The 68,176-nt window shown below is 36.5% G+C and overlaps 4 protein-coding genes and 2 pseudogenes across 4 annotated transcripts; 2 read left to right on the top strand and 4 right to left on the bottom strand.

The window, feature by feature from the left end:
- Positions 1 to 710: 710 nt before the first annotated feature.
- LOC118912074 (olfactory receptor 52E2-like) lies at positions 711 to 1,658 on the top strand. The gene has a single exon (XM_036884863.2). The coding sequence runs from the start codon at positions 711 to 713 to the stop codon at positions 1,656 to 1,658; it is 948 nt and encodes a 315-aa protein (XP_036740758.2).
- Positions 1,659 to 7,838: 6,180 nt separating this feature from the next.
- Positions 7,839 to 8,783, bottom strand: LOC118912129 (olfactory receptor 52E4-like). The gene has a single exon (XM_036884927.2). The coding sequence runs from the start codon at positions 8,775 to 8,777 to the stop codon at positions 7,839 to 7,841; it is 939 nt and encodes a 312-aa protein (XP_036740822.2). The 5' UTR covers positions 8,778 to 8,783.
- A 7,591-nt stretch (positions 8,784 to 16,374) lies between these two features.
- LOC118912132 (olfactory receptor 52E1-like) lies at positions 16,375 to 17,556 on the bottom strand. The gene has a single exon (XM_036884933.2). It carries the CDS (start codon positions 17,465 to 17,467, stop codon positions 16,529 to 16,531), a length of 939 nt encoding a protein of 312 aa, XP_036740828.2. The 5' UTR covers positions 17,468 to 17,556; the 3' UTR covers positions 16,375 to 16,528.
- An 11,989-nt stretch (positions 17,557 to 29,545) lies between these two features.
- Positions 29,546 to 30,528, bottom strand: LOC118912073 (olfactory receptor 52J3-like; annotated as a pseudogene).
- Positions 30,529 to 43,182: 12,654 nt separating this feature from the next.
- LOC118912185 (olfactory receptor 52D1-like) lies at positions 43,183 to 44,166 on the top strand. Its single transcript, XM_036884977.2, has one exon. The coding sequence runs from the start codon at positions 43,183 to 43,185 to the stop codon at positions 44,164 to 44,166; it is 984 nt and encodes a 327-aa protein (XP_036740872.2).
- A 4,930-nt stretch (positions 44,167 to 49,096) lies between these two features.
- On the bottom strand, positions 49,097 to 50,095 carry LOC118912072 (olfactory receptor 52E1-like; annotated as a pseudogene).
- Positions 50,096 to 68,176: the final 18,081 nt, after the last annotated feature.

The following is a 68,176-nucleotide window of genomic DNA, read 5'->3' as shown; positions in this document are numbered from 1 at the left end:
CATCACACACACAGACTGAAGAATTACTATATAAAAACATGGACAATCTTCCCAAGTCACTGGTTTTCCAGGGTTGCTAGAAAATTCGAGGAAGCATACTTGTTAGTGGGTCAGTGGTTTTGTTCCTGTCTTAGAGCTGTTATGCATTTTGCTGGTCCTTTTATAGCCAAAAACTCACCAGGGCAGCAAATTCCAAAAACCATCATCACTCAACGTGTCATTGAGTGTGGAAAGCTTATTGTTCCTTCCTGTGCTGCTTTTACAATTATCTATTTAGAATTTACCTCATGTAAACAGTCTCCAAGACCATAATTATTTTGGAGGAGTTCTTTTCATGAGGGAAGTGTTGTAGTTTTGTCCCCTCCTTGTCTTATTAGGATGTTAGGAATCTGTGTTATTTGTCAGTAGTTTGCTCAGCCTGACTGTCACAGACTAGCAGGCAAAATACTCTGGAGCTTCCAAGCCTGGGAAGGTGGTCTCTCCTCCAGCTGGGCCTTACTGAGATTAACAGCTGACAGTGAGAGATGCAATACTTCTAATTTCAAAGAAGCTCACCAAGAAGCACTTAAAATAGGAATAAATTCACTTGGCCGTATTTTTACAGTGGGTAATTCTATTGTATATTTATCAGAGTATATGTGCATTTGACTACTCCAGGAACAAAGGAGGGAAAGAGAGCAAGAGTCTATCTTCATGTAACTGGAATCACCATGCTTGATTTTAACTCCACTGCATTCATCAATCCTAGTACCTTCATCCTGGTGGGCATACCCGGCCTAGAAGACTGGCATATTTGGATTTCCATCCCTTTCTGCTCAATGTATGTTGTTGCCCTCATGGGAAACATACTCATCCTTTTTGTCATCAAAACTGAGGCTGTTCTCCACGAACCTATGTTCTATTTTCTTTCCATGCTGGCCATCACAGACCTCATCTTGTCAACTTCTACTCTTCCCAAGATGTTGGGTGTATTTTGGTTCAGTCTCCATGAAATAAATTTCCATGCCTGCCTCACACAGATGTTTTTCATCCATGCTTTCTCTGGGGTGGAGTCAGGGCTGCTCGTGGCCATGGCACTTGACCGGTATGTGGCGATCTGCAGTCCTCTGAGACATTCATCCATTCTGACAAATTCTGTGGTGGCTCAGATTGGCTTAGTGGCACTTGTACGTGGGTTAGTGCTAATGATGCCACATCCCTTCCTGGTAAGGAGATGGCCATATTGCCTGTCCAATGTAGTCCCTCACACATACTGTGAACACATGGCTGTGGTGAAATTGGCTTGTGCTGACATTTCCATCAATAGTCATTATAGTCTGGCAGTCATTATCTTAATTGTTGGGACTGATGTGACATGCCTCTCTCTGTCCTATGTGCAGATACTCCATACTGTATTCAATCTCCCTTCTAAAGAAGCCAGGTTGAAGACCCTCAGCACTTGTGGTTCCCATATTTGTGTCATCCTCACCTTCTACATCCCTGCTCTTTTCTCCTTCCTTACTCATCGTTTCAGTAACCATATACCACCCCATACTCACATCCTGCTGGCCAACATGTACTTGTTGGCACCCCCTATGCTGAACCCCATCATCTATGGAGTAAGGACCAAGCAGATCCGAGAATGTGTTCTACAACTATTCATGACTAAAATTAGCTGAGAATTGTAGGCTCTACTTTTCTACCTATTCCCATCCTTCTGTAATTCTTTGATATAAATTTTTTGGATTCTAGCTTCATTAAAGCCAAGAATTAGAATCTCAATTCTTCTACTTACCTCCATACATTAAAATTATATATAATTTATCTAATGAGCATCTGTAAAACAGATATAATAATACCAATGTCATAAATTAGTAAGTGCAAAGTGTTTTGTGATCTCCTTACCAGGGCTTGTGTCAGTTTATAGCATATTTAGGCACTTAATAAAGGTAAGATTATCTCAGTATCACCCCTTCCTTGTGTATGAGTTTACTCAGTGTCTTTACAAAACATGTTTATTAGTTTATCTTATACAGTTGACCAAATAAGATTATCTGTCTCTCAAGCTTTTTTTTTAATAGAGAGTTGTAAAATTAGATAATCCAGATGACAGTCAGAATTTGGTTAATTTGTACTCTCACTGTAACCATAGAGAAAGCTGGAGAGAAATGGTTAGAAGAAAAAAAATGTGTGGGGAGGCTAGATGGCTTTCACCTTGCAACTGATGAGGAGGATGCATTTTGCGAGCTCCCTTAAGAATGCATATGGATTATAAATGAGCTATTCACACTGCTGGTGCAAACATTGTGTGTATTTCAAACTTGTAGAAAATTTCAGTGAATCAGAACCATTTTTCCTGAAATGAGCAAGTAAAATAAAATGGTGACATGGATTTTTGCATTTATCTATCTACTCAATGAGTGTCTAGTAAGCATTTACTATGTGCCAGGCCCTTATCTGGGCATAAAAGATATGACAATAAACAAAAGAAACAAAATTAGTTCCCTTAGTGGAGTTTATAACCAATAAAGAAAGATGATAAATAAAAGGAAATGGCTTATATTGTAGTCAGTTTTCGCTGTCTTTGCTGTGTTTTATTGGGTCTGTCCTGTGCAAGCACAGCTCAGGAGTAAGCTAAGGCTTGTGTCAGTTCATATGCATAATGAAGGATCCGCTTACCTAGCTGTCTCCTATCCAGGGTTCTTTCCACATTCTCTAGTTATCAGGGGCCACCTTTCACATCTCTATGATCAAAAAACAGGGTTTCTTGTAGAATTTTAGCTTCATGTAACACCATGTCATCCAAGTTTCATGACTATTTCCCTTGGGGAAGGGCCAGATAGGAAAAAGAGAGGTGATGGAGAGGAATAAAATCAATAGAGATTTTACACACATTCTCCAGTACCACCTCCTCTTCTTTCCCTCCTTCCTTCCTTTCTTCTTTCCTTCCTTCCTTCTTTTCTTCTTTTTTTCTTTCCTTTCCTCCTTTCCACATTAATTGGCCATAAAGATCAGCTTACTTTTGGAGTTTTAGCTGCTTGTTATTCTGGGACTTGGACATAATATTCAGTCAGGTATAGTAAGAAAACAAAGAAGGAAGGGATCATCCTCTTGCTTTCCAACTTCTCCTGATTTGACCAGAAAAAGATGGGGTATATCTTATATTTTTTTGATGCTTGTACAACTTGCTGTATCTCTGCTAGATACTTGCCTTCTGATCAATGAAGGAAAGAACATAAGGGAAATAGTTTTTGAGAACATACATGATACAAGTCACTTCAAATCTTGACTCTGTTTCAACTTGCCTGATTTACTAACTGGGTATAATCTTGAGGTAACTATTTTTTAATTTGTTTAGATTTTAGTTTTAATCTGTGGGAGACATTGGCTGTACTACACTCTGCATTTTTCCAAGATTGGACTATCTTATTAATATAAAGCATGAGGCATAAATATTGTGAAACAGTTGGAAATAATTGCCATGGAAGAAATAAAGGAACAGTATGAAGAGGTGTTGTGTATGTGATGGAAGGCACGTTTCTATTTAGGGTTGTCAGGAAAAGCATCAATTAAGAGATGATATGTGAGAAAGTATTTGAAGACACCATAGGGTTTTAAAGAGCAATTTCTGATAAGAGTATTTTAGGCAGAGGAAAGAAGGCAAAAACAGTGAATTTTGCATTGGCCATGAAATCTGAAAACGTGGAATCCAGCATATTCTGAAAATGACATACAAAGGAGAAAATAGGAGGAGAAAAAGTTTACAAATATTTCAGGTATCCAACAAGGAACACTTAGGTAACACTAATGTCTTTGGCTTATATTATCAATAAGAATGGAAGTCATTTTTTTAATGTTTTTACAATTGTATTGATATCTGAAGTAAAACAAAGTGAACACATTTAAAATGTTTGATTTAATATATTTGCCCTATACATTCAACTGTGAAACAATTTCTATAATCAGGTAACAAACATTCCCTTACATTTTCTTATGTGCCATACATATTTTCGTTCCCTGAAATCCCTCCCTTTTTCTAGCAACTACTGCTTATGGCTTGCAGATTAGGTTGTTTTTGTGGTTCGTAGGATTTTTATATAGATACAATAACAGAGTATGCCTCCTTTTTCTTGATATATTCTTCTTTCACTAAGCATATTGTTTTACACTAATGTATGTGTGGTATGCATGATACAACTGATGGTATATATCATCAGTTTATTCCTTTATAAATGCCAAATGGTATTATATTAAATGGATTTGCCTGAATTTGTCTATCAAATTTTTGTTGATAAATATTTGAGTTGGTTTCAGTTTTTGAATATTATGAATAAAGCAGCTCTAACTATTTGTGTATGAGACTTTGTGTGAACATAGGCCTGCATTTATCAAAAGTAAAATTACCTGGGAGTAATAAGCAATTACAGCAATGTTGCAGGATACAAGGTCAATACACAAAAATCAATAACTTACCTATAAAACAATAATAAAAAAATGGAATTTGAAATTAAAAACACAATATAATTTATACTACCAGCTAAAAAAATAAATACCTAGGTATAAATATTAAAAATATGTGTGAAGCTATATGAGAAAAACTGTAAAACTCTGTGAAGGAAAATATCAAAAGAAATAAACAAATGAAGAAATATCACATGTTCATAAGTAGGTTGATAATATTATCAAGATGTTAGGTCTTTCCAACTTGATACATAGATTCATTATAAGCCCAATCAAAATCTCAGCAAGTTATTTGTAGATATCAAAGAACTGATTTTACAGTTTGTATGGAGAAGAATTAAAACCTAGAATAGCCAATAGGATGTGGAAGGAGAAGAACAAAGTTGCAGAAGTGATACTACTGGACTTCAAGACTTCCTGCAAAGCTACAAAAATTAAGACAGTGCAGTATTGGCAAAAGAATCTAGAAATAGAATAGTGGAACAGAATAGAGAGCCCAGAACTAGACCCCATGAACACAGTCAACTGACATTTGACAAAGGAGCAAAGGCATTACAATGGAGCAGAGTCTCTTCAACAGATGGTGCTGGAGCAACTGGACATCCACTGCAAAGAAGTGAATCTAGACACAGAGCTTACACCCTTCACAAACATTAGCTCAAAGTGCATCACAGACCTAAATATAAAATGCAAAACTATAAAATTCTTAAATATAACATAGGTGAACATCTAGATGACCTTTTTTACGGAGATGATTTTTTTAGATAGGGCATCTAAGGCATGATCCGTAGAAGAAATAATTGAAAAGCAGAAATTCATTCAAATTAAAAATTTATACTCAGGCAATGTCAATAGACTAAGAAGACAAGCCACAGACAAGGAGAAAATATTCACAAAAGACACATCTGATTAAGGACTGCTATCCAAAATATACAAAGAACTCTTAACACTCAACAAGAAGAAAACAAACAACCCAATTAAAAAATGGGCCAAAGACCTTAACAGATCATTCACCAAAGAGGATATACAGATGGCAGATTAGCACCTGTAAGGGTGCTCCACATCATATGTCATCAGGGACATGCAATTAAAACAATAATGAGATACCACTCTGTTATTTGCAGGTATAAATTTAGATTTAAGAAATCATCATTTTCTTTTCCAAAATGATTGTGACATATTTCCAACAGCTGTGTAGGAGAATACCAGTTGCTCCACATTCTTGCCAATGCTGTGGTAGTCTTTTAAATTTCGGAACATCATAATAGTGTGTTGTGTATCTCACTGATATTTTAATTTACATTTCCTAATTATGAGTGGCATTGAGAAGGTTTTATGTGCTGATTTTTCAATATGTATATATCTTTTGATGAAAAGTTCATTAAAATGTTTTGCCTACTTCTCTTGAATGTTTAGTTTTCAGAACTAAACTAAACTAAAACTAGTTTCTAAACTAAAGCTAGTGCAGTTTTCTTTGTATCTAATTTTAAAACTCCTTTATGTATACAGGATGCAAGTCCATTATTAGATATTTAATTTGAAATATTTTCTTGTAGTCTGCAATTTTTGTTTTAATTCTCTAAATAGTGCTTTAGAAAAGTAGAAGCCCTGAAATTTTATGAAATTCAGTTCATTAATTTTTAAGCTATATCTGGTTTTCTATCTTTAATATAATTTTTCCTAGAAGTTTTATAATTTTAGATTGTACATTTAGATGTATGATCCATTTTTAGTTTATTTTTGTATAAGATATAAGATATAGAGTTGCTTATGATTGCTCAGTTGTTCCAAACCTAACCATTCCATTAAATTGCCTAAATATTTTGTTGCAGATTTATTAACCATATATGTGTGAGTCTGTTTTGGGGCTTCCCATACTGGTGATTGATCAATTTGCATATTTTATGCTGCTACCACACTGTCTTTATTAATATAAGTCCTCCAACTTTGTTACATTTTTTTTCAAAGTTGCTTTGGTAATTCTGGTTGCTATACATGTCCATGTAATTTAGAATCAGCTCCTGATTTAAAAACAAACCTCCTGGAAATGATTAAATGCATATATTAACTTAGAATAGAAATATTCACAATATCAAGACTGGATACATGACAACTGTATATCTCTCTGCATGTGTTTGTCTTTTCCAACTGCAGTAATGAGTTTTAATTTTTTCTATGCGGGTCTGCTTCTTTTTTGTCAAATATGTCCCTAAATATTTTATTTTTAAGACATTTTAATGATGCTTTTATTCCCTTTTTTAATAGAATGCCATTGGAATAAGAAACACAACTGTTTGGATATTAACCTTGCAGTCACTAAAGTCACTAAGCTTACATATTAGTTTTAGTAGTTTTTAGTAGGTTACTTAAGATTTTTCTGCATAGAAAAACTGTGCCATCAGTAAGTAGAGTTTAATTTTTTCTTTGCAGTATCAATTGTTTTTATTTTCATTTACTGGCCTTAATTCGTTGGTTAGATCTCTCAGTACAATAGTGAATAAACACAATAAGAGCAGAGAGCCTTGTATTTTTTCTGACAGTAGAGTGAAAATATGAAGTATGATATAGCCTCTCAGATTCTTACAGATTTCCTCTATTCTAGTGAAGTTCCTTTCTCTTCCTAGTTTTCTAAAATTATCAGGAATTCATGGTGGGTTTTATCAAATGTTTTTCTGCATTTATTAATATGATCATATGTTATTGCTAATGTTTGAAAGAATTGTGAAATATGCAAAAAATACCTTTGTATTTATGATATGTGCTATTTATTCATGATAAATGACCATGTTATTATCATTGATTTCAATATGCATAATTTTTGCAACTTAGTTTATGAAGGAATTTGATAACTATTTTCATTTTCATGAATGCTCCTTTCTGGTTTTGGTATCTTTGTAGAACTAACAACATGGAAAGAGTTTGACACTTTCAGAGACAGAATTGAGGAATAAATAATATGCAGATTGCAATAACCCTCTAAGTAAAATTTAAAGATATCTCCTAGATGAAAGTAATATTGTCAAATAAATAGACAGTTAAAGGATGGATTCCAAAATATTGATGCATGTGCCAAAACCTGAAGAATTTCATGTTATCAGAATCTTCCTTTTTATCAAACCTGTTCATAAGTTTTACTCCTGACATGGAAAGCATCATCATTACTACACATTCAAGAACTTCATCACATAATTTACTTCACCCTACAATCCTCTCTCACCTTCAGTGAAGTCAAATCTACTGAATCTCTTGAAAGTCAAAGTGGAAATTACATAACAGAACCATTAAGTATGAGTTTAGGAGACTAAATGCCTGAGTGGCCTTTATGTAATCTCTGTTTGGGGCATTCTAAGAGATGTACAAACTGGAGGTTAGCCTGAAAGAATTTATCAACATTTGGGTCACTCTATTTTTACAAATATTCTTACAACTCGGTCCCGAATTTGCTTGGTCCTGACCCCATAAATGACTGGATTTAAACAAGAAGGAACAACTACATACAGATTGGCCAGGAGAATGTGAATGTAGCGAGGAATATTTCTACCAAATCGGTGGGTCATAAAGGAAAAAAATGCTGGTGTGTAAAAGGCTAAGATGACACAGACATGCGAACCACATGTGCTAAGTGCTTTGAGTCTGGCATCCTTGGAAGGAAGGCGAAACACAGCTCGAAGGATCTGAACATAGGAGAGGGCAATTAGGATCAGGTCAAAGATCAAGGCAGAAATGGTAAATAAGCCATAAATTATGTTGACTCTTATGTTAGCACACGCAAGACGGGCAATTCCCATATGTTCACAGTAGGTATGAGGAATAATGTAATGTCCGCAGAAGGGCAATCGTTTAAGAAGAGGGCAGAAGGGGATGACGAGGAGGACTGGCCTCGCCACCACAACAGAGGTCATGGTGGCGACCACCTTGTTGGTGAGGACAGTGGTGTATGTCAGTGGATAACAGATGGCGACGAAGCGGTCAATTGCCATGGCCAGGAGTACAACCGATTCCATACCAGTGTAGGTGTGGATAAAGAACATTTGGATGAGGCAGGCTTCAAATTTTATCTCCCTAAAATTTAACCAGAAGATGGCCAGCATCTTAGGGATGGTGGAAGTGGAGAGGCCTAGATCAATGAACGCAAGAAGAGCCAGAAAGTAGAACATGGGTTGATGAAGATTCTGCTCAGTCTTGATGACAAACAGGATTGTGACATTCCCCACAAGTGCTGTCAAATAAACAACAAAGAAAGGGAAGGCAATCCAGATATGGAAAGCTTCCAAACCAGGTACACCCAGCAGAAGGAAGGTGGAGGGATATGAGGCAGTGTCATTGACAGAGGACATCCTGCTGAGAACTCTTGGAAAACACTCTCCTCTCTTCTTCAGTATTTCTGGAGGGACACAAGGAATATATGGTGGTTGGAGATCACTATACCAGTTACACTCTTAAGAGCATTATGGAAGAAAATTTGAGAACAATTACTTATGAGAGATATTCAAACTATCACCTATCCCATTTAATATTCCATGGGGATTGTGGAAGTTAAAATGTCTTTTCTGGTGACAGTGTGGTTTAGTTATTCATGATCTTTAGTTCATTCTTTTGTGAAATGCTCATCTATATATGGTAGCATTAACTGGAAACCCTTCCAGTAAGCAGAGCTCATACAACATCTTCAATTTACCTTGGTTACTTATTTGAGAACACATAAGAGGGAACTCTTCAAAATGTTATTTTTCTTAAAAAATGTGAGGCATTGGAATGGGAAGAAATTTGGAGTATGATGGTCAGGAAGATACCCACTTGTAAGGCTCATCTGCTTGTGTTTATATCTATTGTTTAATGAGACTGTGCTTTTATGCTGGGCTGATAAATGATAATTAGTATTTTTCTACTTTTACAGTAAAAAAATTTGCAACTCATTACATAAATAAATCATGTGAACAACATGATAATCTCAATAGAGAAAGAAAAATTAATGAAATTCAACATCCATATATGTATTTTCAAAAAATACTTTCAGCTAATTGGAAAAAACAAAGTAATTTGTTCAATTTGGTGAAAGGGATCTGTGAAAAATCTACAGCTGATATCACACTAAATGTTGAAACACTGAAAGGTTTGTCCCTAGGAATGGGAATAAAGGAAGAACAGCAACAAGCATCAATTATATTTAATATTTACTGGTGGTTCTAACAAGGCCACTACATCAAAAGAAAAAGAAATAAGAAGACATCAAGGTTGGAATGAAAGAAGTAAACTTTCCTATTCATAAGGAACATAAACATACAGAAAAATCAAAGAATTTACAATCAATCATTTAGCTTATTAATTACCTAGGTATAAGAATCACTACTTTTTTCTACAAACTATGACCAAACAATTAGAAATTAAAATTTTAAAGTTTTATAAAATTCACAATAACACTGACAATAGCATCAAACACATAAGAGTACTTAACAATAAGCACTTAAAGATAAGCACATGACAGAAATTAAGAAGACCTAAAAAAATTTTTTTAAGTATATAACATCCATGGTTAAGAAGACTGAAATATGTTAAGATGTCAATTCTTTTTAAATTGATCGATAAATTTAAAACAGCTTCAGTAAAATACCAAGAAATGTAAGCTTATTCTTAAATAAATATAGGAATATCTTGTATATCTATATCTCTATATATGTATAGATATAGATATAGATGATATAGTTGATATAGATAGATATAGATATAGATATAGATTAGATATAGATATATATCCCAGATTCCACAATAAAAAGATACATTTTGCATGCTCAATTACATTTTATAAAGTGACCAGTATAAAACCTTGATTCTAATCTCATAACATATTCAAATATTAATTACATTTCTAAAATTGACCTAGGTAATGTTCAAGTTCTAACATCTATAGCATCAAAGGAAGGAGAATATCTTTGCAACCCAGTGGATAGTAATGGTTTCTTACTAAAACAGAAAACACAATAACCATAAAAATGCCTGTTATTGTTATCAAAGTTTTAAATTTACTGTTAAGAAAGTAGCTTTAAATGGGGCATGCGGTGGGGACTTGATAATAGGGGGGAATGTAGTAACCACGATGTTGCTCATGTGAAACCTGAACATAAGATCATATAACAATTATACCTTAAAACTAAAAGAGAGAACAGGAGAGATTCCACCTTAAGGCTAAGATTCCATTTTAAAACCCATGGACTTAGGTAATATTCCTAACATCCTTTATGGTAATTAGCCAACAACTGACCCTATGTTAAGGCAGGACAAGCAGTCCCAAATGATACTTCCTCACTGCTTAAGAGTAACCACTACCTTGGAGAAGAACAGGATCAAGAAATTCTTTGTGTTAAGTTTATCTTACAGAATATCTAGAGGACTGAATATGGATCATGACATAAAGTCTCTCACTGGAGATAGACATGAGGTCATGTCAAGTTGATGTTCCCCTGGCCCTTTGCCCCGTTATTGAAATCCTTCAAAGACATGAAGCTTAAACTTTTAAGCATGCCTCCTCTCTGAGCATGCCCGCACTCCCCTCCCTTTGAGTATGTATTTTTTACCTTAAATAAAGCTTTCTCACTGCTCAAAAAAAAGTAGCTTTAGAGGTCACAGACTGGGAAATAATATTCACAGTACCCTTAGTTCTGTAAAAGAATTTGTGTCAAGAACATATAAAAAAGCTTACAACTAAAAAATGAGAAAAACAATGAGAAAAGGAGAGAAACCCAACTGACATTTGGCAAAGACAAATATACAAATGACATTAAACTTCTCAAAATGAATCATTAGGCATCAGGAACTGTACATTAAAACTATAATGGCATATTATTACACATCCACTAAAATGGCCAAAATTAAAAAGCATAACAATACCAGATTTGGGCAAGGATGTGGAGCAACAGATTTTCCTAAATTACTCACAATTGAACTTCAAGGTGCTTTCTCCAGACAAATGAAAGCATATGTCCATGCAAACACTTGTACAAGAATGTTCACAGCAGCTTTATTCATAATTGACCCCAGTGGAAACAGCACAAATACTCATCAAGTGACTAGATGAATCAATTCTGGAAGATTTACGCCATGGAATCCTACCCAGTGATAAAGATGGATTAACTACTTACATGTACTATGTGGATGAATCTAAATCATTATACTGAGCTACCAATTGCTACTAGTTACTAAAGAGTACTAAATACATAAATACTAAAGAGTACATAAATGTATACATTCTAGAGCCTACAAAGAGACTAGGTGCTGAAAATATCTATTCAATGGCTGCCGGTGTAGGTACCGTGAGAGGGGTCCAGGATGGACTGGGAAGAACACAGAGGATTTTTTGAGATGATAGAAAAATCCTGTATCTTTGTAGTTATATAGGATATTTAGGTATATACATTGGCCCGAAATGTACCAAAAAACTTTGTGTATTTGAATGTATGTAAATTTTACCCTAAAAAATCAAACCCAAGCTTAGAGAAAAAGAATGTTTACAGTTTTGAAACTGGATGGTAAGAACATTATGCATCTGTTTAGTTTGTATATGTTTGAAATGCTCCATAATAACATAGTATAAAATATAAATCTAGATAAAGCATCATCTTTAATATTTTATAATCTAAAGTATAATATCATTTGCTTTAATATTTAATTTTGGAGCTTATTTTAAAGATAGAGTAATTAACCTCTCTCAGTTAATATAGAACACTAACAAGTTCAAATATTCTGTAATGATTTTTGCTTTAAATGGGATTTAGCTTTTACTCCTATTTTTCTTTCTTATTCATATTCATCAATTTTTAAATCAAATGTTAACCATGATATATTCTTTATGATTTTTTGCAACAAATTCATTGGTGATTGAAATCACTCTGAATAATGACAAATTTGATGGGAAATACATAGTCATACAACATGCTAGTGTCGTATCTTGGGATGTACTGTATCATTCCCTCTGATACTTCTTAAATTTATCAGTTATTTTATTAGTAGTACAATATTTTTATTCCCTACCAAAATTTCTCATATTCCTCAACACATTCAGTCAAATTTCATATTACCCTTTTCTTAAAGTTCAAAACTTATTTTAGGAAGCCAGAGTCCTAATCAACTGGGAATGAGATGGCCTAATCAGTTGAGATGGCCTTCAGGATGTATATTTTTTCTCCAATTCAGCTATGTGCATGGCTATTATCTGCTTTGACTGATTCTTTATGCTAACAAAATGTCAAAAAATATAAAAGTTACTGAACACTTTACTAAATGCTTTATGAATATCTCACTCAAATTTCAAAACAACTCTATGGAGTAGATGTTATTATACCAGATTTACAAGCAAACATTGGTAAGCTTAAGAGATTCTAAAGAATTTGCAGAAATAACTCATCAACATAAGTTGTACGATTAACAATTAACCATGTGTTTGTCTCCCTATTACTAAATTTCCTTTAGGTAATAGTGTCTTTAGTAAGGTAAATATAGAAATAAGGAGTAATTATAAGTTAAAAAGGAAGAAAAATCTTCCATTGAAAATTATACAGTTATTTAAAATCTGTGGACCCAGGAAAATTATGGGAGCAATTTTGTATAGCCATAAAATATTCATTTTTAAAAATTTCTGATTCCCTGTAGTGTTTAGCAATCAGACCCTAAAATAAGAGATGTGTGTTTGCTTTTCAAGCATAAGAAGGAAGCAGTTGACAGTTCGGACCACAGATCACCTGACTAGAATTTGGGTTTAGAGCTGGTCCCAGGGCCAGGAAGAGGTGAGACTGGCAGAAGGAAGGAAAAGCTTGAGGTTTTCAGTGGGTTTTGACAACTAGAGCAATGAAAATTTGCTGCTTTGGGGATAGTACACAAAGTAAAAGCAAGTGGATTTTAGAGAGCTATTTTTGACTAGGAAAAGGTCTTGGAATTAAAATGTAGACAGTATAACTTGTCATCCTCTAACACCACATCTTAACCCTGTTTTCTGTTGTGCAGATGATGCCATTGATGGGTAGATGCCCATTAGAAACTCAGAGGCATTACAAGCTTGTGAAAGGAAATTTCAGTGACTTAAAGTTTAATCCAAAAGTGTCATGAAATGTAGTGAAATTTATATGTTTGCGGTCACTTGGTCAAATCTTCTGTCTTAACATCTAGAAGGAAAGTCAATCTTCTCCTTCGTATCTGTGGTTCTGCCACTGTTAGAAGACAGTAACCTATTTCAGTATTTTCATTATAGTAGCTCTAATGCAGAGTTATAAATATTCAGCATACAAAGCAATAAAACACCCTACATCTAAAGTTTAAAGCAGACACCAATAATACTTCATTATATTATTTTTTTTATTTAGCTTAGATAGGTTCAGTGCCAAACCTCCTCAACAGAGTGCCCCTGACATTCACTAGCCATTGGTAGATGTTAGCCTTACAGATGAACCAGTGCCCACACTCCCACCTTTTCTCAAGTTGTAAAGGTATGAATTCATTTAAAGTCTTCATGATTTCCATGGTCTCAGATCTTCTAACTAGACTGTTATGCCACCTGATGTCCACTCAGTATCAAATTCACTCCGGTCTCTTCTTTCCTTATCAGAAGCCATCTGCCTATTATACCTGATTAAGGATCAGTTAGTGTGGTGTTCTGGGACACTCCGTTTCAAGCCAGGGAAACATACCTTTATGTCTTCACTCCTCCACTTACTAATGTTCTTAGAAAAATCATCCCCCAAACCTTATTTTATTTATCTATAGAAGTTGAGATAATCAGAATATCAAATTCATATTACTCTAGCACTAATAAAATAAGATATTGCATATGCAGTGACTAACAAAATGCCTTCACATTGGATTGTTAGTAACATTAGCTGGAATAACTGTCATTATTATTATACATAGATATGACTCTTGGTGCTAGTGTTTAACTTTCTAAAAAGGAAAACACAACAGCTTACTAATAGTCTAAAATGATACTTTCTAGGTCCCTTCTAGGGACTATGTAACTGAGTCCCTACTATTCAATCTACCTTGAAAGTTTAGGCTTTAATCTAATTAGATTAAGAAACTGTTTCAAACCATCTTCATAATATTCCAGGCATACATTGCACATTTAGGTCAGGAACAAATGGTGAAACTTTAAGGACTCTTTCACTGACACCCATTTTATGAAAGACATTCTTTCTGAGATACACAAATTACTTGAATTTCATTCTGAAACATGGAATATGTAGGTTAAAGTTGACTCAATTAGAACAAAGTGGGACTCTATAACTCAAATTTGCATTTTTTAAATCACTCAGACTGTGAAGAACAGTGTCATCTTTACAGAATCTGATCCTTGAACACAGGTTAATACACAGTAAGAGCAAGGATTGACATCCTGCTTTGCAACTTAAAGTGCAAAAGTCATCTCCAAGGTCCTACAGCTAGTAAGATAAGTTACCATTTCAGAGGTCACTCTACTGCCTGCCTCTTTGATTTTCATGGTTCTGGACTCTGGTAACTCATCCGGGCTCATTTTGGCAGTGAAAGTGCAATACTGTGGCAGGGTGCCCCTCTCTAGGATGGTAGTGAAATAAAGGGAACTTGGACTTTCATCTGCAGTATACCTGTAAGTGGTACCACCCGTCATGACTTCCAGAAACTACTCAGTATCCACTGTGCTGATGTCTGGGCCTTTTCATGGGCAAATTCACATAAGTATAAAGCATGATGATTTAGGCTACCTTGCCAAGGACAGCGTCCTTCCTCTCCTTGCAGTGTCAGGCTGGTTTTCCTCCGCAGGAAATCTCAAGAGGAGCGCTTTATGCAGAGGATATAGCTCCCCTAAGTAGGAAATCCCGGGTCAGTCTCTTCAGGGACTGAGAATATCTGAGCTCATGAGTCAAGCATTCTGAAGTATCTTGGTTCAAACCTGCATCTAGGGAGTCAGGAATCCCTTTTGTATTCTGTCACTTGGTCACACCAATTTTTTATGGGGCTTATCTTCATTTCCATATTTTATATCCATTAATTTTCTATAATTGTTTTAAACAATGGTCTTCATATTTGAGATGTATGCATATATATATATGCATTGTATATAATACATATGAATATACGGATATGCATATTCTCATTTTTCACTCACATTTCTGAATTGATAGTGCTTTTTGCTTTATTATTCCATTTTAAGTTGTATAACATGTTGACATCTAAATGTTTTCCTGACCTGTTTTGTAGTCTGCTTCTGTATTAAATCATAACAAGAGAGGTTAAGGAAACTGCCCTGAAATTAAATAACTTATTTAAAATTCTGTTTTATATAATAATTGTGTAACTGTGTGTATGTTACTTACCTACCTGATGAACCAAATATAGTTTCTAGAGTATTTGTAAGGGGTCAAGAAATGTTAGATGCTGTTATTAGTAGTCATATTACCTCTTCTTTCATAGTGTCTATATGATTCTTAAGCCATATGGAATTGTAGGGTTTCTTCCCATCCATACCCTATATAAGAAGCCAATTTTTCTCAATAGTAGTGTCTTGTACCTATTTATGTAAAAAAAAAATTATGTACTTACTTTTGTTCCTTAGTTTTTGAATATATTCATGTTGTACATTTTTGTTTACTCAACTGAGAAATAAGATGGTTTCTTTTCCAACTTTGAAAATACTGCTTAACTCAATATATTAATGTTATTATATAATAACATTATATATAGACAATATATGTTATATATATTATTATATAATGAGTATTATAATAGTAACTGTAGTTATAAGAATTTAAAGTTAATACAAAATCATGAAAACTGGCTCATATGGGTCCTTTTTTATTATTATTCTTGTCAATTTTATCAACTTCATGTGTTTTTTCACATAAACACTATATTTATATCACATAATTTCTGACATTTCTGATATGTGGTAGGAACTAGGGTCATATTAAAATTTATTATTGTTTCTTTTGGTTTGTTTTTTCTAAGATGAATAAAACACTTTATACATCTGCATATACAATACCATCTTACTCAAACATTCTAGTGTTATATTTTTGAGAGTAGAGAATAAGTTCCATTTTCTCCTACTCAAATCTCTGAAGATCAAATTTCACAATTTATATCTGAAAGTTATAATTACCCTTTCTCTTATCTGCTTAGTTCTGACCCCATAAATAATAGGGTTGAGAGCAGGTGGGATGACAACATAAAAGTTGGCCAAAAGAATGTGAATGTATTGAGGAACATTTTGGCCAAATCGGTGAGTCATGAAGGAGAAAAATGCTGGAGTGTAGAAGGCCAACATGACACACACATGTGAGCCACAAGTACTGAGTGCCTTCAGTCGAGCATCCTGGGAAGGTAGGCGGAAGACAGCAAGGAGGATGTAGACATAGGAGATGACAATGGCTATGATGTCCAATACCAAGATGGAGATGGCACATAAGCCAAATATGTTATTGACCTTTATGCTGGCACAGGACAGGCGAGCAATACCCATGTGCTCACAGTATGTGTGGGAGATGACTCGGTGTCCACAGAATGGTAATCTTAGGATGAGCAGAACAAAGGAGATTGCAAAGGCTAGGGATCTCAGGAGGATGATTGATGCTATAGCTGATACCACCTTATTTGTCAGCACCAATGTGTAGTGAAGAGGGTTACAGATGGCCACATAGCGATCATAGGCCATGGCCAGAAGCACAGCAGACTCCATGCCAGTGCATAGGTGAATGAAGAACATCTGGATCAGGCAGCCTTCAAAGGTGACTTCTCTCAGGTTGAACCAGAATATTCCAAGCATCTTGGGAACAGTGGATGTGGACAGGCCCAGGTCAACAGATGACAGAATAGCCAGGAAGTAGAACATGGGATGATGGAGACTGTGTTCAGTCTGAATCACAGAAAGAATTGTAATATTTCCCAGTAGAGCGGTCAAATACACAACACAAAATGGAAAACCAATCCACATGTGCACATATTCTAGCCCTGGAATTCCCAGCAGGGCAAAAAAGTTGGGATGGAACTGTGTGTCATTAGGAGGCACCATGATTCTGTGGTACTTTAACAGCCACACATAATCATAGATCGGATGTCTCCTTCCCTGAGAGACTCCAGCTTTTCTTGTCCAGTGTTACTGATTTCCTACAGAATGATACAAAAATATGTTCAATCTTTTCTAATCACCAAGCCCATCACAAAATATGTGTGGCTTTTTTGAAAGTGAAGTATATACTGATTTTATTTTATTTCAATCAAGCTAATCATATTTATTACTTTTCACTTTTATCATAGTTATCAGAGGATCAGGCAGATGGCTAGGTAACTGGTATACAGAGATGAATCATACATTGTTACCCTTCTAAAGAAGAGTACCCATAGACACACACACTTCTAAGAAAGTTATGTTATAGTTTAGTAATTAAAATAATAAAACACATGTTTTCTCTGGGATTTTAACAAGTTCATTTGCTTTTCTAGCCTGGGCAACAGCTACCTCAGAGTCAATTTCTATAGCCTGTGGAGGTAGAATTTGCACAAAGCCCTTTTAAAATTATCAAACCTAGTAGGAAAAGCCAATATTTCATCTCCTGTACCTTTTGCATCAGAAACACCATTGCAATTAAGGTAGGCTGTATGAAATGAATAAAATCCCAACTTATGGTGGATATAATTGATATACTTGAGATGGTCTCACCATTAGATTTTACAATTGATTGTTGAGAATAGCTGAAGAGATAATTTTGAAATTGTAAGGGTTTGGTTCACAGCAGAAGTAGCAGCCAAAGACTGACTGAGTTACAATGTAAAGAACTTAAATTTGAATAGTTTATGTAGTGTTAAGCTTTCATCATGATACTGGGGTAAGAGATAATGTCAAAATGTCAATACTCGTGTAGAAAGATTCAAAACAGTAATAGTGCCATCCTGAGTTGCATTAAAATAAAGTGAATCTAATATCTATGCATCATTACCATTGTTTCTATTTCACATCCTATGACAAGAAGTTCTGATTCAAAATTTTTTATTGGCTTCAACTGCTATTCATACCCAGTCCTTTTTGGTTTTCTCCCCACTCTTAGATCTTCAGTCTACTACCATATAACTCCCCCAGATTTACTTTATTAAACTCCATTGGAACTCTCTGTCAGACCACCCCTCACGTTTTTCTAGCCTTCTCAAGGATTTTTCCTGTCACTCCTGTTCTTAGGTCACATCAATTTGTGGCCCCTGGTTCATTCCTTTTCTTTCAAATTATTTATTCCCTAATACTTTTTCAGCTTTCTAAACTAGATCTCTTCCCATCTCTCTGCATTCTCTTTCATTGATTCTCCAGTCTCTTCATTCATGTCAATCCATCTGCACAAAAGTCAGCCTTGAAACTCTGCAACGGCTATTCTTCCAGTTGCTGTGGTTGCTGAGGATTATTATTAACATAAATTACAGAATCATGCCCCTGGAAGCCTCTTCAGGCAAGCCATCCAAGTGCGTGGAGATCCTTCCTGTGTCCTGTAGTTAGTGCCCTTTCACATTTGCTTTAGTAACTATGTCAAACCTGTAATTTTCTCACACTGCCTCTTATTTTTACATGTATGCTTTAAGTCTCCCCAGAAATTAAGATGACCATGCAAGAGATACTTTCATCCTTTTTTACTTTTCCCTTACTTAGTTCTATAAGCAATTTGACTCCAGCCTGATGTGATTTCCACTTCTGCTTTGGATATCATCTCCTCTCAAGTCTGCATATCCCACTCTTATTCTCTCCCTCTCTTCCCATCTCATTCTCTAGCTTTTATCTTCACCTTCTCCATCTCTTCAATATTTGCCACCTTATTCTTGACCCAAACTTAACCTAAATTTTTTTAAAAGTAAAATTTTTGAAATTGTTTATTTCCATTTCCTCCTATTTCATTCACTACTCAATGGACTATATCATAAGCTGACTTTTTCTTGAAAGTGGAGTTTCTTTTGTGAATAGCATGAATTTTATGTCCCTATTTGCAAAGCCTTGAATATAATTTGAACTTATGCTATTCATATCCTACAGGAAATACACCATTATTGATCATATTTCTTCCCAATGTCTCACCAATCTGATAGCCATTTTTAGTAGTCTGGTATTTTTTCAGTAATTTTCTCAGTGTGTGAAATTATTTTATAAAAATTAAATGAGTCCCATTTCTTCTTTGCTACCATCCTAACAGTTCCTCAGCTCATCATTATTTCCTTTCTGTTTATATTTTCAGCCATTGATGATGCCATGTCCTCTCTTTGTTCAATATCAAAATAGTCCTAAAGAATGATGTGAAATGAGTTCCCAACTTATGGTGGATATAATTGATATACTTGAGATGGTCTCACCATTAGATTTTGCAATTGATTGTAACTTGTGATATGTTTGAAGAACAGTTCAGTTGTGTACAAAACTGCCTGCTAGAGTGCACCCAAATGTGAAGCATGCAATAAATCTGCGAGCAGGTAATGTATTTCATGCCCCTGTTTTGCCTCAAAATATGTTTTCTCATAGCCAAAATCAAGATGGAAACTCCTGCACAGTTTTCTTTTTCTTCTATTACATATTTACAATGTACATCAACATTATACACTTCTCTTCTAAAGCAACTTTATTTAACTGGTCATTTCACAAATGTTTTTGGCCAGCAAAAGCCTTTAATGGAATACCTATAAAAGTACTGGGTGATAACATTTCAGGCTCTTAAATTTTAGAAGTTATATGATGGTGTGTTAAATAAAAAAGGTTTTCTGTGGTCTTCAAGTGAGCATTAATTGCCTTGCCTCTGTCCCAGATGAATAACTGTACATCAAACAGATATTTTTCTAGGAAAGATCATGAGCAAAAGGACATGCTGGACCTTGTTCTCAGAACAGTGTCTCATGAATTTTTATAGCTTTTTCAGTTTTCTAAAACTTCACCAACATATATTAAAACAACTTTGTACCAGATAACTTGCATACATTATTTTATTTCATCTTCATAAGAATCCAGAAAGGTAGTAATTATTGGTGCAGTTATAATGAAGAGGATAATAAGGCTCGGATGAGTCACATAACCACTTAGTAACTTGCCTAGAAAGTTTCAGAATGAGGATTTTGGATTCAAAGCCCATTTTTGTCACAATATGTCAGGCTGCTTCCTAAGTACTTAACAAGTTTATTCAAAGGGATATGTATGAAACAATAATGAAAATATTCTCAGAGTAGGACATATGAAATTAAATTTGAGACAGAGAGAAATGTGATAGACTTCTGGTCACTGAAGAGTGAAGGGCCAGAAAGCAAAGGCTCACCTCTGAGAAGGTAGACCGACTGATTTTTTGGATCACATGGCAAATGATGACTTTTCACTATTTTCTCCATCCTTTTCCCTCCCCTATAATGCCCATACTCTACCTCATTCTTCTATGTCAGATTCTGACCACCCTTCAAAAATACCCATTACATTTCATGAATGTGTAACATTATCCTATTTCTTGTATTTTCTGGCAAATATTTACTTGGCACTGTGCATAGTAATTGAAAAAAGAGACTTCACAGATTTATTGCATGCTTCAGATTTGGCTGCACTCTAGGAGGCAGTTTTGTACACAGTTGAACTGTTCTTCAAACATATCACAAGTTAATACATTTAGGAAGTAAACTGAAGCTCTCCTATCATTTCTATAAATACACTGAAAAAGGGATTACACAGCAGGGGTTTTCAATCCTGACTTTACCTAATAACCTGTAGAATATTAGATAAAAATAAAGATTCTAATTCCTGATCCTGGTAATTCTGAATGATTAAGTTTGAGATAGATCTCATGATTTATATGAAGCATCCCAAGTTAATCTGATTCAATTTATCTGACATGGGAACAGATGCAGGATAAGATAATGTATATGAGCAATTACAGTATGAGTTGGAATGTATTAAAAACATAGGGTGAATTTAATAAAATGATGTGTGATTCAATATCTCATATCATCACTTTAATGCCCTTTTTTATTCTTTGAATCCTCAAAATAAAATGTGGGCACTAATTCCATCCTGTAAAGTAGTAGTTTCAGGTTTTATAGTGTTTTATCCCTTCCATCAACTGTAGTTATTTGTGGGAAAGCTTTTGCTTTGCTGCATTTATATGTTCCAAGCACCTTTTTTTTAAAGTACATATTAGCAACTCACAAAAGAAATACGTCAAGGTAGAATGATTGGTATTTAGTAAATACCCTCCTCCTCCTCCTCAATTGTTACTAAAGTTATTCTGAGGATTTTCCTGTGCCCATGGTCCCCTGTAAGATAGGAAAGGAGAAGAAAAACAAGGAGAATTGACCCAGATAAGACATTTTCTGTCTTTGGAGACTCCAGAAGTTCAGAGATTCTTGGAACCCTACTTATTCTCCAATTCTCATGCAGAAGGCTTCCATGATTTTCACAATTATTGTGCAAAACTACCAGATGATATGAGAAGAAATATTTTGTTTCATTGACCCTATTCATAGGAAGAGTAGTAAGTTAGTTAGGTAGATAAAGTCTTTTCAGCTGACTAGGTTGTGATGGTTTTGGGGACGTAGAGGAAAAACAACATATTTGCAAAGAAGAAATGGTGATTAATAGCAATGGTATACACCCAATGACAGTAATTTGGAGGCAGAAATATATAAAAGACTTTCTGTGACTGTAACTTTGAACTCAAGTAGCCAAAACTGACTTTGTGATATGTAAATAATGGATTGAGCTGAAACTAAAAAACTTGTTGAAATAGTAATTATTTTTCTTTCAAGCTGTCTGGCAATAAATATTCTGTAGACCTCATTTCTTTAAAAACACTTTCTCCATATATAATGTTGAAATAAAATACAAATATCTTACAAATTTAATTCAGGAGTTATAAACAAATGTGGATAATATATTATTAGCAGGCCAGCATAAATTAGGAAAGCCTAATAATATAAGAAGTGCTAAATTATTTGATTTTTTTCTATTTATTAGTGTCACATTGCCATTGCAGTGTATGTGTTAACTTCCAATTAGAAAAAAAATTTAAAGTTTATAGAAATGAAATTTAGATAAGATTATTGCTTAAAGATCCTGGCTATATATAGATCTAGACATGTTTGGAAAACTTTGGAATTGATTTTGTGAATGATTAGTAAAGCCTTTTAAAAGGGTTTTTACAATAGCTTTGGAAATTTAAGGATTCCTGATTTGGCATTTACCGCCATATTATATGAAAGCATGAATTGTGGAGTATTTATCTTGAGAGCTGAATGAAGGACAGAGTGAAACCCAAAGTTGGGAAAAGTTCTACAGGATAATTATAGGATGGTGACAGGGGAAGACAAGGAAAACAAGACTGAAGGTTAACATAGAACCACAATTTGAATGACAAAGACTTAAAGAAAGACAGATACAAAAAGTTAAAAATGTATTTGTATCTGTGCACACCCACAGGCACCTCTAATCCAAATATATAAGATTCAATATGATCTTTTGATGTACACTCCTGAGTCTATGTAAATTATTATCTTGTTACTCTCTGGGCTCACTGATACCTTCCATATTCAACTAGCTTCCTTTTTTTCTTCATTCCTGTCATCTAATTTATCTCTTTAACTTAAATCTCAATGAATCAGCCACAGTAAATGGTTCCTGTCTTAAGGGATCCTTTCTAGGCCCAAGGCCAGACTTACCAACAAAAGCGTTCTGAGTCAGCTGGCTTCACCTGCCGCAGCTTGTTTCCATGTTCATCCCCTCTGACTGAAGGGGGGATTTATACTGTAAACACTGCCCGTAAAATGGAGTGTCTCCAAACCACAGTACTCTCTAGTGAACAGAAGCGTCCAGGGGCACTGAGATAGATGATTCATAAATAGGAAGCATAATATCATTGGTAATAAAAAAACAAATCTTATGCTGAGTGCTGATTCCTGAGCTTGGGATGACTCACGGGGAACTGGTTCATCTCTAGGCAGCAGAGGATGTGAGGAGGGCTTACATCCTGCTTTCTTTTCAAGATCCCTCTAGTTCTGGAGTCCCTTCCATGGGCCCCATGTACCTATCTAGGTCACAGAAAATCTAGGGTGATTTTATATTATGGTTTGGCAAGTCATTCTGGCTTTTATTTTTTTCATTACCATGTTCTTTACCTTGCTCTTATGTGGTCAATTTCTCCAAAACTTACCTCCCTACCTCCCCTCTCCCACCCCAGTCTTAACACAATTTAACTTTAAATACTATCATGAAAAAATGAAGCCCAACTAACATCCATCATTTCATGGAATGGAGTATTCATTAGAACTTAGGTGGCAGAGATAATTTAATAAAACAAAGACCAAGTGTTTTGAACACAAATCATCTCTTCTTCCTGGTTCTCATTAACAATAAAATAAGACAAGGTTTAAGTTACTGGGAAAGAGAAAGAGGTCTAGGGAAAGAAATGTGAGATATGGGAGATGGGCTAAATGGATGGACTTTGAGACAGACTGCACAAGTTTGAATCGGACATAGGAGATTGAGCAAGAAATGTAAACTCTGTCTCCGTTTCCTTCTCTATAATGAACAGAGAAGGAAACACAGTGTTGTGAAGATTTAAAAAGCTAATACTTGTATAGAACTTAAACACTTCTTGATATATAGTAAGAGATTTGCAGCTGTTTGTTGATAATTATTTAGTATACTTAGCTAACACTTAATATTCCCAGGCTAGAATACTCAACTGAAGCTCATACTGTTTGGAGTTACCATGGAGCTATCTCCTAGAATTCACTCTTGGAGTTACAGGGGAGTCAATAAACAACATTATCTTCCTTGCTTAGATTTATTGCCAATGAAGAACAAAACACATGAATTAGACAAATGGCTTTCAGAACATCAGCACTATTACTGAGTAAAAGCTATGTAGGATTCCTCAGCCCAATTATGCATTTAAACTAGTAAACTGGGCTTTCTAACAATCTTTACCCATCTCCCCAAGCCCCATAAATGTAACCTACCTTAGAACCTCAGGTTTTTGGTTGCAGAAACAGGGACTGGTCAGGAAACTTGTCGAATTCATGGATTTTTGGACAGTGACACTGGGATGGGCAGTGTCAGTGCTGTTAGGTGTCGATAGATCTGTGTGTTTCCAGATTCTCTATTCAGCATACTCATCTTTTTTGTTTATTCATTTATCAGTTGTCTTCTTTAATAATTTCAACAGTACAGTAAGATTTTTGATATCTCAAAGAACATGTCCTGTTTCTTTCTTCTAGGCCTGTAAGATAATTTCTGGCTAACTTTTTTTTCTTTACACTTTTAAAAAATTTTAGAACCCTTATGAATTACAGAAATATGCAAGTACAGGACAGAGAGTTCTTATACAAACCACGCTTAATTCCCCCATCATTAAGATTTTACATGAGTATGGTCATTTGTCACAACATGTGAGCCAATGTCCACTAAAGTTCATATGTTATTAAAGTTGACACATTATTCAGATTCCCTTAGTTTTACCTAATGTTCTTTTTCTCTTATGGGGTCCCCTCCAAGTTGCCAAATTGCTTTCACTATTTAGGTCTTGTTAGGGCTCTTAGGCTTCTCCTGGCTGTGGCAATTCGTCAGGCTTTTCTTGGTTTTGATGACCTGACAGTTCTTAGGAGTACTGGTCAGGTTTTTGTAAAATGTTCCTCAATTGAGATTAGTCTGATTATTTTTCCCGTGATTAGACTAGAGCTTTGTGATTTGGGTAGGATGATCAGGGGATAAAATGACATTTATATCAACATAAACTACAGGTACATAACTAGGAACATGTCTTATATCTGTTGACGTTGAACTTCATCAGCTGGCTGAGGTAGTGTTTGTCGGGATTCTCTTTCTCCACCATGTCCAAGCTCCCTCTTTGGAAGGAGGTGACAATGTGCAGCCCACAAATTAACAGTAAGAAGCTGTGCTCTACCTCCTTGAGGGTGGAGTATCCTTATAAATTGTTTAGATTTTTTTTTTTGCATGAAAGATATATGTATTTTCCCATCTGTTTACAGATTCAGTCATTTATCTGTATCAGTGAGAACCCAGATAGTTATTTTAGACTTTTGTCATAATCCAATACTACTTTATTCTGTCACATTGTCCAGTTTTGGCCATTGGGACCTCTTTCCATTGGCTCCTGTGTCCCTTTGACATATCCCCATAATTATGTGTTCTTTTGTTAGGGATGGGGGTCACTTTCTTACTTTCTGGCATCACACATTGCTACAGGCTAACCTTGTATATCACCTCCCCCAGTCTCACAGTGTGTTATTTCTCCATGGGTCACTGGTTTCTTTAATAGGGTAATTCTATTAGAAACAAACTGCTGGATGCTCAGTGTCCTATGCTCCTGGGGTGTCAATGGTTTAAGGTCCTCTCAGCTAACAAAGCAAGGAAATGTATGCATGTATGCTAACCTGTGCATATATATATGAGTAGCTAGCTAGCATCTAGCATATAGTGTCTATCTAAACCTAAACATAGTGATGTCTCCATGACCATATGAATTATTCTAGTTTCCTGATTATCTGTAAACTCCCACTCCAGCAAAGAGAAACCTGGCCCTTACCATATGCCATGCATTTACATAATTGTTCAATAACTGTATGCTTATGTAGCTGTGTTGGAATTGTTACCCTCTAGTTCCATGGGGAAAAAAACTCATCTGCTAGAAGACAGTGCTTAGGATAGCTCTTTTTCCTTCAGTCTCACAGACCCCACTCATTTCCAAAGTTACACCTCAGTGAGTTTTTTTCCTTCATTTGCAATAGATTGTATTTTTCACATTTTACATTATCCTGGGATCCCCTGAACTCCTAAATAATTTTTTATTTATATACATTAAGGTCATCTTTTGTCACTATTCAACTCAAAAAAGTTCTATGGGTTTTGTCAAGTACAGTACTATGCATGAACCATTACAGTATCATGTAGAATGATTTCACCAATTTAAAAATTCCCATGTGCTCCACATATTCAACATCTCCCCCTGGTAACCCTGGATGTTTGGTGTCTGTATAGTTTTGCTTTTTCCAGAATATAATTTTACTGGAGTCACACAATGTGAAACCTTCTCAAGCTGGCTTCTTTCATGTTGAAATATGCATTTAAGATTCATCCTTGTCTTTTTATGGCTTGACATATCATTTCTTATTAATGCTGAATAATATGTCCATTGCATTATGTACAATGAATGTACCACAGATTGAATATTTATGTGCCTATTGAAAGGCATCTTTGTTGTTTCCAGTTCTTGACAATTATGAATAAAGTTGCTATAAATATTCATGTGCAAGTTTTTGTGTGGACATAGTCTTCAAACCAATTGGGTAAATTCTTTTGAGTGTAATTGCTGGGTCATATGGTAATTCTGTACTTATCTTCATAAGAAATAGTCAAACTTTCTTCCAAAGTGTCTGTGCTGTTTTGTATTCCCACCAAAAATGAATGAAAGGTTCTGTTGTTTTGCATCCTCACCTTTTCTTGGTATTGCTTGTATTTTTAATTCTAGCAATTTTTAGAGGTGTATAGTGGAATCTTATTATATTTTTAATTTGCAATCCTTAATGCAAAAATATGTTAGGCATCTTTTCAAATGCTTTTTTTCCATCTGTATATTTTCTTTGTAAGGTGTCTGGGCAAATATTTTTACTCAATTTTTGATTGGGTTATTTTTGTTTTATTTAAATACATCTTAGTTGTAGGTTTTCATTTTATTTTAAATCAAGTTAAGGAAGTTCTCCTCTATTTTTTCCTTGCTGCGTGTTTCTATAACTATGTGTTGCTGTTTTTTTTTCTGTAAAACTTTTTTTAACTAATGATAAGACCAATATGATTTTTCTTAGGCTGATGTTCTAGGTTACTTGGACTGCTTTTTGCATGTTGAATCAACTTTACATGCCAGGAATAAATATAATTTGGTCAATTTTTATAAATTATTAGCTTCAATTTTGTAATGTTTTATTGATGATTTTGCATCTGTTCATAAGAGGTATTATTGAGACATGTTCTGTATTAATATTTTTAGTAATATCTTTAACTGGCTTTGGTGTTAGGGTATTTCTGGCTCCATGAAATGAATGACAAAGTAGTGTTTGTTCTGGAAGTGATTTTAGAGACCTGATAAAATTTCCTCCTTTTTGCTGTCTGCTTGAATTCACCAGTGAAACTATCAGGACCTGATTTTTTTTTGGGTGGGAGGGAAGATTATTAAATAGTGATGCACTTTATTTAATAAATGTGGAGATTTTTAGATATTTAGAATGTAAATTTCCTTCTGTGAGATATCAACTAAAATATATTTCCACTGCATTGGCTTTTAGTGGTAGGGCATGGAAACAAAGGAAAGGGGATGGTTGGAGACAAAGAGCATTATGACCGCAATGTTAGAACGCAATGTAAGGTAGACCTTCACATTTTAATAGAAAATGTCATTATTTAGAGGTTAACATATCCAAATCCTATCAGTCAGGCCAAATGAAAATCGCTTTCCCTCTAAAGGTAGGACACTGAATTTAAGTTCTGTGAGTAATAATGTTGCTAGTCCTGTGTGGCATTAAAAGTGGGGTCACATTTTGGATGGAGGCTTAAAATCAATTCATAAAAATAAATATTTTATTATTGTGAAAAATCAGTCTTTATTTTATGTGCTTTATTCTTAAATATCATTAAATTTGAGTTATGCTTAAAATGAAACACAATGTCCAAATTAAGGAAAACATTGGAAAGAATGCTATTGGATGCACTTTTAACAAGAGTTTATCAAAAATTCATGATGTGCATCTTCCTATATCTAACAGAAAAGAAAATTTAATATGCTTAAGGTGTTCACAGGAAATAAATTCTTCAGATAATATTTAGATATCCCTTATGTCACCTTCCATTAATTCCTTTCAGAAAGCTTTTACTGAAGGCTATAGCCCATACTCCTGGCATGAAAGATAACAGCTTTCATACTAACAAACCCTGAAGATATGTGTTCTAGTACATTTAGTCACATTGCAAAATTGTACACTTTGCAAAATATGTCATTTTTGTACCATCAGATGGTGTACATGCTATCAGGAAATTGGTTCCTAGGCTCTTGAGCAGCCATTCTTATGTTTCTATTTCATTATTTTTACATGTACATCAGTTCCTGCCAACCTCAAATTCAAGATTGATCAAAACATTTCATTGATGGTGGTGGAGATAATGTCCTTATAAGGTTGCACAAAATACACTTGTAAGAATATTCAGCAAATTTCTGTGAAAGTAGCTGACTGAAAAGTTATTTTCCACCTCAACTTGTCTGAGATTCATCTATTTTTGCAAAGCCTCAAGTCCCAGAAGGTGAATGTATATGGCATTCCACAAATAAAGAGACCCTTCGGAGAAGAAATGGCCCACACAAATAGAAATTTGCCTAAATACATTTAACACACACACACACACACACACACACACACACACACACAGAAAAAAAGCTGAATAAACATGACTTGAAATCCCATTGTTAGAATTCTGTGTGTTCAAGCTTTTCTTATAAACAAGATTTTCCATCTTTGACAGAGTATTGTTTTCACTGAGCTTTACTTCAACCTTCTCCAGAAAGGAAGGTGGTACAGTGAAGGCACATAGTGCCCATAGGTTTTTTATGAAGAGTAAGGAAGACGGTGCTAAAAAAAAAAATAGAAGAAATGAAGACTCTTTTGAAAACTTCACTGGATATCCCAGTATTGTCCTCAGAGTAATCAGATACATTTAAATTTATAACTGAGAAATTTACCAAGATCTTTCCATTTTGCTTTCATATTTGGTTATTTTTTTCAGAGAAAACAAGGGAATTGACATAAACTAATTGTGTCTAGCTCTAATACTGTCCTACGATTTAATACAGATAGTGGGAGGTTCACTAAATCTCCACAGTTAATAATGAAAGGGCTTCCAGTGGGATGCTTTTCCCTACTGCACTGGTACCCTACATTCAGAAGAATAAACACTCCACACCACTAGGGAGATGAAACATTGGGATTTAAGACCAAAAGGCATTCTCCAAAGTTTGTTCTTTTAGGATCTGCAGGATCTTTTCATATGAGGGATATCTAAAAAGTTAATCAACCTAAAGTAGAGTCTAAGTTAACTTCTTTCCATTACCCATACCCTCACAAACTCAGGAAACAAGAGACCCTCCTTTGAGGTGAAAGCATGAATCACATACTCACAAATCTGCTTTGTCCTCACACCACAGATAATAGGATTGAGGGCAGGTGGGAAAACCACGTAGAGGTTGGCAATGAGGATATGGACATAACGGGGAATTTTTTTGCCAAATCGATGGGTGAGAAAGGAGAAAAAGAGGGTGTATAGAGAACACATATACCCCAACATGTGACCCACATGTGCTCAGGGCTTTGTGACGAGCATCTTGAGATGGGAGACAGAAACCTGCACAGAGGATGTAGGCATAAGAGATTCCAACCAGTGCCACATCCAAAATAAGAAAAGAAGACACAAAAAGCCCATAAATGGCATTAATTTGAATGCTGGCACAGGGCAGCTTGGCAATGCCCATGTGCTCACTGTAGAAGTGGTCAATAATTCGAGCCTCGCAGAAGGGCAAATAGTGGGTTAGGTAGAGAGTGCGCAACATGAGCAGGACTGGGCACATTATAATACCCACAGCAGTGCCCACTAGCACTGTGGGTGTCAGGATGGTTGTGTACTGGAGCGGTACACAGATAGCCACAAAGCAGTCAAAACCCATTGCCAGCAGACCAGCAGACTCCATTCTTGTGAAGGTGTGTATTGAAAACATCTGGGCCACACAGGCTCCATAGTCAATTTCATGTGCATCAAACCAGAAGATATCCAGCATTTGGGGCACTGAGGATGTGGAGAGGGCCGGATCTATGGCTGATAAGATGGCTAGAAAGTGGAGCATAGGATCCCGCAGAGTATGGTCAGACAGATGATCAACGAAACGGTAGCATTGCCCAGCAGAGCCACTAAGTCAATGAAGCAAAAAGGCAGGGAGATCCAGCCATGTGAATTCTCAAGCCCTGGGATGCCAGTCAGAAAAAAGTGTCAGGGTGGAAAGTGGAAGTGCTGGTCTGGCACATCTTGCCATTGATGAGAAGAGAGAGGTAGTTGACCACCTCTAGGAGGAAAAATAAGAGTTATAAATGCACAGCTCAAAACTTCTCTAATAGGCTTAATTTTAATCTTTATTTTTCTTCTCTCTTATTACAAAAGCTGATGCTAAAACAAGTTCAAAATCAGATGTAGGCATAGATGGAGCAGTTATCTTCAAGTGGAAGGAACATTAATTTTATGAAAAGTCTCCCTCTGAGGTTTTGGACATTAATATCTTGCATTCATTTGCTTCTAATAAAAAACCTGGAATGAATTTAAAAAACATGAAGGGGCTTATGTTTACACTGAGATACCATCCTTCTTCAAAGACAGAGTACACCTTACTTAAACACATCAACACAAAATCACAGATACTGCACACAGAACATGACAATACATATAAGAAAATAGGTGTACTTAAACATGTAGAATGACAGAAAACCCAGCAGGGTTTCTTAAATCAGTTTGTTCAGTACCAGTTTTTACAGTTCTATGTATTTAGAAAATATACTTCATTAATTCACCTTTCATATCTTCTCATATATTCCCACAGACACACTGTACTATGCATCAGATATGAAAATAGTTACACAAAGATGGGAAATAATGCAGCTGGAAATCACTTCCAGGAGAGAAATGCATCCCTTTGCTATAGTATTCTGATGGGAATTAAACTAATAAAGAATCCCAAAGTTTCTACTTGTTGCCAAATTCTCAGGAATATTCCAAGATATCCAATAACTCTACCTTTCCTTGTCTGTGTGTGAGAGATTTGGGGGGAGTAGTGAAAAAGAGAAGCTTTGAAAGCGGTAAAGACATGTTTCCTCTGACAATGATGTGGCCAACATCAGGCTTAAGAAATCCATACTCCTAATTTACCACACTGTAGTTTCTCTCTCTCTCTCTCTCTCTCTCTCTCTCTCTCTCTCTTTCGCGCGCGCGCGCGCGCTGTCTCTAGTCTCTCTCTCCATCTCTTTCTTCTTTATTTCTTCTTCATAAAGAAAAAAGTAAGCCACGACAAGACAGAAATAAAATTGAAAAAATAATGAAGGGACAGAGGAGTATAGGAAAAGAGGGAAGGAAAGAAAAAAGAGAAGGAAACAAAGGAAGGAGTGAAGGAAAGAAGGAAGGAAGGTCATTTCAGCTCTAATTGACTCCCAAGAAAAGTGAGAGACAAATGTCCAAATTCTGAGAAATATTTTTTAATGGCATTGAAAAAAATAAAGATCCCAGCCCATAAATCCTGCAAGACTGTGGGTAATGTCCATCTCCTGTCTTCTTACTTCTCTGCTTCCCTCTTTGTAATCAACTTTATAAACCTGTACTTCACTCTGGGCCAATGATGACTTATTTTTTAAGAGGTACATTTCATAATACACAATTACCACTGAAAGGGGAGATAATCACTTATACCACCACTTGAATTCCGTTTATAGATTTTTTTTTAATTGAAGATGCCATAGCATAATATAGTAAAGACCTCTTTCAGTCAGGAAATCTTTCTACACTAGTGAGACAGTGTATATTAGCTTAGTAAATTTATTTGTAGTCTGTTGCTTGTTAGACAAGAATGTCTGATCACTGTCCATCCACATTACACATGTAATAAGAAACTCACCTCCAACAGGTCTAGGGCTGGAAAGCTCTTGTGCATCTACTAAAGGGAGTGAAGTTTTATACTAATCATACTCAGAATACTTCAGACAGGGGGGCCTGTCTGAAAACAAAGCCAACGCAAATCCCCTGTATGAACCAGGACTAATACCTCAGAGTCTCCTAAGAAAGATCCCATTATCTGCTCCCAGGACAGGACTGATGTGGAGGAAGACATCCCCTCCATTTCACTCCCCACTCCAGGCCCCTCCCCCAACATGTACTGTCAATCAGAAGTCAAAGATATAAAACTAATCATATCAGACCTTTATATGAAGTGAATAGAATCTCTTATTGGGTGAATTTTGCATCCTTTTTTTTTAGATATTATAGCAATGCATGTCTCGGGTATTAATTACAAATACCTGTATCTCCCCTTCCCACATACATGTCTTAGCAGTCATCAATAATTTATTAATATATCATGGCTATCAAATAAGACAAAGTCTCTCATTTCTTTTCCATACAGTGCTTTAAATGTAAGTTAATAAACATTAATTTAACATAAAAAAATAATATGAAGTATATTTAGAGATATGAACTATATGGAAGCCAAAGAAAGGAAAGATGTGTCTTGTCCAAATATTACAAAGTAACAAATCAAATGTATTTTTCAATGTAATGAATAAAAAAATAAAAAGATTATACTACTTAATCATAGAAAAATACAAGAACACTGCTTATAAAAGCTTAAGGTTGTGAACCAGCAGGAAATTCACAGGCTGCAATATGATATTTCAGTTGAATATATCAATTGAAGCACTTATATTATTAATGCATTAAAATCGTGTGTTGAATTTACTACAAATCTATAATGAAATGACAAGCAACTCAATATAAAAGGTAAGGACAAAAACTTGATCTGGTACCTCAAAGGAAGAGAATATCTGATGAATATAAGAAAATTTTTTCCTCACTTTTTTCATCAGGAAAATGCTAATTCAAACCACAGTTAGACACTCTCCAACCTATCCAGTATGGCTGAAAATAGGACTGCTAATTCCAAGTTTCCATAAAGATAGACAGCATCTACTTACTAGTTTAGGAACTGGATGTGTCTATTCAAAATATTCCCTGTGAACCAGAAATCACTCCTGAGTAATTATCTAAAGGAAATAAGTGCTTATGTTCACCAAAACACATACACGAGAATGTTCATAGTGATTTTAATCACAGTAGTGGAAAAACCTCAAACTCCAACAACAGGAGAATATATAAATTAATTGGGTTTATTCCTTAAAGAAAATACTATCTATGAAGAAATAAAACAACACATAATAAAACACTAACAAGCAAATACAACTGAACTATAATGACATACAAAATGGATTAACCTAACAGAAATATTGTAAAACAAAAAGCAGAGACATCACAGTGTTTTCCTAAGAGACATCATGTTGTGTTCCTAAGATTTTCATACTTGACTGATATTGTGTGGAATTTTGGAGACAGGAAACAAGACCAAAAAAAACTATACTCTATCTGCATGAATCAGAAGATGAGAATAAAAAGGGGTGAAGTGAGTATTTAAGCCAAGAAATGAGTGATGACTGAAAACATGGAAAAAAATCATAATGGCACAAGAGGTGTCAGCACCATCAGGAGAAAAAATGATTTCTGTGTACCTACCAGATTGTATTGAGTCTTGTTAAAATGCACATGGCAAATTCACTGAAGCCAAATGAAACATATAATGCTTATAATATTTTCTTTCTATTTTCCTAGAATGTACTCAGTTATTCTATGCCTAGAGGAATCAATGTATCTTTATGTACAGCTTGACTGTACCCTCTTTCCTCTTCCATTTGGAACATAAAACAGTGGAATGCTGACATGCCTTATCTGCTAGAGAGCAAAATCCCCAAACCCTCACCAATCCTTACATGTACCTTAGTATCAGACACAAGATACTGAGAAATGTTTCTTATTAAATATTTGTTGAAAAAATGACTTTTGATTTGAACAAAATAAGTCATTTCAAAGGAAAAAAGTAGACTAGCATGTAGGATAAAGGGTAATTATGTTTGAGATTATAATATTCCATTCCAATTTACATTCTCAATGGGGAAGGATTTTTATGTGTTCATAGCTTATACATATTGATTAAATAGCCATGGCCTTAATTGTGCAATTGTAAAGGTGTCACAGCCTTTTGTTAAAGGCTCTCAAGGTTAAGGAATTTTGAATCTGGTTTGTTAAACTGCTGGTAACTTAAAACTGGCCATGTTGGAAGAAGTTACATGCCAGAAATAGTTTCTATTTTGTAAATTCTCTCAACATTGTGGGTATAAATGTATGCTTGCATGATACATTTATACATATACATACGCGTGTGTGTGTGACAGTCCAACCTACAGATGACACATGATATTTGTGTGCGTGCAAACACATGTTAAAGGATGTATGTAGGTTTCAAAAAAATGGAGCACTGAGTAAAAGAGAAGGTGGCGAGGAGAAAAAGAGAGTGGGAGGAATTAAAAAGTTGGGAGACAGAGGAGTATGGAGGCAGGGAACAGAGAGGATGGAAAGGAAGCAGACAAGTATGTCATGATCTCTAAGACTGAGAGTTTGAATATATCTTTGGAATCCAGTTTTTAAAAATAGATTACATAAATATGCAACAGATGAGAACTGGCAGTGCAATGAGGTGAAGTCCATTAAATAGTTCATTTAATGTCATAATTGGATTGATAAAATAATTAAGTGAAAGGCAAAGATATTTATTTTCCCTTTACAAAAAAAAAATTACCAGGAAGAAAACAGAAATATGGGGCTTGAGAATAACAGAGGAAGGAGACTCAATGGAAACCTTATTAAGGAAATTGTGATTGAATTTTATACACCAGATTGTAAAATTCATAAGACAAATACTGTTTCATTAAATTACACCACTTTTACTCCTCAGCAGTCAACTTCAGTTTGATACTTACACTTAATTTTACTTTTATAATTTTTATCTTAAAATGATACCTCTCATTTTAGTCAATTTGAAAAATAAAAAATATATAAATAAAAACAAAATACATATATGTTTGTAAAAAATCACTAAGAACTAAAATGTTTTCCCATGTATTTGTTCAAAAAAGAATTGTGACTATACTTTTCGATTTTCACTCAACATAAAATATTGAAACCTTTTCTGTATCAAATTTTATTAATGCATATAATATATGCTCACTTAATCATCCCCCATTACTACATATTTCCCTAATATTTTACAATTGCAAGTAGTACTATGTATATGGTACTAATAAGTACATAACTGTAATTATATGTAACTCTCTGTAAGTTTACACAGTAAGTTTTTGTTTATTAGAGGAACCATATTTATCTTATTACATTTGCATCTTCATCCTCAGATACCTGTCATTGTGTATGCTCTTTATTATTATTTGTTTAATAAGTAAATTACAGTTAATGAAGACTATGCCTTTAGAAATTGTCAATTCATAAATTGGGTATTATCTTGAACACTAACTATTTATTTCACTTAAGATAATTATTGTAAAGCAGTAATAGTAAATCTAATCCCTTTATCACTGGTGTGTTTAAAAATAGGCATAAGGCCTAATTCTGGACAACCAGTCATGACAGGAAGAGTCCAATGTCCATGTTGCAAGAAAATTCCTATGAACCTAAAGAAAAACTGAATTACACTTTGGGCCACTGAAAGAACCAACTTTGGATCCTGTCCTTCTACTGGGCTTGTTGTTATGTAAAATCACGTATTTCATTATAGTTTAAGTAAGTTCATATTACAATTTTCTTTTGCTTGCAAACAGACATCCTAGCCAGGATGCTGATTGTAAACATGTTTAAGACAATTGTTATGTAATGTTAAAACCACTTGTCACAAATAATCTGCCAATTTATATTCCATATTTCATGAATAAATTGATTGGGTTGGGAAGATGTGCTCTGCACATTTACTCACTATATTTAGAATTAAATCATTTATTCAAATCTTGATGCAATATAATATCTTTCTACAACCTGTTTCTATATCATTTCTTTGGCAACAATAAGGCAAACCAATAATTACACCTAATGCTGACTTTCTTGAACATGTCTAATAATAGGCACTTGAGTTTTCCATCCTTCCTTAGGTTGATTTATTCAGCAAACATTTATTGAGTAGCTGTGTGAGTCACACTGTGAGTTACTAAATGGATAAAGGAGTATCAAATTTCATATGGTCTGGAGGACAAGGAATAATATTATAACATTATTATAAGTTATTATAAGTTATGTTATTATTAGTAGTACATAATATTAAGTTGTAAGTAAAAGAACTAAGCATAAGTGCACAGGAAACAAGAAAAGTGAGTATTTGTGTGAGGGAAATTACCCTAGAATTTGCTGATGAACAGAAATTAACTCCCATGTGAACCAATATTTTTCTTTTTCTGAAATGAGATGCTTTTGAATGGTAGATTTTAAAAATTAAAATACAAATGCCAGAAAATTGGTGTGAAATTAATATTTAGTGAATGGGGAAGGGAGAGAAAAGTACTCTTATAAAGTATTATAATTGGATTTAAGGAGTTTACCAAGGAATAGGCATATCTCTACAAAGCAAAGACCAAGAAGGATGTTTAGTAGGAAAACTGAAGCTGGGAGAGGTGTTTGTCATGGAGAATGCAGCAAAAGTCCACATACAATTTCACTGGTCATTAGAAATACTAAACAAGATGGTAGCATCAGAGACAGAAAGGAAAATACCTAAGAGCTATTTAAGAAATAAAATTAACTCATCTGGAAGACTTGAAATAGCTGATAATAAAGGCACTTCAGAGATGGTGTTATCACATAGCTGATGCAAGAAATTAGAATAAGGAAAGTTAGGAAGAGGAACATATGACTAAGATTGGGAGAATATGAGCTGAGAAGACAAAAGATTGTGGAGATAACTTTCCTCACATTACACATGGAGGAAGAGAAAAAAAAATTATGTTGAGAATTATTTCCACATTTAACAATTCCTGTTTTAAAGACTAAGAGGTAATGCTAAACATATACATGAAAAATATGGACGCAATTTGTAATGAGCTAGGGGAAAAAAATTATTTTTCAATTCCCCTTAATAATTTTGAAACAATCAAGTTTTTATAAAATCTCAACAAATTAGCTGTGTATTAGTATGTTGTGTGTGTACATATAATGTACATATATTACATAGTATATATTATATTTGACATCATTATAGGGGGGCTAAGTAAGCTGAAATGGAAAGAGAATGGAAATAAGGAAAAGATAATGCATGTCTTACTCATGTCATATATAAACAGCTCCCCCTCCTGCACACATATATGTAACAACACATAAACCTTACATCTGTCTGAATAAGAGATAATATCTCCTCATTGTAAATCTGAGGCAGTCATGATTTTAAGAGTTTAAGACACATGGCAAACATGTTGAAGACTAGATAGAAATTATATTCTGAGGAAACCGAGTTTCTTATTTTCAGTTACCTAAACTGTTCTTATATATTCTCATGTACCTTATTTAAGGCATCTGATAGAATATTTTCAAAACATTCATTCATTCATTATATGCAATTGTTTTGTAGTTAAAAGTGTCTTATCAAATTGTATCATTGGAGGATTCCAGAGGAACAAAACTGATTATGATCACAGTTTCTGTAAGACAATCAGGGTATTATCCAGACGTGGGTATATGGGAAGCAAAGCCAGGGAGAGGGTTGTGTCAGCTCCCCTCCCAGCTGGGGCCCGCTCCCCCTGCAGGCACAGGTCAGTTCTGGCAGAGGCCAGTAGAGCAGCTAATTCACACCCTGCTTGCTCTCTTTCTCTGTTGGATCTTACACAAACCACCCCATTTCTGTTCCACTTTTCTACTCTGTTGCATCTGAAGTTAATTGACCCATTTTAAATACACTAGGCTATTAGTAGTTAAGTTTTGGGGGAGTCAAAAGTTATACATTGATGTTCCATGTCATGGGGATCAGTGTGTCTAACTTTCAGATCATTCAAGGGTCAATTGTAATTAAATATAAAAACAAAATTCCAAATTATACAATTAAAACTTGGTGAAATTGGCACAAAAATGATTTAAAAATTGTTAAACACCCTCAAAGGGCTCTGGAATACTTGTAAAAGCACAGTTAATCTAGATGGCTGAAAGGTTTGACTGTTTAAAGATGTCAGATTTTCCACATTAGTGTTGAGATGCAAGTCAGTTTTCACCAAATCCCACTTTATTTCATATAATTAAATAAATTTTCTATGAAATTCTGATGAATTATTAAAATATAAGGTATACATCACAACATGAAACTTAGATTATGATATCAACTTATAAAGCCTAATATTTAAATATTCAAAATCATATAATATAAAAATCATGGAATAAAATTAAACCAAATATCAAGGTGACACAGTTGATGTTAGTTTTTCTTCATTATTATTATTATTTTCTTCATTATTATGGCATTATTTTAAATGAAGGACTTAGACAATGTCTTTCCTTTTTGGATACATATGTATGATAATTTAAGAACCGACAATTCTGAGACTCAAGCCCTGAGTTCTCAACTCAAATCATCAGCTTGCAATGGCTTCTTTCTCTGACACCACAGAGAGCCTACTCCCCCTACAGGCCCATGGGAGCCCGAGACATGCCTATAACTGAGCTCCTTTGGAAAGCTGTCACTCTTAAGAGAACCGGTCTTCCTCAGACCAGGTAGGCTCCGATCCCCCTCCCACAGAACACCTGGTGAGGTGAGGCAACATGCAGCCACTCTCCTTCATGGACACTCTAGCTTGGTAGGTAGTATCCCCAAAGAAGGTTTCAAGCTCTAGTCAGAGCAGATAGGCTCAAAAACAGGCTTGTGTAAGACTTCCTGGAGCAAGTGAGCCCATTTGGGTTTGTGGTCCCTATAAAAACTGCCTTTGTTTTATTCAGTTATTGGTAGGGATGAGGCTGCAACTTTCCTTGAGAATAAATTTATGCATGAGCGTCTCTGCTTGGTTCAGTCCATCAGAGGCAAGCTGAAGAAGGAAAGGATGGGAGTACAGGTGTATCAGTCCTGTACTCTAAGCAGATCTATGATATTTGGGCAATATGATGCTACTTAAAGCAGTCTTAAATGCACTACCATTTTACATTTGCAAAACCCTGTGGAGTACTCATCTCCTAAGGGTTAGTGTAAAGATTACAAACTTTGTAATGTAGTTGGATTCAAATTCCAGCTCCTGGAATTCATAGCTTTGGGGAACTTAAATGAACATTCTTAGCTTGCTTTTTAAACATTTGTGTTACAAGTGTGATTATCTACCCAGAAACTCCCTCATGGGCTAAATGGGATAATGCCTGCAATGTGAATAATACAGTACCTAATATATGCCAATTCATGTTGATTTGTTTTATTTTTGTAAAGAGATGGATATAGATGTAGAATTTAGCCAAAAGATGTTATAGATTTTTTATTTTATTCCTCCCCAAAAATGTATGTGAGTTTCTTTCTCTCCATTCCCTTTTTTTTCCTCCATTTTATAGTCAGACAAGGAACAAAATGCTGACAGAGATCCATTTTGTTGGAGATAAATCCCTGGGTATGTCTGAAAGATTCAGTATTATAATTAGGAAACTGCTAATGCACCACAGCATTTGGGGATAGTGTGGGCTATAATAAATTTATAGTGACTTCCACTGGTTGTCTTCAATTTATGTGGAAATTATTTACCAGAAAAATAATAACACCCTGTTATCTTCTCCCTTTCCCAAGCAAATATATAAAAATACAAGGCCTTTTCTAAATAAGAATTTGTAATATAATAGAAGAGATAGATAAGCAAAAATATAAAATACTATCTGACAAGAGAAAGAAGGCAGGTAAGTGCACATACCATGGGGATGCTGACGAGGGGTGTCAATGATGGTTCAAAGAAGTTCCCAGAAAAATAATCTCGGAGGAGCTGAGAGGTGAATAGAGTCTTCAGTTCCAACCAAGTTACTGAAGGTTTTTATGTGTGAGGCATTACTTCCTTCATGAATTGAACAGATGACCAATTCTCTATGCAGAGAAATATGGGAAAAGGTATTTCAAGAGGTTGAAAAATTTACCAATATTTAACAAGACATGGAAGGCCACATCTCATTTGCAATTTCTTAGTTTTCATTTGTTTCTGATGAATAGAATTATAATTCTGCATTATTTGCTTACCTTAAACTATACAGGTAGCACATGAATATATAGAATAAGTTGGCACTGTTAAAAAAGTTGAACCATAGTGATACAGCTAAGTTATACTATCTGTATTCCTTTCCATCCATCTATTTTAGACTCTCCTAAGTTGGGTGTGTATGTATTTAGATTGTTTCCTGTGTTTATAAAATTCTCAGTATAAATGTGTTTATTATGTATACACACACACCTGTACACATGAATATATGTTTTATTTTTGCATGTGTTTCAATATTAATGGAAAAATCAAATTTCTGCTTCATTTTCTCATTTGGATGTTTTTCTATGTCAATTTATATAAATCTACTTTACTGTAAGCACTTCTGAGTATTCCATAATAAAAATATGCATGTCACAGATTTTTAAACTTAATAGTACCTTTAGCCATTTTGGATGTCCAAAATTTTTTAATCCTTCAATTTTTATTATATTATTGACAGTTTTGCAATAAGAATCACTGTATCTACTTCCATGTGAACATTACTCCCTAGGATGGCAAGTAGTTAAAATGTTCTGCCTTTTTTTTTTAGTAGTAATGGCTACTGTATGATTTTCCTCTAAAAGGTAGTTTGATTTTCTCCAATCAGTTGTGCATAATGATTTTAACCCAAACCTCATTAACACTTGTTATCAACAATCTTGGTACTCTGTTGCTTAAAAATGTAATGCATGAATTGTATCATATTCATTTTAATTTTTGATTTCCTAAGTGCAAGTAAGGATAAGATCTAGTTTATGTGATTGGTAAAACATATTTAAATTGTGCTATGGGATAGAGCAAATAGAGTGAAAGTTAGGTTAAAGAGTATGAGAAAAATGAGAATACTGATGGACTGGAGAATATAGAAAAATGGTTATAAAGATTCATTTTAGGACAAAAAAAAGAAAGTATGTAGAAATGCGTTATCTCAGTGGATGTATACATAAATGTAATAGTGGGGCAGGGTAAGATTGGGGGAGCTTTTCTCTGATAACAAATGGTAATTTTCTCTCTGAGGTAGGAGCTCATTGGCTGAGAGTGAAGTGCACTGCAGGAGGGTTCATTTGGAAGAGAAAGGCTTAGATTCAGTCCAGCTCCTTTACGGAATTTTAAAATACAGTGGCTTTTCACTCAGTATTCATAATCAAAGTAATGATGATGGCATTTTTTAATGTTAGATACAGAACCATCCTGCACCTCTTTGAAGTAGACTTCACATTAGTAGGGCAATTTATCACAACAGTTAAGAATGGGGCCCTAGAATCAGTGTGCAGGCTAGAAACCAAGTCTATCAGCAGCTGTTTAAACTTACAGAATTTACTTAAATTCTCCTTAAAACGGGGATAGAATTTATGAGGTAATACATGAATGTTCTCAAGAAAACAACTGACTCACTTTAAGCTTCTATAAAAATTTACCTATTGCATTATTACATAAATTCCCAGTAATCTTGTTTCCCTGCATTCCTCTTACATCCCAATTTGTATCATGATTCAGAAAGAAATTCAGAAGGTTTTCCAAAGTTCTCTGAACTATGTATCCAGCTGTTTACATGCTCAAAAGAGAACAACCATCCCTAGGGAACTTGAAGGCCAAATAGCCAAAGGAAGCAGAAATTTTGGGCCTAAAACTTCAACAAGAAATTAAAAGGTAAAAATACATGTCATCATTGTAAATCAGTATTGATGTCCACTCTGCAATATATACTCAAATCCTATTTCAATGCACACTGAATTAAGGGTTATTTTTCCTGATCACAAAGACTCCATTATCTGCAAATATCTACAATAGTGGGTAGAATAAAAGGAGTGGCTCTGAAACAGTATCAACTGTGTGTCTAAAAATAACAAAATGAAAAAGAGTCCATTAGGGAAGCAGTATGACTTTCAAAATGTTCTAATTGTCTTAAGAAATGGAACAAGCAAAATCAGCAAATCACAGTATGGGCTGGGATGCTGAATGTATGGGATCAGCTAATGCAGGGGAAGTATGCAGTGCAAATGAAAAATTATGAAGGAAAACTTGGAGGAGGTAGACTGCCTGTGGGTGAACTTAAACAGCAACTCACAAAGTTGGTTGACTAAGAGGATACATGTAAAAAGTGAATGGAGCTCAGAACAGAGTTTATAATTATAATATAATTCTTGCCTGCTAAGATCAGGAGCAAACATGAATTCTGGGGCCAGTGGAGAGTCAAGAAGCTGTTTACTTGCCGACACTCTGTCATCAGGCCCACTCCCATCATCATCCCAAAGGAGTCCCATGTTCATGTGAAAGAATCTCGTTCTGGTCATTCCACACCATGAAACAAATTTTGGAATTCCAGTCTCAAAGCTAAACCCTGTAAACTGCCACATCCCAAAACTGTTATGACTAAAACCTTAAAAAGAAGGAAATCTATATTCTATTCAGAACGTCCTATCATCCCTCCCATCTCATTCTAATTTGTGTCTTACAAGTCTGCTATTTCTTACTGAGTCCTCCAAACCTGTGACTTACACATTCTTCAGTTTTTACCTGATGGCACTTTCTTCTCATTGGATACAAGGTTTTGGATTTTCATAGATTTCATTCCAATTTTTGGTGTTTAGCTGTTTTCCCTCATATAGCATGTATAGATCAACCCTGTTGCAAATTATAACTCTGAAATAATATCTGAAACACAGATGAGATAATTTCTATCTAAATATATACAGACATTGTAATTACTCCATGAACTGAAATTCCTTGCATTTTGGCTTACTTAACCCAGCAGAGATTTCAAAATTTATGCTATTATTTGTTTGCTTTAGAGGAAAATCTATGAAGAGAAAGTTAAAATATTCGATGATTGTTATGTCAGCATACAATAAGACTGATGTCTATCCATCAACCTTCATTCTCATTGGCATTCCTGGACTGGAGGCTGCGCATATCTGGGTCTCCATCCCCTTCTGTGTGGTCTACCTTTTGGCCCTACTGGGAAACTGCTCTCTTCTGTTTATCATCAAGACAGACTCCAGCCTCCAAGAGCCAATGTACCTCTTCCTCTGCATGCTGGCTGTGGCTGACCTTATTGTGTGTACTACAGCTGTGCCCAAACTTCTCAGCCTCTTCTGGTTCCATGATGGAGAGATCCGCTTCGAAGCCTGCCTCACCCAAGTGTTCCTGATTCACTCTTGCTCCTCCATGGAGTCTGGCTTCTTCCTAGCCATGGCTTTTGACCGCTATGTAGCTGTTTGTAAACCATTGAGACACTCAGCTATTCTGACACATACTGTAATTGGGGGGATGGGCCTGGCTATCGTATTCCGGGGCATGGCACTGCTTAGTCCTCACCCCTTCCTGCTCCGCTGGCTCCCCTACTGCAGAACCAATATCATTTCCCACACCTACTGTGAGTTCATGGCCCTCATCAAGATTGCCTGTGCTGATACAAGGATCCGCAGAGCCTACAGCCTCATTGTTGCCTTCCTTACAGGAGGGGTAGACTTCATATTGATCATCTGTTCTTATGTCCTCATACTCCACACTGTCTTCCATCTCCCATCCAAGGATGCTCGACTCAAGACGCTGGGCACCTGTGGCTCCCATATCTGTGTTATTTTAGTTTCCTATACTCCAGCCTTCTTTTCTTTTTTCACCCACAGGTTTGGGCACCATGTGGCTCCTCACATCCACATATTTGTGGCCAACATCTATCTTCTGATCCCACCCATGGTGAACCCTATCATCTATGGGGTAAGGACCAAGAAGATACGAAACAGGTTTCTTAAATTTTTCAGGTTTTCAAAGCCTCTGAACTAAATTAATTTTGTTGAGTAATATATGAATGAACTTTATCTATCTTGGAATGTGTGCCTTCTTCATCAAGATCCTCTTTTACTGGTCAGAGGGTGGGGTTTTTCTGTGGGGAGTAACTCATCCAAAGATAACATCTATGTTGTAAAAATCAGTACACCGAGGAAGATATATTACCACGTAGGACTCTATTGAAATATTAAAATATTGTTTTCTAAAAAAACACAAAACAAACATAAAGCTATGAAGAATCATCTGAGGCTAAAAACAAGAAATATTTAAAATCAATAGATATATTGTCACATATCTTTGGTTTACCATTTAACTTACTACCAGATTTAAAAATTTCCCTCTTTTGCCCCAGTCCTTCCTTCTTGACTAAATAAATGTCCTTTCTCAGGTACCTCTCCACCACCTTCTTAGTGAGAGTCTCCTGGTGTTAGCTTCATTGTTATCTATTCATCCAAAGTTTTCTTTATTTCACCCCTTTCTAAGATGACACTTTTCTAGCTACATGATTCCATTCTCCAGTTAATACATCTTCTTATCCTTTTGAAGTCATTGTCTTACATTCTTCTGGAATCTGTTATTACTTTGAAAAAATCTGTTCTTGGACAAGTTGTCATTAATTTGTAGGTAATTATCTTTTCTTGCTGACTGCCATTAAATCCTATTGCTTTCTTTGATGTTCTGTAGTTCTACTTAGATAAATCTCGCATTATACTAAATGATAAAAGTCAGACACAAAAAAACTACATGTTGTAGTCTTTTGTTTAAATGAAATGCTATAGAAGGCAAACTTTAGTGAGGGTAGGAATTCTTAGATGCAGTTAAAACTGAGCTGCAGCTGTGCAAATTGAGGCTCAGAAAAATTAGTTGAAAATAATTTACTTAAGTATTTCACCCTTCAAGTAAAAGTGTAAAGAGGATCAACATTTGTTAAGCATTTACTACATTCTAAGCTCTTTATTGAGTGCTTTGTATGCATGATCACTTAACCCTCACAATTTTTAGAGCTAATTATCATAAATATTTTATGACAAATAGCTCAACAAGCTCATATGCAATGGACTAGTGAGTAGAGGAGCTAGGATTTGACATCTGTTTAGCTCTAAAGCTGTGATTTTCCTATAATCTAATGATGATACCATATGTAACTAAACCATTGATTGGGACTCTCAGGAACACAGCTTCTCACAGGCTTAGGTGTCAACATTGTTGCTACTCTTAATTCCATCTTCCATAACCACCCTCAGTTTAGGTCCATTTAGCCAATGTTTTAATTAGTGACCAGAACTCACAGGGTCACAGAAATGTGTAAGGCAAGGTTTGTAATCAGTTTCCAGTTTCAGAGGTGCAGACAATAAATATATCCTTTCTTTCCCATATGATTTCTGAAAAGATTGAGATTTAAAAATGGCATGATAGAGGTGAGTTCAAGATATGTTTATTAGGGATGAAGGTACTTTCGGAGTCTGGGTTGAGAGTCAGTGAACACTCTGACTAAACCCCAGAGTTAGGCTTATGTTTCTGATCAAAACAGAAGACTTACACATGGAGGAACATAAAAGAACACATGACTTCTTTAGAAAGACTCCCCAGGAAGTCTCCCCATGGGACTTGAGGGAGGGGAGTAAGATTATTAATTAAGCTTACTCAGTTTATTCTTACCAAATTTTGAAATATACTACAGCTTCTCCCTATCACAGAGTGAATAATGGGTTTTATAATACATGAGTATCAGAGTATGGGAGAAACATTTTGCTCTATTTGATAAAACCGATTCAGACATTTAAGTTTCTTTTCAGTATAATAGCATCTAACACTTACATAATGTGTACATTCTCAGTCCCTTCTGAGTTCTTTACAGACATTAATCCATTAAATTCTCATGCTAACTTGACAAGATTTGTAATATTAATGTCCTCATTTTACAAATAAGGAAACTGAGGTATAGAGAAATTAGTTGGGTTTCCTATGTTTGCAAGATGGTCAAGCCAGGATCTGAACTGAGGGTGTTTGGCAGTAGGTTTACATTGTTAACCACTACATATATTTAGTTACATTGCACTGTGATTTATCAGTGTGACAGGTGCTATGATAAAAGTAGAAAATATATCATCAGCCAAGGCTACAGAGTTAAGAAAGTCAGAAAACAGTCCCCAAAAAATAGGAAATCAGGAATATCAGATAGATAATTAAACAAAGTTCTCTCTAGATGATGTCAAGCCAGAGGTGTGTGTGTGTGTGTGTGTTGGAGGAGGGCTTGTATTCAGTTTTGGGTTAGCCAATTCTGCATTCAGCCATATCACTTCTTAAAGATTATCCCACTTTCTCAGACAATCAACTAATTTGATTAATAATCAACTTCCTAGAATGATAGTTTTCAAAAGTTAGAAAGCTTGAAGCCTCTTAAAATACAGTTGCTCAGACCCACTGTAAGTCTATCAGATCCCAAACTTTTTGGTGGATCCCATAACATTTGCTTTTCATCAATCATATTAGATATCTATGATTCAGTGGTCCACAGTCCATGCTCTGAGAAACAATAGCTGTAGAAAACTAAGAATGTACACAAAGATATCCTTTGACTCAGAGTTTACAACATGATTTAAAATTCCTGCCAGGACTTATGTTTTCATTTGGAATATAGAAAGTTGGAAAGAGCATCACTCAAAAATATAAAAATATGCCATATAATTTTAAAAGTCACAATTTTCTTGGACCTGATACAGAGTTGAAATCACAGAACAACAAATTAACCCAAAAATCTAAGGAAAGACAAGCAACTCCAAAGAAAGGTGTAACAGGATTGTGTGCTTACCAAGGGTAGAGCCAGGTGCCATGCGAGCCAATAAAGAGAACTTACGAAAATATTTAAACTAATTCCCTAAAGCTGAGTGTGCGCCTTATCAGAATGCAGAACGGCTGGGAATCATCTGTATGACACAAAGGGGAATTCATACCCACTTGGGGTTTTGGAACAGGTACCTGAGAAAGTCTGAGAGAAGGACTCCATCACGGAGAGGGGAGCACCTGCTAGAGGGGAGCAGCAACTACTAGAAGGTGGGAGCGACAACTCACCTAGTAAGGCAGGTGCATCAGAAGCCTCCTGCTGTACCAGGGGAGGAGCAGACTCACTAAAAAGGCTCCGCTTTCAAGACCCAAGAACACAACACCTGCCTAAGTTTGAGGCTGAACTAGCACAGTTAGAATATATCCACCAGTTCCCACCACCATACTTGCAGGGTTCAAGTAACACATACAGTGCTCTACTCCTGAGGGAGTATGGAAATCATGGAAAGGGACCTCATCTGTGGCACAGGAACAAAGGGAAGAGCTCAGGCTGATAGTGAGGTAGCACTGAGAAACACTCTCTGACTCATTAGCCCACGCCTGGAACACTGGGCAAAGCTAGAGGAATGTGAGGACCATGCTGCATGCACTGGGAACATTCACAGCAACAATAAGAAAAAACAGACCACCTGAAGAGCCTTCTACCTATTAGAGAACTTGAATCTGCAGTTAGCAACCTTCTAACACAGAAAATTCCATGCCCAGATGCTGCTTTGGTGAAATGTACCAAACTTTTAAGAGGCTAAATATCAATTCTCCACAAATAAGCCAAAACATAAAGACAGAGTGAACACTTGCCAACTCATGCAAGACACAATTAGGGCCATTTATATTAGAGGACATTCATGAGTGGAATAAGTGGATAGATAAGGGATGAGTTCCATCTCCTAACAGAGCTCTGGGAAAGAGCCACCTGTGCCTATAATAACACAGCATTATAGGAAAAAACTGATTGTTTTCAAACAATTTCAAGTTCAGAGTGTGATGTTAATACAAACTTCCTCTAAGAATTTATAACATCGTGTCTTCTATTGCAATAAGAATAAATGGAATTTTTTTCTAAGGTGCCTTATACAGAATATCAATGTCATGGGATGGTCTAAGAAGCATTCTTAAACGAATATCTTAAAGCACCAAATAAATAATTGTTATTTAAGAGCTCTGACAATCCCTGCAATAAAAATATAGTTAAAAATTGAGTTTTCTTATCCAGGATTTACAAACATACTTTCCCTTGAATTCTGTCTGCACAGAATTGTAGATAATTCTGCACAGAAAAGTGTCAATAATGTCACATAGAACTAGAGAACACTGAGTGATCTCATATGGAATTAGGGTCCTACCTTAAAAAACAAAACCAAAAACAAACACTTGGGCAATGCTGGACTTGGGATATCACAAGACTTTCAACATTCCAGAGCTGTGAAACCCTTCTGTGGAGTGGCCAAAGAAGGCACAGAGACAAAACTTTCAGAAAAGAATTGTTTGTTTAAAAAGAGGTATCAATATGTCAGACCCTATAAGAACTCTTCCATCAAACAAATAACACAACACAGCTTGAAAACAAAAAGGTTGACCCATTTACCCAGATTGCCAACTTTCTGCAGTTCTTTTCATGATGGAAAATCTCCTCCCTTCTCACATGATTATCATATTCATAGCATCAGTTTCATGTATCCTGACATTAATATGGCAAAGTCAAGAATAACATCCTTTTTGCTAGCAAATGTAGGTATATGGGAAGTACTGCAGCATCCATTATTGTGGGGATCAAAACTATTTTTTTACATCAGGATATGAGGGGCTTGATAGTTTTTGACTGTTTCTGTTATTTTTCTTTAAACTGACTGACTGTGAAATGTGATGCACCAGCCATAATGGAGGTAGAACCAAGTGTGGGTCTTCTTCCCTGTGAGGGATCTGAATTCCAAACAATAGAAAATTATAAAACACTCTTATTCATGCATTTGACATGGGCCTAACTTTCTATTTCTGGTTTGAAAAGGAGGCTGACAGGCCTCCCCTGAGATAGGCCTGCACACGGTCCAAAAAATCCTCTTTCCATTCTGAACATAGAAAATTAGTGCCACTCCCTTCTTAAATTCTGTATCAGATTCTGTATCAGCTTTGTATTTTTCTTGGAAAATTCTTTCAGCAACCATTCTCTAATCTGTTTGGTTCTGACACCATAGATTACAGGGTTGAGAGCAGGTGGAATGACTGCATAGACACTGGCCAGAAGGATGTGGATGTAGCGTGGTATATTCTGGCCAAACCCGTGGACCATGAATGAAAAAAACGCAGGGGTGTAAAAAGCGAGCATGACACACACATGAGAGCCACAGGAGCTGAGTGCTTTGAGCCAGGCCTCACGTGAAGGGAGTCAAAAGACAATTCAAAGCATCTGGAGTTAGTAAATGACAATAGCTATGATGTCAAGCACTAGGATAGAAATGGTACATAAGCCAAAAATCATGTTGACACTGATGTTGGCAGAGGCCAGGCAGGCAGTGCCTATGTGCTCACAATAAGAGTGAGGGATAATTTGGTGTCCACAAAATGGTAACTGTAGGATGAGTAGAACAAATGGCATAGCAAAAAACAAAGATCTCAATAGGATTACCAGTGCAACGATGAATATTGCCTTGTTATTCAGCACCATTGTACAGCAGAGAGGGTTACAGATGGCCATATAGTGACCGTAGGCTATGTCCATGAGCACAGATGACTCCATGCCAGTGCATAAGTGGATGAAGAATAACTGGATGAGACGGCCCTCAAAGGGAATTTCTCTCAGGTTGAAGCAGAAGATACCAATCATCTTGGGGATCATGGATATGGACAGACCCAGGTCAACAGACAACAGAATAGCCAGGAAGTAGAACATGGGCTGATGGAGGCTACTCTCACTCTTAATCAAAGAAAGGATGCCACTATTCCCCAGTACAGCTGTCAAGTAAACAGCAAAGAAAGGGAAAGCAATCTAGATATGCCTATGTTCCAGCCCAGGGATCCCCTGAAGGAAGAAAGAATAGGGATATAACAAGGTGATACTAACTGAGGCCATCCTTTGAGACATTCTTATAGTGAAATATTTCATAGACCAAGTATCCCTTATTCATTGCGTAGGTCTGATTCTTGCTTAAGATACAAAGAAAAGGAAGAAATCAGAGAAACGTCTATCATGTCCACCCATATTAACTGCATCTTAGAGGCTAGTATGCAAAACTGAATGGAAAAATTAAACCACTTGATTTCAATGTAATTTATCAGATCCATTCAATTCAATTCAATATTTTTGTCCAAACAACACTGATTTTTTACTCTATATATGCCAAGTTCTGTGCTAAATTGCAAAAGATGAGTTAAAGAAGGTTCTTTTCCTCATGGAACTTAAAGTTTTAGTGATTGAAACACTTACATGAATCATCCATTGAAATTAATAAAATAATAGTTACAATAAAGTTGTCCCCTTGTTAATTGAGTACACAAATATTTTCCTGAAAAATTGTTCCTCATTATTTTATAGATAAAAATTTGATTTAGAGATGGGCGGAAGATAGCGGCGTGAGTAGAGCAGCGGAAATCTCCTCCCAAAACAACATATATCTATGAAAATATAACAAAGACAAGCCTTCCTAGAATAAAGACCAGAGGACACAGGACAATATCCAGACCACATCCGCACCTGAGAGAACCCAGCAACTCGCGAAGGGGGTAAGATACAAGCCCCGGCCCCGCGGGAGCCGAGCGCCCCTCCCCCCAGCTCCCGGCGGGAGAAGAGCAGGCAGAGCAGGAGGGAGACGGAGCCCAGGGCTGCTGAACACCCAGCCCCAGCCATTCGGGCCAGAGTGCAGGGCCCTCGATACTAGGAAAACAGGGCAGCAAGAACAGTGAGCGGGCACCGGTGGCCTGGCGCCGGAGGACACCAGAAAAGCGAGTGACCATTTTTTTTTGCTGTTTTGTTTTGGCAAGCGCTTTTTGGAAGTCTTAAAGGGATAGGGACCCCAATACTAGGGAAACAGGGCAGCAAGACCGGTGAGCAGATGCCTGAGGCTGGCACCAGAGAATAAAGAAAAACGAGCGGCCACCATTTTTTTTTTTTTAATTAAAAAAAATTTTTTTTTTTAATTAAAAATTTTTTGTTTGTTTTTTGTGGTCGTTGTTTTGTTTTGGCGGGTGCTTTTTGGAAGTCTTAAAGGGGCAGGGCGGGACACTTAATCCAGAGGAAGGGAATCCAGGGATATTTGGGCACCCTAACCCCTGGGCTGCAGGGAGCAGGGAGGCCCCTTATGGAGATAAATAGCCTCCCAGCCGCTCCCACTCCAATGCGACTCGACCACTTTGTAGCAGAGGCCCGAACCAGACCACGCCCACAGCAACAGCGGAGATAAACTCCATACCAGCCGGGCAGGAAGCAGAAACCCTGTCTGCACGCAGCTGCCCAGCACAAGCCACTAGAAGTCGCTGTTCTCCCAGGAAATGAGGGCCACAAACCAACAAGAAGGGAAGTTCTTCCAGCCGTCACTCGTCCCAGCTCTGCAAACTATTCCTATCACCATGAAAAGGCAAAGCTACAGGCAGACAAAGATCACAGAGACAACACCAGAGAAGGAGACAGACCTAACCAGTCTTCCTGAAAAAGAATTCAAAATAAGAATCATAAACATGCTGAAAGAGATGCAGAGAAATACGCAAGAGAAATGGGACGAAGTCCAGAGGGAGATCACAGATGCCAGAAAGGAGATTGCAGAAATGAAACAAACTCAGGAAGGGTTTATAAGCAGAATGGATAGGATGCAAGAGGCCATTGATGGAATTGAAACCAGAGAACAGGAACGCATAGAAGCTGACATAGAGAGAGACAAAAGGATCTCCAGGAATGAAACAATATTAAGAGAACTATGTGACCAATCCAAAAGGAACAATATCCGTATTATAGGGGTTCCAGAAGAAGAAGAGAGAGGAAAAGAGATGGAAAGTATCTTAGAAGAAATAATTGCTGAAAACTTCCCCAAACTGGGGGAGGAAATAATCGAACAGACCACAGAAATACACAGAACCCCCAACAGAAAGGATCCAAGGATGACAACACCAAGACACATAATAATTAAAATGGCAAAGATCAAGGACAAGGAAAGAGTTTTAAAGGCAGCTAGAGAGAAAAAGGTCACCTATAAAGGAAAACCCATCAGGCTAACATCAGACTTCTAAACAGAAACCCTACAGGCCAGAAGAGAATGGCATGATATATTTAATACAATGAAACAGAAGGGCCTTGAACCAAGGATACTGTATCCAGCACGACTATCATTCAAATATGATGGTGGGATTAAATAATTCCCAGACAAACAAAAGCTGAGGGAATTTGCTTTCCACAAACCACCTCTACAGAACGTCTTACAGGGACTGCTCTAGATGGGAGCACTCCTAGAAAGAGCACAGCACAAAACACCCAACATATGAAGAATCGAGGAAGAGGAACAAGAAGGGAGAGAAGAAAAGAATCTCCAGACAGTGTATATAACAGCTCAATAAGTGAGCTAAGTTAGGCAGTAAGATACTAAAGAGGCTAACCTTGAACCTTTGGTAACCACGAATTTAAAGCCTGCAGTGGCAGTAAGTACATATCTTTCAATAGTCACCCTAAATGTTAAAGGGTTGAATGCACCAATCAAAAGACACAGAGTAACAGAATGGATAAAAAAGCAAGACCCATCTATATGCTGCTTACAAGAAACTCACCTCAAACCCAAAGACATGTACAGACTAAAAGTCAAGGGTTGGAAAACATATTTCAAGCAAACAACAGTGAGAAGAAAGCAGGGGTTGCAGTACTAATATCAGACAAAATAGACTTCAAAACAAAGAAAGTAACAAAAGATAAAGAAGGACACTACATAATGATAAAGGGCTCAGTCCAACAAGAGGATATAACCATTATAAATATATATGCACCCAACACAGGAGCACCAGCATAAGTGAAACAAATACTAACAGAACTAAAGGGGGAAATAGACTGCAATGCATTCATTCTAGGAGAATTCAACAAACCACTCACCCCAAAGGATAGATCCACCGGGCAAAAAATAAGTAAGGACACGGAGGCACTGAACAACACAGTAGAGCAGATGGACCTAATAGACATCTATAGAACTCTACATCCAAAAGCAACAAGATATACATTCTTCTCAAGTGCACATGGAATATTCTCCAGAATAGACCACATACTAGGCCACAAAAAGAGCCTCAGAAAATTCCAAAAGATTGAAATCCTACCAAGCAACTTTTCAGACCACAAAGGCATAAAACTAGAAATAAACTGTACAAAGAAAGCAAAGAGGCTCACAAACACATGGAAGCTTAACAACACGCTCCTAAATAATCAATGGATCAATGACCAAATCAAAATGGAGATCCAGCAATATATGGAAACAAATGACAACAACAACACTAAGCCCCAACTTCTGTGGAACACAGCAAAAAGAGTCTTAACAGAAAAGTATATAGCAATTCAAGAATATTTAAAAAAGGAAGAACAATCCCAAATGAATGGTCTAATGTCACAATTATCAAAATTGGAAAAAGAAGAACAAATGAGGCCTAAGGTCAGCAGAAGGAGGGATATAATAAAGATCAGAGAAGAAATAAATAAAATTGAGAAGAATAAAACAATAGCAAAAATCAATGAAACCAAGAGCTGGTTCTTTGAGAGAATAAACAAAATAGATAAGCCTCTAGCCAGACTTATTAAGAGGAAAAGAGAGTCAACACAAATCAACAGTATCAGAAACGAGAAAGGAAAAATCATGACGGACCCCACAGAAATACAAAGAATTATTAGAGACTACTATGAAAACCTATATGCTAACAAGCAGGGAAACCTAGGAGAAATGGACAACTTCTTAGAAAAATACAACCTTCCAAGATTGACCCAGAAAGAAACAGAAAATCTAAACAGACCAATTTCCAGCAACGAAATTGAAGTGGTAATCAAAAAACTACCAAAGAACAGAACCCCCGGGCCAGATGGATTTACCTCGGAATTTTATATGACATACAGGGAAGACATAATACCCATTCTCCTTAGAGTTTTCCAAAAAATAGAGGAGGAGGGGATACTCCCAAACTCATTCTATGAAGCTAACATCACCCTAATACCAAAACCAGGCAAAGACACCACCAAAAAAGAAAACTACAGACCAATATCCCTGATGAACGTAGACGCAAAAATACCCAACAAAATTTTAGCAAACCGAATTCAAAAATACATCAAAACCATCGTACACCATGACCAACTGGGATTCATCCCAGGGATGAAAGGATGGTACAACATTCAAAAGTCCATCAACATCATCCACCACATCAATAAAAAGAAAGACAAAAACCACATGATCATCTCCATAGATGCTGAAAAAGCATTTGACAAAGTTCAACATCCATTCATGATAGAAACTCTCAGCAAAATGGGAATAGAGGGCAAGTACCTCAACATAATAAAGGCCATCTATGATAAACCCACAGCCAACATTATATTGAACAGCGAGAAGCTGAAAGCATTTCCTCTGAGATCGGGAACTAGACAGGGATGCCCACTCTCTCCACTTTTATTTAACATAGTACTGGAGGTCCTAGCCACGGCAATCAGACAAAACAAAGAAATACAAGGAATCCAGATTGGTAAAGAAGAAGTTAAACTGTCACTATTTGCAGATGACATTATACTGTACATAAAAAACCCTAAAGACTCCACCCCAAAACTACTAGAACTGATATCAGAATACAGCAAAGTTGCAGGATACAAAATCAACACACAGAAATCTGTGGCTTTCCTATACACTAACAATGAACCAACAGAAAGAGAAATCAGGAAAACAACTCCATTCACAATTGCATCAAAAAAAATAAAATACCTAGGAATAAATCTAACCAAAGAAGTGAAAGACTTACACTCTGAAAACTACAAGTCACTCTTAAGAGAAAGTAAAGGGGACACTAACAGATGGAAACTCATCCCATGCTCGTGGCTAGGAAGAATTAATATAGTCAAAATGGCCATCCTGCCCAAAGCAATATACAGATTTGATGCAATCCCTATGAAACTACCAGCAACGTTCTTCAATGAACTGGAACAAATAATTCAAAAATTCATATGGAAACACCAAAGACCCCAAATAGCCAAAGCAATCCTGAGAAAGAAGAATAAAGTGGGGGGGATCTCACTCCCCAACTTAAAGCTGTTCTACAAAGCCATAGTAATCAAGACAATTTGGTACTGGCACAAGAGCAGAGCCACAGACCAATGGAACAGACTAGAGAATCCAGACATTAACCCAGACATATATGGTCAATTAATATTTGATAAAGGAGCCATGGACATACAATGGCGAAATGACAGTCTCTTCAACAGATGGTGCTGGCAAAACTGGACAGCTACATGTAGGAGAATGAAACTGGACCATTGTCTAACCCCATATACAAAAGTAAACTCAAAATGGATCAAATACCTGAATGTAAGCCATGAAACCATTAAACTCTTGGATAAAACATAGGCACAAACCTCTTAGACATAAACATGAGTGACCTCTTCTTGAACATATCTCCCTGGGCAAGGAAAACAACAGCAAAAATGAATAAGTGAGTCTATATTAAGCTGAAAAGCTTCTGTACAGCAAAAGACACCATCAATAGAACAAAAAGGAACCCTACAGTATGGGTGAATATATTTGAAAATGACACTTCCAATAAAGGCTTGACGTCCAGAATATATAAAGAGCTCACACGCCTCAACAAACAAAAAACAAATAACCCAATTAAAAATGGGCAGAGGAACTGAACAGACAGTTCTCCAAAAAATAAATACAGATGGCCAACAGACACATGAAAAGATGCTCCACATCACTAATTATCAGAAAAATGCAAATTAAAACTACAATGAGGTATCACCTCACACCAGTAAGGATGGCTGCCAATCAAAAGACAAACAGCAACAAATGTTGGCGAGGCTGTGGAGAAAGGGGAACCCACCTATACTGCTGGTGGGAATGTAAGTTAGTTCATTGTGGAAAGCAGTATGGAGGTACATCAAAATGCTCAAAACAGACCTACCATTTGACCCAGGAATTGCACTCCTAGGAATTTACCCTAAGAATGCAGCAATCAAGTATGAGAAAGATCAGTGCACCCCTATGTTTATTGCAGCACTATTTACAATAGCCAAGAATTGGAAGCAACCTAAATGTCTATCAATAGATGAATGGATAAAGAAGATGTGGTACATATACACAATGGAATACTACTCAGCCATAAGAAAAGGGCAAATCAACCATTTGCAGCAACATGGATGGAGCTGGAGGGTATTTTGCTCAGTGAAACAAGCCAAGCAGAGAAAGAGAAATACCAAATGATTTCACTCATCTGTGGAATATAAGAACAAAGGAAAAACTGAAGGAACAAAACAGAGGCAGAATCACAGAACTCAAGAATGGACTAACAGGTACCAAAGGGAAAGGGACTGGGGAGGATGGGTGGGTTGGGAGGGATAAGGGGTGGGGAGAAGTAGGGGAGTATTAAGATTAGCATGCGTGGGGGGGTAGGAGAAAAGGGAGGGCTGTACAACACAGAGAAGGCAAGTAGTGATTCTATAACATTTTGCTATGCTGATGGACAGTGACTGTAAAGGGGTTTATAGGGGGGACCTGGTATAGGGGAGAGCCTAGTAAACATAATATTCGTCATATAAGTGTAGATTAGTGATACCAAAAAAAAAAGGGCAGTTCCTGTGTGGTAACCTCCAATGAGTTCTACATAAGGATATAAAGGGCATATAAAAGTGTAGGCAAAGGGTCTGTTTGTGTTTATACAGAGGATCAAAGCCTAATTGGGCTACCCCAAAAATGAACTAAGATACGATATGAAAAAGAACTTCCAACATCAGCACTCTCTGGAAGACTCATGCCAGAAGATGATCATCAAAAAACCCCAACAAAGATCCACGCACTGCTACAGCTGTAGATGCACTCATCCCACCAGTTCCTGGACTTGCCATGGGAATGAGGAAGGAGATATCTAAGCTGGCCTGTGCATACAGTAAAACAACAAATTTGACTGGATCTATACTGTTGGAACTCAATCAAGAATTAGGAGAAGTGCAAGTTGTAGCACTCCAAAATCTTACAACTACAGAGTATTTACTGTTAAAAGAACATAAGGGATGTGAACATTCCCCAGGAATGGGTTGTTTTAATTTGTCTGATTTCTCTCAGACTGTTCAAGTTCAGTTGGACAATATCCACCATATCATAGATAAGTTTTCACAAATGCCTAAGGTGCCTAACTGGTTTTCTTGGTTTCACTGGAGATGGCTGGTAATTACAGGTATGCTTTGTTTATGTAACTATACTCCTATTATGTTAATGTGTGTGCGCAATTTAAGTAGTACCTTAAAACCTATACATGCTGAATTTACTCTACAAGAAGATATGTCAAAGAAATAATCAATCTTCCCATGTTTTCTGCCTCCTGCTACTTCTATAGCTTTTCTTCTTCCTTCTTAATTACAACCCTTAAATAGAATTCGTGCCTCATATCGAATTTACCAAGTATCATAATTCTTCCAAGTGGTAAAGATACCTCAAGACAAATGCTGGGCATAGAAGCCACAGGGCATAAATATGCAAAGAAATAAAAATCTAACCATTTCAAACAGTAAGGCTTCTCTCTCACTTACCAACTTTACATTTCCCTGTATGGCCCCGGAAGATGACTGTTTAGCCAGAGACGGGTAAGATTCCTCAAGGGAGGAACAACCTAAGACAGGCACAGTCGCAGGGGGGTCATCAGGTGAGAAATTGGGGATCAACAGAGGTGAGGCTTAGAACCTCACCCCCCCTGTTCTGAGAGTAATCTTCTGCATACGTGGATGTTTTATTGCCCTTTGTCTAGCTTGGATTAACACATAGTCTACAGGCACACACCTGATCAGCTACATTTGCTCTCTTACAACACTAAACTATGTTTTCTACCTTTATCTTGTATCTACCTACCACTTCAGCATTTTATTAAAAATAATAATAATAAAGAGAGAAATGTGGTATCCACATATAAATCAAGTATAAATATCAAATGAGTATTCATATTTGAACTGACTGTTTATAGTTCATAATGCATGAGCAAAACCAAAGGTTTCTGTGATGGCTGCCCATGTACTGTTCACCATGTAAGAACTTATTCACTATGTAAGAATTTGTTCCCCATGTAAGAACTTGTTTGTTATGCCTCAGAAGATTGGAGACTGACGAAAATTAGGCTTGGGGTGGATTAATGATTGTGCATTGAGCATTGACTCCCCTATACAGAATTTTATTGTTGTTAACAACCATTTGATCAATAAATATGAGAGATGCCCTCACAAAAAAAAAAAAAAAGTGTACACTTCCAATGGTAAAATAATAAGTAACCAGGATGTAATGAATATAGTCAAGATATTGTAACAGCTTGGTATGGTGATAGCTGGGACCTAGAATTGTCATGTATATAAATGTTGAATCACTATGTTGTACACCTGAAACTAATGTAATGTAATACTGTGTGTCAACTACCCTTCAATAAAAAATAATTATCTACAAAAAAAAAATTTGATTTATGACTCTATACTGTATGTACAAAGTAGGAGCATGACTTAACATGACAGCCATTATGATTCTGCACACACTGCGCTGAACATGTAAACATGTATAACATAGTCTCCAAGGAAACTGTTAAGGCAGCAAACCAACTTCCCAAGACAGTTTTGGATCTGTGAAGGCTCCCTACTGCTTAAGTCCCCAAGAACCATTTCTCAGGCCTTAGTCATCTTCTGACCCACTCTTTTCCTGCTGGTGCTGACATCATATCTGCCTTGAGGTTTAATTAATGAAGCCAACGTTCATCTCAGGATAATCCTCTTAATCTGGGTCTGCTTAGAATGGAATGCACTTACCTCTCTTCATCTCTGTTCTGATGATAGGCAAATATCCCTTGCCATTGAAGTGTCTCCCTGCTGATGACAATCCAGAAGGAAACACAGATTTGCACATGGGCCCATAAATATTAATGTTCAAGTTTATAAAATACCACAGTAGTGTCAGGTAAAATGACTTAATTTATACACACCACTTTTTGAAACTGAATCCCTCTTCTTCTCTAAGTTGTCACCAATATGTAGCACTTTAATAACTCTAAAAACTTTGTGACCAAGAGCTCTTTCTCTTTCATATACTCAGTAGATGAATAGATAGATATAGATTGATAGACATTTCTATGGGTATGTATGTAGATGTACATATATATATGTATCTATGTAATATTTATAGATTATCTACACAGTTGTAAAAGAGCATCTGACACTTAGAAGTGCTCAGTAGATATAATATATAATTACCAATTTGGGAAGAATTACCACAATCAGGAAAGTAAATCTAATTCATACCACCAGGCTATCTCCTTACTGACATGAGATTAGAAGAATTCATGGGGAGGGCCGAAGTACAATATGTCCCTGTGATGTCATCTTCAATGTCATCTTCTATTCCCTTACAGATAGAAAAAGGGTTTTTCTTTGTTCCTTTGCTCAGCATTCTGAGATTCCACACATGCAAAGCAGGAATAAGCTGTATGAAACAGATAAACTGTATTAGAACTGTATTTCTAAGGAAGAAAGTGCATGTGTGTGTGTGTGTCTTGGAAGGGTACATTGCAGCTTGGGGCTTAGACAAATTGTTTAAGAATTCTTAGAAAGAAGAATTTGACCACAGATACAGGAAGGAGACAACACACCTTAGTTAAGATAATTAATCAAAGGCAAACAGCTTACTATTGGGAAAAAAGAAGAGGTATTTCAAGAAAGAAACAAGAACTATGTGGAAAACTATCCTTAGTTTGAGCAGGAATGACTTATGCAAGGAATGACATTTAAATAGAGAGGATTTGGGGAGGGGATGAAGTAGAATCCTATCAGATTTCCTTTTTGTGACTTGGGTTCAGCTGGTTTAGGGTTTAGTGTAATGGAAAATGGCATGATGTTTAGAAGCAGACACTAGGAATTGAAGCCAAAGTCTGTTGCTCATTGCCATGTGATTTTGCTAAAATGATTTCCCTTTATCAAGCCTCAGATTCCTCACCTATGAAAAGAGGCACAAATGCCTATGCAGAAGGATTCTTGCAAGGTTTGTGTGACCCAAGGTGGGTCATCAAAAAAGTGGAGGGGTAACAGTTGCTGGTAAACCTGCTCATAAGAACATGATAAAGTGGAGAGCCATAGCATGAATTTGATTATTCTGATCCTCACTTTATATGAATATAAATATTTTTATGGAGTTTATAATCAAGTATATTGGAGTACCTTATTCTTAGATGTTTTCACAGACATTTGTATTACACACTTGGAGACTAAACTGTTCCAAAATAATCAGGACTATCTTCTGGTTGGAGGAAAGTAGCATGTGCTTTGGTTATATTTTACTAGGTTGTGATTGGTCAGAGATAATTCCTGAATAGTTTTTTTGTTGTTGTTATCATTAATCTACAATTACATGCAGAACATTAATTCTAGGCTCCCCCCTTCACCAAGTTCCCTTCCCCCACAATCCCCATTATAGTCACTGTCCATCAGCGTAGTAAGATGCTGTAGAATCACTACTTGTCTTCTCTGTGATGTACAGCCCTCCCGTGCCCTCCCCCACATTAATTCCGGAATAGTTTAAAGTAATTTCAGTTATTGTTCTCCCTCTGTGTAGAATAAGAGGGCTCAAGAGGGGGCACTTATCCAACCTTTAAATTAGATTAGAAAAGATTGAAGAAGACATAGTAATGAGAAAGACACAGAAATCATGAAGTGAAAGAACTTTGATAGTTCAATGAAAAGACCAGACCCGGGTCAGTGATGAGCTGTATACAGGGAAAGAAGAGCAAAGATGTCCCAAGCTGCACACAGAGACTGTATAAGAGTAGAGTAGAAAGAATGAAGGCAGCAGTAGTTCAAGTGTGTGTGAGATGATGCTGACATGTTCTCACAGTCAGTCCCCTCTCCTCTTACCTTCATCAGGAAGTTTCCCTTTCTTCCTACCTTCCTTGTCACCTACCACTCTTTTTCTTGTGCTCAGCTCACCACAGAGAAGGATCCATACTTCTAAAATATTACTTACTAGCAGGGATACCTGGAGAAATTAGCAAATCTCTCTTAGCATCTGCTGAGCTCCATTTGCTTAGATGGGAGGATTTTTTTATCCTGTTGCTACAGGCTCCAGAGTGAGAACTTTGCACGTCTTGGAACACCCTGGGGAGACTGGGAGCTACAAAGCCCTGAGATCTGAATTAACTCCCTTTCTAGGGCAGTAGGATGTCCGCAGACACAGATAACCCATGTCCTGACTTTGCACCCAGACTCCCAAATTTAGGATTAGTGTATTTCTAGGGCAAAAACCATTACTTTTTTAATCTTATAAAATCGTTAAACATTTTTTTTCAACAGGGTTCCCGGAATTAGTTCTGAACTCCTAATTTTGAACTCCTCAAAGGGAGTGGGCTAGTCCAGGCCCCAAACATATATAAACACACACTGTATTTAATCTGAGTATGTTCTTGGTATTGTGCAACTATCATATTGACTTGATATTTAGTGTAATTGAAGTGCTAAACAGTATAGAAGTATACTAAAATTTCATCATAATGACCCACTATATAGCATAATTACACTACGCTGAATTGAAGAAACGCCACAGGTTTGCATCATACTGAACTCTATGATGCCATTCGACAGGCATTTCCTTTCAGGCTGGAAAGCAGAGATGAAAATCCGAGGGCAGAGACTATTATTTTGTTCTCAGTCTCCCACTGACCATCTGTATAAACCATGCACAGATTGCCTTACCCTCTTACAGATCTCAATTTGAAATCTGTAAAGTGAGGATGTTTGTCAAGAGAGTCTTAGTCTCCTTTAGTCCTAACATTATGTGTGGATACTTTCTCATTTTACTAATAAAGAGACAGGAATAGAGAAGGGAAGTTCACATAGTGGGGTGAGCTGAGTTGTCAAGCTTTTCCATGAGTGATGGGACTGATGTTGGATATTCAGAAGGACACATAAATTTCATAATTCATTCACTGATAAATTCAACAAATATATGCTGACCATCTCCTAAAACAAGCACTGTTTTAGGCACTGTCCATATAGTAGCAAACAGAAGACGCAAAATGCCTTCCCTCTAGGAAGAGGAGGACCACACGCACATGAGGAGGTGCATAGAGGACCACACGGACTGTGTGGAAACACAGAGCTGGGGATGGAGGAGATGGTTTCAGTAAAGGTCAGTAATTCTGACATTGTCATGGGAACTATCACTAAGAATGTGATGTTTAAGTAAAAGTTAGGGGATGAGGGAACAAGCCTTGTGGAAGTGGGAGTTGGGAGGAAAGGCTGGGGAGAGTGTTCCGGGCAGAGAGAACAGCAAATGTAAAGACAACAAACTGAAGCACGTGTGGGGTGGTCAGGAAAAAGCAGTTTCCCACAGAATCACGGCCTCGAAGGTGGGGCAGAATTGGGAACCCTCAGACTTCCACAAACTTACAACTCAGATGGTTTTTTCCAACAGAGAGAACACCAAAGGCGATCCTCACATTGTGGCCAGCAATCAGGAGAGCCCATGGCTGTTATTTCCTTCAAGAAGCCTTTATGGTAGTATGGGTGTGCAGAGGCATTACACATTTCATGCCTGCCCCCAAGGAGTTCACAGCCTTGGAGCCAAGCCCCCATAGGTGCTGGGGTGGGAGAACAAAAGACTAGGTGAAGGCAAAAGGGAAGGTCATGCAGAGACACTGCAGTTCAAGCAAAGGGGGTACAAAGCAGCCACAGGCGGGGGTGCTGCGGGGTGGGGCAGAGAGGAATGGCGGCCTAACAAGCCCCGCCTGGACCTGGGGATGCCGCACCGAGCACAGGCTTGAAGGCTTCACCTGCCCCACCAAGCAGGGACAACAATCTCTGGGCAGGATTGTGTAGCAAGTAGCCAAGAAATCATCCCGGGGAAATGTGGAGGGTACAGCACATGTGAATACACGCTAAGTAGGCTCAAATACAGAGTTGGGCTCCAAGCTTCAACACCTGCCTGTTTTCCTATCAGATTTCAATTACAGAACATAAATTCAAGGGTAAAATTGTTTAAAAAAATTCAAGGTAGCATTGAACCCCAAGTACAACACAGCATTAAACCCCAGGAATAGAGCTTTCTTTTGAAAGCAGAGGCCTAAGTACTGTACTGATCACACACTCATGAGTCTATTGACATTAACTGAGCATCTACAAGTCCAACTTTCGAGATATATTGGTTAGTATTTTGGGGGAAGTAAGAAGGCAAAAGAAGTGTGTAGGACTACTACCTGTACCAAAATAGATTTTATTTTTCATAGAATAAGTAGACTTACTTGAAATATCTAAGACTAATATTAGCATCTGCTTAGTTATTGCTAAGTTTACAGGGTTCCATTACAAAATTTTATGTTAACTTTGCCTACTGGATACAACTCAAAATTATTCACAATGTTAAATATCAACAAAAAGAACTGAAAGAGTAAATGATTACATTTAAGATGAACTGTGAATGAGAAATGGGTCGGTGCAGTAAAATAGAGCAATTAAAAAAACAATGGAGCACCCAATGTCACTTTTCTTGGAAAATTTATACAGCTACAAATAGAACAGAAATATTCTGACTTGAGATCCCTTGTTCTTGAACACAAAGTTATACCGTCTCCCTAAATTATAATCTGAGATGGAGAGATAATGAGCCCTATTAATCATTGTGTACTCTAATACAGAGCAAGGTAATAAAAGGTTAATGGAAACTCACAAGGTTATTAAAAAAAACTCACTTTTTCTGCCTTCATTTCCATAGAAGTCAAGGCTTTCTATTCCTGACTGACTGCCAGATCAGAAACTAGAATCCTCAGAGACCTGGTGTCCTTTACAAAACTGGTTCTAGGGGATTTCCTATGACAAGCTTCTTCCAGGCGAAAACAAACAAACAAACAAAACAGTGCCCTAATAAAGACTGAGCCGACTGAGACAAACGGAGACAGAATTCCATCCTGGTGCTCAGTGTGGTGAGTCTTCCTCTCCCCCAGCTCCCAGGGCATCCTTACTTCCCAGGACAGGCAAAGGGAAGGAAGGGGAATAGGAGAGGAAAAGATGACACAGAATTAGTTTTATGGAAATACTAATGATAAAGCTTAGGGAAAGAATAGCATCATAATTAGGAAGGGCCTTACAATTCTAGGGAAAGCATTTGAATTTCAGCCTGAATCCATTCAATGTGTCAACACAACTAGTCTGACTGCAGAGCTCATGTTCGTAAGCAGTGGAAAACAATGCAGTGTATTTAAGCCAAGAAATGATGATGGTTTGAACCATCCCAGTTAGGATGGAGATAAGTGTACTGATTTTAATGATATTTTTGGACATGAGTCAAGTGTTTTTCTTTAAATAGTTGGAGAAGAGAAAGTGATGATGCTCATATTTCTGAATTGGCCAAATCACTGAAAGGTAATGACATATTTTGGAATAGACAATTAAGCTACATTTGGAGTTTGGTAGAAGCAGAGTTGGGGATCAGTTTTAGAAATGTTTTATTTGTAATGAACATAATTACACAGGAATTTGTTTATGTGAATATGAATTTGTTACAACTCTAAGGGCTGGTGACATTTAGGGGTCTTCATTATAAAGACAGCTATTAAAGCGATGGATGTGGATGAGATTGTTCAGAGACTAAATTGAATGAGAAATAATGGAAACTGAGGCTGAGGATTAAGAATCACCAACATTTAATGAATGGTCAAAAGAACTAATTGTCTTTAAAGGAGAATGAGAAGGTGAAATCAGACAGATGGAAAAATAATCAGAAATGTTGAATATCATAGAATTTATTCTGCTAGAGCTTACAAAATGCAGTTATTAGAAAAACATTTTACAGTTACAGTTGCTAGGATACAAGGCAATGATGACATTCATAGGGAAGCATTTGATCTTGTTATTGAGAAGTATGTATGAATCAAAATGTCTTATAACTTTTAGAAATTCTATTCTTTATTAATTTTAAGAATAGTTTGCCTGATTAAATTCAAATACTGATATAGCTCTTATTTAACTATTGATGGGTTATTCCATCAATTTATTTTTTGAAATTTGTTTTTCTTGAATATCCTTGCTGATAAACACTCCCTCAGATTATACATAACATTTTTTATTTTGCCTAGTTGTACAGGCCTCAATTTTAAATGTCTCAGAACAGTTTCTGACACATAGAACACATTCAGTAATATTTATTTAATGAGTGGAGTACTGCATACATGCATGAAATACTTACCAGTGCCTTATGTATATGTCTGATTTATGTGCTAAAAGATGCTTTAAAATTTTTGTTTGGTGGAACTTTCCATTACTGTTCACACAATTTAGTCCCTTAGAAGCTTGGACATAACACTGCTATTTTTACCAATTCAAACACAAGGAAGTCAAGGAGAAAATATCAGAGTACCTCTGTGGGAACATTAAGTGGATCGAATACCTCTGGGAAGGAGTAAAGGGAGTAAAGGTGAGGATGGTTTAAGCACAAGACTGTAGGGATCCCTGACTTGGAAGTCAAGAACCAAGGTTACTGGCAACCCTTCCTTTAAGACATCCTCTCACTGCAGCTTCAGCCCCTCTAACCTGTAATTCCTGCGGGCGTTGTTGTAGGTGCGAGACTGTCCTTACCATTCCTTCCCACCTTCATATATCCGTAGAGGTTATATGCTGCTCTTGGGATTTTTACATATTTTGCTCTTTAACAGTCATCTAAGAAAAACTTTACTGTCCATAGGATAATGAAGTTTTATCTATCTGAAAAATCAGATTTTGTTTCTTTCTCCATATTCCCTATTTCCATTCTAATTTTTTGTTCTGTCTATATTTACCTTCCACTTGGTTTATTCATACCACTTTCTGACCATTTACCTAGTGCATATTTACCCTCTCCTTCATTGTATAAAATGATTGTGTGACCACAGAGACAAAATCTCCACTTATTTATTTGCAATCACAGAATATACCAATCTCTCCCACTTAGAAAAGCCAGAGAAGCAGCTTCTTTTTACTCTTTAGCAGTAAAAAGTACTTTTAGTAATTTAAGTACTAATCTGCAATTAGTACTTAAAGTAAATTGCCCATTAACTGAGAAACTGGTGTATATATGTCTGGAAAATGGCAAACTGATGGTTTTTTGCTGATTTCCACCCATGGGATTCACAGAAGAACTTGCTTCCATGACTGAATTCTATTTTCACCCTCTTGTTATCCATTGTCATACCTTTTAAAAGTACTCACAGTTCCATTGCAATGACAGAACCTTATGGAAATAGCCTCCATTCCTATCAGAACTGCCACAGAATATCTCCTGCTACAGTGTCTCCTGCTCCTAGCTTCTATAACCTATTTATCACATGCTTCTTGGTGTTTTTCCTTCTTATATCAATGTGTAGATAATACCCTGATTTTCTTTCTGAAAATGAGGTCATAATTAGAATTGCTGCCATGGAATCTTTAAATGAGCAGAAGAGAGACTTTTTACTACACAATAACTGCACATGGGAAGGAGTAAATGCTGTGGAAATACTCCCATATGAAATGTTATAAGCAAACTACATCATGACATATAATAAGGGCTTAGGGAAATTTGAAAGCAATTAAATTATCATGCCCCTAATTTCCCAGGGATGCCAGGGTTCTTGTTTGCAGAGTCGAAGAATGAACTTCACAAACACTCAAGGTGGGAGAGCAAGTGAGAGACTTTTACTTAGAGATAAAGTGCGAGGACAGAGCTTGGTTCATGCCAGGAGGGGACAAGAGAGTCCTGGGGTGGTGCATTGTCTAGGTTTATTTCATTTTATTTTATTTTATTTTTATTTTGTTGTCATTAATGTACAATTACTTTAACAACATTATGGTTACTAGACTCCTCCTATTCTCATGTCCCCCCCACATGCCCCATTACAGTCACTGTCCATCAGTGTAGTAAGATGCTATAGAATCACTACTTGTCTTCTCTGTGTTGTACAGCCCACCCTGTGCTCCTCCCTACATTGTCTGCTAATAGTAATGCCCCTTTTTTTCCCCTTATCCCTCCCTTCCCAACCATCCTCCCCAGTTCCTTTCCCTTTGGTAACTGTTAGTCCATTCTTGGGTTCTGTGAGTCTGCTGATGTTTTGTTCCTTCAGTGTTTTCTTTGTTCTTACACTCCACAGAAGAGTGAAACATTTGATACTTGTCTTTCTCCGCCTGGCTTATTGCACTGAGCATAATACCCTCTAGCTCCATCCATGTTGCTGAAAATGGTAGAATTTGTTTTCTTCTTATGGCTGAATAGCATTCCATTGTGTATATGTACCACATCTTCTTTATCCATTCATCTACTGATGGACACTTAGGTTGCTTCCATTTCTTGGCTATTGTAAATAGTGCTGCAATAAACATAAGGGTGCTGTGTAGGGGTTTTATAGGTGGTTGAGAGACAAAGGGCTAGGGATGTACACCTGCTAAGTAGTCCCAAAATGTTTATCTTTGAAGAGACATTATTAAGTTTCTTATTAGTCTTCCTGTTTATTTACAAGAAATTTACTGATCTGATTTCCTCCCAGTATAGCAGCTTCCCATGTGGGAGCATATCACTTAAGACTGCCTGCTTTGCTCCCAAGGTGGGCTGAGTTACTTTCTGTTAAGAAACTTACTTTTTAACTAATTGGGTTTTAAGATGCAATCTTATTTTCAGATGGAATCCTTCCTGTTTTTACTACATTGTTTTGGACTTGCTAGCTACATTGCTCAAGTTGCAAATCATTTGTTTAGGGCTGGAGGAAGAAAAGCAGCACCTGGGTAAAGTTAGAAAAATAAGCTGGGTCCCCCAGCAGGCCAAAGCAAATCCCACAATGGATTATCTTGCTTTGTTTTTTTCCAGAGGCCCTCACCCAACTCTGTCTAAGTCCATGGTCCCTGTCCCACCAGTACCCCTAAGTTTTTGCCTTTCTCTAGTCTTTTACTGACATTTTGACATATCTTAAAACTCCTAAAGTCACAATTGCCTCAACCATAATCTAG

This window comes from Manis pentadactyla, chromosome 9, assembly GCF_030020395.1.
Source record: "Manis pentadactyla isolate mManPen7 chromosome 9, mManPen7.hap1, whole genome shotgun sequence".
NCBI lineage: Eukaryota > Metazoa > Chordata > Mammalia > Pholidota > Manidae > Manis > Manis pentadactyla.
The sequence above is the reverse complement of the archived record's forward strand: the minus strand, read 5'-3'. Positions and strand labels throughout refer to the sequence as shown.

Coding starts and splice junctions, on each gene's coding strand:
- LOC118912074 (XM_036884863.2), top strand. CDS start 711: ATGCTTGATTTTAACTCCACTGCATTCATCAATCCTAGTACCTTCATC.
- LOC118912129 (XM_036884927.2), bottom strand. CDS start 8,777: ATGTCCTCTGTCAATGACACTGCCTCATATCCCTCCACCTTCCTTCTG.
- LOC118912132 (XM_036884933.2), bottom strand. CDS start 17,467: ATGGTGCCTCCTAATGACACACAGTTCCATCCCAACTTTTTTGCCCTG.
- LOC118912185 (XM_036884977.2), top strand. CDS start 43,183: ATGAAGAGAAAGTTAAAATATTCGATGATTGTTATGTCAGCATACAAT.